General features: G+C 39.8%; 7 protein-coding genes across 10 annotated transcripts in view; 4 read left to right on the top strand and 3 right to left on the bottom strand.

The window, feature by feature from the left end:
- Positions 1–9,984: 9,984 nt before the first annotated feature.
- Positions 9,985–14,216, bottom strand: LOC147862027 (F-box protein At5g51370-like). Of its 3 annotated transcripts, none has more exons than XM_087322486.1 (4): positions 12,596–14,216; positions 11,734–12,083; positions 10,929–11,492; positions 9,985–10,429 (listed from the first exon to the last, which is right to left on the bottom strand). In XM_087322486.1, the coding sequence occupies exons 1-2, from the start codon at positions 14,095–14,097 to the stop codon at positions 11,807–11,809; spliced, it is 1,779 nt and encodes a 592-aa protein (XP_087178612.1). In that variant the 5' UTR covers positions 14,098–14,216; the 3' UTR covers positions 9,985–10,429; positions 10,929–11,492; positions 11,734–11,806. The 3 variants fall into 3 exon arrangements, with proteins under 3 accessions (XP_087178612.1, XP_087178613.1, XP_087178611.1); XM_087322487.1 differs by lacking the exon at positions 10,929–11,492 and having other exon boundaries at positions 12,596–14,017; positions 14,106–14,212; XM_087322485.1 differs by lacking the exon at positions 10,929–11,492.
- Positions 14,217–18,730: 4,514 nt separating this feature from the next.
- Positions 18,731–20,924, top strand: LOC147862028 (pentatricopeptide repeat-containing protein At1g06140, mitochondrial-like). Its single transcript, XM_087322990.1, has one exon. It carries the CDS (start codon positions 18,798–18,800, stop codon positions 20,907–20,909), a length of 2,112 nt encoding a protein of 703 aa, XP_087179116.1. The 5' UTR covers positions 18,731–18,797; the 3' UTR covers positions 20,910–20,924.
- A 4,806-nt stretch (positions 20,925–25,730) lies between these two features.
- On the top strand, positions 25,731–28,768 carry LOC147862029 (P-loop containing nucleoside triphosphate hydrolases superfamily protein). Its single transcript, XM_087323021.1, has 3 exons — positions 25,731–25,873; positions 25,987–26,066; positions 28,229–28,768. Exons 1-3 carry the CDS (start codon positions 25,809–25,811, stop codon positions 28,675–28,677), a joined length of 594 nt encoding a protein of 197 aa, XP_087179147.1. The 5' UTR covers positions 25,731–25,808; the 3' UTR covers positions 28,678–28,768.
- A 1,888-nt stretch (positions 28,769–30,656) lies between these two features.
- Positions 30,657–33,015, top strand: LOC147862030 (red chlorophyll catabolite reductase-like). Its single transcript, XM_087321978.1, has 2 exons — positions 30,657–31,378; positions 32,244–33,015. Exons 1-2 carry the CDS (start codon positions 30,968–30,970, stop codon positions 32,868–32,870), a joined length of 1,038 nt encoding a protein of 345 aa, XP_087178104.1. The 5' UTR covers positions 30,657–30,967; the 3' UTR covers positions 32,871–33,015.
- A 1,185-nt stretch (positions 33,016–34,200) lies between these two features.
- LOC147862031 (uncharacterized) lies at positions 34,201–40,435 on the bottom strand. Of its 2 annotated transcripts, XM_087322380.1 has the most exons (11): positions 40,089–40,435; positions 38,893–39,007; positions 38,115–38,225; positions 37,794–37,954; positions 36,333–36,659; positions 36,133–36,258; positions 35,403–36,054; positions 35,184–35,289; positions 34,972–35,035; positions 34,573–34,938; positions 34,201–34,498 (listed from the first exon to the last, which is right to left on the bottom strand). In XM_087322380.1, exons 1-10 carry the CDS (start codon positions 40,395–40,397, stop codon positions 34,579–34,581), a joined length of 2,331 nt encoding a protein of 776 aa, XP_087178506.1. In that variant the 5' UTR covers positions 40,398–40,435; the 3' UTR covers positions 34,201–34,498; positions 34,573–34,578. The 2 variants fall into 2 exon arrangements, with proteins under 2 accessions (XP_087178506.1, XP_087178504.1); XM_087322378.1 differs by having other exon boundaries at positions 34,201–34,938.
- A 6,338-nt stretch (positions 40,436–46,773) lies between these two features.
- PRA1.H (prenylated RAB acceptor 1.H) lies at positions 46,774–53,593 on the bottom strand. Its single transcript, XM_087322931.1, has 4 exons — positions 53,176–53,593; positions 52,557–52,693; positions 47,246–47,317; positions 46,774–47,077 (listed from the first exon to the last, which is right to left on the bottom strand). Exons 1-4 carry the CDS (start codon positions 53,541–53,543, stop codon positions 47,004–47,006), a joined length of 651 nt encoding a protein of 216 aa, XP_087179057.1. The 5' UTR covers positions 53,544–53,593; the 3' UTR covers positions 46,774–47,003.
- A 13,500-nt stretch (positions 53,594–67,093) lies between these two features.
- PWP2 (periodic tryptophan protein 2) overlaps positions 67,094–71,255 on the top strand; it is a 6,225-nt gene continuing 2,063 nt past the window's right edge. Inside the window, exons 1-4 of the mRNA XM_087322305.1 lie at positions 67,094–68,487; positions 69,334–69,585; positions 69,676–69,768; positions 70,351–70,722. Coding sequence (XP_087178431.1) covers positions 67,195–68,487; positions 69,334–69,585; positions 69,676–69,768; positions 70,351–70,722 — 2,010 coding nt within the window. The 5' untranslated portion in view covers positions 67,094–67,194. The remainder of the gene's footprint in view (positions 68,488–69,333; positions 69,586–69,675; positions 69,769–70,350; positions 70,723–71,255) is intronic.

The raw sequence follows: 71,255 nt of genomic DNA on the forward strand, positions 1-71,255 counted from the left end.
TCTACTATGTTAAACATCAACATGCATGTGTTGTAATCACCTTGCCCAAGGTTCCTTCTAAAGATTACTTCTAATTTGTATTTACTTGCAATCATGCCCAAACATATTTCATAAGTCATCACTCATATGCCCAAACACTACAAAGTCATTCTATATAACTTGCATGAATAGGACCTGAAGAATGGTTGGAACTTGGAATATAACAAGATGATCCTTCGAAATGTTTTTTGGCTTGTTTTCAATCCGAATATGATGACAACCAAGACAAATGCTCTCCACTCGATGATGAATGCAATTTTCTTCGAATATTATATTGTCGTACAGACTTGGTAATATAAACTATCAAAACCATACAAGATGTTGAAATGACTTGAATTAATTGGTGTGGTTTACGGAAAGCCATGTCTCTCATCTGCATGATCTACACAAAGCATGATAACTAATTGCAAAGTCATCACTCTTGGTGAATATATGAAGGCCACGTGCATCACTACTATAAAAAGTCGGTGAAGTGAAGGCTATAAAAAGGCAGCCTTAGTCGTTTGAAGGTGCATCAAAAAAATAGAAGACCACCAAGAGTTGTAGGCTTGTGAGATGTGAGAGAATTAGAAAGTTGTGAGCTTGTGAGTTTGGGAAACACTAGTAGGAGAAAATTCTGGTCAGAGAATTGTGAGGTTATTCTCTTGGGTGTTGGGTTTAATTAGAGAATATTTTCTCTAATTGTTGTAAACTCTTTGTTATATTTTCTTATAGTGGAATCTCTCTCTTGTCCGTGGACGTAGGCTAATTTGGCCGAACCACGTAAATACTTGTGTCATTTATTTCTTCGCTCCTATATTATCATATTATTGTCGTCTATTTAATCTGATGTACTATTTGATCCGAGAGCCAGCCTAACACAAGAAATATAAATTCATGGTTTTATCTAGAATGGAGTTAGTAAAGAATAAAGAAAAAATATAATTGCGACTACATTGAGGTTGACATATTCCAAGGATACCATGACCTTGCCATTCCACTTGGAAATGACCACAATTGGGATGAGTTAGCTTATTGATCTCCTCCTTGACTTGAGGCACATAGTCATCCCAAAATACTCTTTGAATTACCAATAGATTACATACATACATATGTTCATACACATACACACTCACATACATACAATCAATATAAATATACATATAAATGCATACCAACACGTGTAATAAACCCACCTAAGAATACTAGAGATTAAACCTATTCCCCAAAACCAACAAGTGTTGAAAGCGGTATCCCACGAGCTCTCCAATGTCGACGACTCAAAACAATTCCACCCTCCTTTGTTCAAGCCCCCATGGTCCTATTCACATTTCATATGCATGCCCGCATGTTCGCAATATCTTCTTCCTCTTGTAACACACACATGTAAAAGAGGGTAGCTATGATGTGAAGGTTTATTGTAGCATCTTTAGGTTTGTATGGTTCCTTCAATTTTGCCCAATGTTTTGCAACTGCATATGTGAGTTTTGAATTATAACATCTAATTGTTTTTCATCTATATTTAGTATTATCTCCAATCCAACTCTTTGGTCTACTTTCCGTCACTCCTTCTATTTATCTAACTATCAATTGCTAGGTTCACGACTCGCACTAATTGTGACTTGGAAGAGCTTGTCAACATCAAGTAGAAGTTTCATTTGAGTCTAGCAATGGGCACAGTTCAGTTTCAAGGCAAAGAAACTAAACTGAACCGTTTATATAAAACAAAAACCAAACCAAACCGTTTATGAACTCTCAAGTCTTTAAACCAAACCATTTAAGAAAAAGTAAACCAAACCATTTAGGGAAAAGTTGAAACCAAACCAAAACATTTAATAAAAAATTTAAATCTAACCATTTACATGAAACTAATTAGTTATGTAAATAAACAAACATACATTAAATTAAATAAGCATTTAAGTTAAATTTATTAAATCAATAAAAACCCATTACTTAAACCATTAAATTAATAAACTATTAAAGTAAAAAAAAGTTAACCCATAAACCTTTAAACCAGTTACCAAACCTATAAACCCGAGTTTAGAACCGAATCAAACCATTTATCGAAAATCCAAACCGTTAATTTTTTTGGAACCAATAAACTGTTAAACCATGGCTTAACGGTTCAGTTCGGTTTGAGCCAAAACCGTGCCCATTGTTATTTGAGTGTTCCATGTTTTGTAATTTTTCTTTTTATTTCCAAAAAAAACGTACTTCACATTAGTTAGCAATAAAAATACAACAAAGTTCAGCACTAATATTCATAGAAACAACCTTAGTGGAATCAGTATCTATAGCACGAAGGAAGAACTCCAAAACTCCTACAATAATCCCCAACCCTACCTATCCCACCAAACTCTTTTACAACAAAGTTATCTTGTTAATATGACTATGATAACTTACTTGTACCCCATCTAGACATGCATATTTACATCCCATGTACAATATTAGGGGTTGTTGGTGGAAACAACCACTTGGGCACTGTCACGGACACACCAAGCGCGGACTAAGACGGAGCACGGATGATGAGGCTATGACGGAGCGATGACACGAGGAACTTAAGACGGGGAATGACACAAGAGCATAAATATAGAGATGAAAATCAAGGAGAGAGGATGGGCGAAATGGGAATACTAGATTGATATGTCCATGACTGGCATTGTTCACCTTGAATTCCTTCAACGTGAACTCAACTATTTATACTAAGTGGCATGCATACCTGTTGCATGCATGTGATACAATAGAGCATGTAAGTAGTAGGTACGCATGCATGTGCCAAGTGTTAATAATACAAGGGAGAAATTATGCACATGATTCTAGCTAAAACCTACAATGAGGAAGTATATACATGATTATATACTAGATGTGTGGTTAACACATAACACTCGATTATAACATGGTTATGTCAAGAGTTCGAATCTTCACAGGCACCTGGTAGTTCCACTTAGGCCCTATCAAAGATTTGATCATCATGGGAGAACCACCCCATTTCAGCAAAAATTTTGACCTTGGCATTTCTACTTCGTCTGAATCCCCCTACATCAAGTCGTACCATCCACATAGTCAGGCCATCAACTTGAACCAGATGTTTAGCATCACCTCACCGCATGGAAGCTTTTGCCGTTGAAAAACAAACTTGCAACGCCTAGTCCAAATGTGTCAAACTGATAAGCATGCCACCATAAGCCAAATCTCCTAAAAAAATCAGAATTTGCGTTAGGTTTCACCCCAACACATTGGGACACATTGCCACCCTGCAGTATAAAACCATGTCCCTATGGGTTTAACTATTCTACCCAACCTTCTCCTTTTAATGTGAGACCCTATATGGAACCCCACACAACTTTTCCATTCACACCGCAAGCTACCACAATTTTGAGGCCTCGACACCAAATGCTAGTCGCCTTTGTACAATTCCAGAAACAGTGAGGGATTGATTCCAAAGCATGTCCACAGAACTGACAACCAACCTCACCACCATGAGAACTCAACCACTCCCCTTGTGGCTAAGAAGCAACAACCAAACCGTTATTTTTTCTTGCGTATCCAATGCCCATAGTCTCCTCCAAAACAACTTCAGGAAGCCATCTGATATGCCTTTATCCTTCCAGCTATTACGAGTCTGTATAGCACCCGCCGATTTGGAGCCAATGATTCGCTTTCCTAGCGTAGTGTTGTACTCAAAAAACCTTTTCAATTTGGTTGTCCCGGTTTTTGCCACCATACATCCAATGGATCCCACTCCAAATCACATAGGGGCTTGTTATCAAAGAGCCATATTTTACACGCCGATTTGGAGCCAATGATTCGCCTTCCTAGCGTAGTATTGTACTCAAAAAACCTTTTCAATTTGGTTGTTCCCGGTTTTTGCCACCATACATCCAATGGATCCCACTCCAAATCACATAGGGGCTTGTTATCAAAGAGCCATATTTTACAATCGTGATCAAGTTTCTTAGGGTCCAGGTTCAATTGTCACCTCTTACCCTCCAACACTACCACCCGCACTACCAACCATCTACCATCTACCATCATCTATCAATGCAGTTGGGTTGCCCCACAAATGATCCTCATTAGATGTGCCCTTGTTGCGGATAATCTGTGTGTCACCCTTACCTACAAACCAACCTAACCAAACTCCCTCTTCCGCGTTGTCATGAAGATTTTCGGCAATAGTGTGAAAATCCCATAAAACGTACGAAATAGAGTATGAATCACGTAATACAATAATTGTGAAGATAACATTTTTAATATCTAAGTACAAAATGATGGAGGTTTCGAATGCACTTTATTACACGAGAAAGGGACAACTAAATGTCAAGATATGAGGGTATAAAGTTTGTGAAAAGAAAAGAGAAAATTGTGAGATATCCCACATAGGCACGACAAATACGGCTCTCATCATATATAAGGTGGAGCAAAAGATATTATCTTTGTGTCTATGTGTGGAGCATAGAGAGTTCAAGGTAACTTGAACTAAGAGTGGAGGTGGCTAGCTACTCGTAAAGGGTTTTGGCCAACCAAAACCGGACCGGCGATGGAGCCGGTGATCCGACGGCAATCCGGCGACGGCATCCGGCACCGGTATCCGGCGAGGCACCGGTAACCGACAGCATCCGGCGGCGGCACCGGTATCCGGCGAGGCACCGGTAACCGACAGCATCCGGCGGCGGCACCGGTATCCGGCGACGGCACCGGTAACCGACGGCATCCGACGACGGTATCCGGTAACCGGCGGCATCCGGCGACGGTATCCGGCGAACCGGCGACTAGATAAATAAATATATAAATATATATACATATTTACATATACAAGGAGGGCAAGTATGGATTCAAACCTTGCACCTCCAAGTTAGGAGTCAATTGGCTTACCATTAAGCCACTATTTAGTTGAAATTATATTTCTATCATTGTACTTTTACATGTAAATTCTCATACATGAGATCTAAAATGAGTGACATGGTTATCATGCACCACATGTAATACTTAAGCACCAAATGGCAAACATGCAATTTATGCATGTCTTGTACCCTCACATGCATCATATGAATGAGAGCATCTATAAAAGAGGGAAGGGGGAGGAGAAAAAACACGGTTTTTTTTATGAAAATTAAGAGGAAGAAATTCGTTATCAAATTGATCGTGTAATCTCAACTTCTCTCTTTCCCAATCTATCTTAAGTACTTTCTCGCCAAAGCTTCTATCGACTCTAAATCCTTCTGGTCCAGAACCCCGGCGGTTCCGCCTCACGATCCGCGCGTAGTGACGGATCTTCACGACAGCGTTCAACTTATCTAATCCATCAATTGCCTTATCTATCAGTTGGGTCACCTTCGCTAGCCTTCCATTATACCTAATGTTACCAACCTGACGCTCCCCCCTCTACCTGTTGTAAACCTCCTAGTCTCTTACCGACCTTACATTGTACTCAAACATATGCCCCCAAGGCAAGTATTTTTTATGTCCAAGCATCATACTGTCTTCGCTTCTAATCCTGGGATTCCAAAACAACGGTTGTCATAGCCATTCATCCAACGATTTCGGTTGCATTAAGACCAGCCCTTCTCTTAAATTTGCCCATGACTTCATTATGGCGTAAACTACCCTATCCTCCATGCCAACCAGTTGTTTCAACTTTAAACCTAGACTAAACAACCTCCACGTATTTGCCTACCAAGGGCCACCATTCCTCTGGCCCCAAAGGTCAGCTCTATTCTTAAGGAGCACCTTCCATAATTTTGGTTCCCGAGTAGAGCCTTACTTTGGTGAACCGAGTCCGCCAGCCCGAGACCTCCTTGATTAACCAACCCCACGCCACTTTAGTTAACGTTGTATCATTGTCTCTACCCGACCACAGGAAACCTCTCCCCATTGCCTTAATGTTTTTTATGTGAGCTTTGTCTAACATCCAACATGCCACCAAGTGCCACATGGTGTCCAGCAAAATATGGTTCACCATGACCACCCTACTTGCAAGGGAAAGCTTTATTGTTGCCCATAGCTGGAGCTTTTTTCAAATTTTGTCTTTCACTTGTTCGAGTTGTTAATTTTTAGGTGTCTTTTGTAATTTTCCTTTGTTGGTTTGTTGAAGGTATGTGTTCAGCTTGAACTTGCCATAGTACTGTGCTTGTCTTAAGTGATATGTGCAAAGTTTTGTTGGTTGTAGAATAGTGAAATAGTTAGATTTAGATAATGAAACAATGCCCTAATACCATGTAACAAAGATTGGGACAAAATGAAATAAAAGGTGGAGCACAAAGGAGGGAAATTTGATGAGTGTAACAAGAGGAACTCGATATTCAGAAGACTATTACAATAAGAAGTCAATACAACAATTTAATGTTAACTACAGTGATATTCATGGCATTCGCCATCCGTAATATTCGAGCATACAAAATGGCCCCAAGAATATTATAGAACCATTTGTTTATTTATTTATTTATTATTTAAAAAATAATATTATTTATTATTTATTTAACTATTCGAGTAAAAGTGATGGATTATTGAACCTTTTATTTATTTATTTATTTATTTATTAAAAATAAAACAAATACTTTTAAGTTTTACATCTATTATACAAATATTATTAGTGTGAGGTCCCAATTTTAATGTCAAATAAAAATATCAAATTTTGTGGGAGAGTAAAAAGTGAGGAATCAATGAACCTTTTATTTATTTTATTTATTTATTGTTTTATGAAAAGATAAAACAAATACTTTTAAGTTTTATATCTATTATAAAATTAATATTAGTGTGAGATCCCCTTTTTAATGACAAATAAAAGTATCAAATTTTGTGGGAAAGTAAAAAGTGGGGAATTAATGAACCTTTTATTTATTATTTATTTTTTTATTAAAAATAATTTACATTTATTATAAAAATATTATTAGTCTAAGTCTCCTTTTTAATGTGAAGTAAAATATCCCTTTTTTTATTGTCAAATTCCTCTTTGTTTTTTTTTTCCAAAGAAAACACTACTTCACATTAGTTAGCAAACAAACTACATCATAGACCACCAAAATTTCAGCAACCCTCACTCTAGCCTTCTCCAATTCCTCACCAAAGTGTTCATAGTCCCGACTCCCCACCTCATTTTCAACAAAAGTATCCCAACAACTCCTATAACCTAGTAATTAACTTGTACCATATCTATACATATTTACAGCACCTGGTCACTAATGGAAGCCATTGGCGGAAACAGCCATCGGGGTGCTTGGTAGTTCCATTCAGGCCCTGATGATGATCTGCCCACCATAGGAGAATTACCCCATTTCAGCGAGAACTTTGACCAAGCTCTTTCAACTGCATCAGATTCCCCCTGAATCGAGTCGTATCGTCCCTGCAACCAAGATACCAACTCGAACCATATATTTAACAACACCTCACCGCTAGGGAGCTTTTGTTATGGAAAAACAAACTTACAACGCCTGGTCCAAATGTGCCAGATCGATAAACAAGCCACCATCATCCATATCTCTTTAACTTATAATTAGGGATCGGCAACGGTTCGGTTTAGGCTTAGCCGGTTTGGCTTGGATCAGGCCAAACCGGCTAAGCCTAAACCGTTTACGGGATCTCAAACCTGAGCCGAGCCGGTTCACAAACCGGTTTAGGCTAAACCAGTTTATGCTAAACCGGTTTGGTAAACGGCTTGGAAACCTCCCTCTCTCTCTCTCTCTCTCCCTACCTCCCTCTCTCTCTCAAATGATCCACTATATACTATAGTATTATATACTATATACTGTACATTGTACAAGCTCTCCCTCCCACTCTCTCTCACGTCTGTGGTCTCGACTCTCTCTCTCTCTCTCTCCTCGTCTGTGTAGTTCTCCCTCCCTCACTCTCTCTCTCTCTCTCTCTTTCCCCTTGTTTGTTGTCTCTCTCCCCCTCTCTCTAAAGTTTATAAACGGCTTAAACAGTTTAGCCGGCTTGAGCCGGTTTGGCGAGGCTCAAGCCGAGCCGAGCCGAGCTCAAACCGTTAAGGCAAGGTCAAGCCTAAACCGAGCCGAGCCAAGCCGCTAAGCCGCTAAGCCATTTTCAAGCCGACTAAGCCAAACAGTTTAGGCTTGAGCCGAGCTGTTGCCGATCCCTACTTATAATTATAACTTATATGATATACGATATATCTAAGGAAATAAAAAGTAGAGACTTTATGAACTCTGTTATTTTTTAACGAATATTTTCCAGGCATTCGTATGCGTATTTGTATGCATTCGTTCGGTAACCTCCACGAATGCGAATATGTCAATCTATGCTCGTAACATTCAACTTCCCACATAATTATAGATATACACGCCCACATCAAACAAATAATATATACACCCATTAGCCATTACACATAATTAAAAAGTACACACATGGATTGATACACATAAACACAAAATACATATGCATACATTCATATACAAATTACATAAAGGTGCATTCACACACAAACATATACATACATCCTTACTTACCCATAAGCCTTAAACCCTTCACACATCGTTACAAATTTACAAACATATAAATACATACCTTTACATTTAAACAAATATACATATATGCATGCTTTTACCCTTATGTGCGTACCTATACACTCACTAGCCCCTTTCATTAAAAGATACCTAAACACTGATACTTTACACATATACAAGTATACATATACATAAAACAAATTTTTGAAGGGTACTATTGCATTCAACAACTCCACCATCAAAACCATTTTCCAATTTTTTTAACGGTACTATTCATGCACAACGCCGGCCAATGACATTGGAATGCAATGAAGCATATTTTTAAATATTGGAATGGCGCACATGACTAAATAGCATCACATTCGGCCAGAAAAATTCTCAATTCAAAACAACCGCCTGAGTTGTTTATAAAGATTCAAACTATGCAAGATGCCTGGACAATAAAAAATCAACCTCCAGCTACTTCTGATTTGTAGGTAGAACAAGTAGAACAAACTCATGGAGATCTAACTTCAAGTGTACATAGCAACCTCAATTACTAAAGCAAAATTTGTAGTTGCACATGACACACCTAAGGAACCATTATGGCCCAATCAACTAGTTGGCACATTTCAACATATCAACCCGAACTAGTGATAGTTAGGATGCTATCCCTTTGGCGAAGAATCCACTACATCATTCAACATCAAAAAATTATAGAGATCATATATCACTTTGTCAAAGAATGTGTCATCAAGAAGAGACATGTCAGCAAGATTCCAATACTCAGCAATACATTTGATGCCATGACTAAAAGTTTTCCAATATCTCAATTCCAATTTTTGCACTCAAATGGGCTTGAAGTGAATTCCAACATTGACGAGCTAAGTCACCTACATTGTATATGCCCATTACAAGGGAATGTCGAATTGCAAGATGTGTGTTAATGGACACATACATATTGTATGGGCTATTTATGTAAATAGACATGATGGTTTAACCATAAAATGTATTTTCGATACGGTACTTTTAAAGTTTGATTTTAAATAGAGTGAAAATAATTTAATCTGGCTACAACAATGTTTCACTCACACTCTTCTCTCAATTGTTCATGCTTAGACTACCTAAATAATATGTTGTGGTACAGCATTGCTCTCCACTTTCAATACCTTGCAAGGTCAAAAAAACAACCTAATGATGGTTATGGCACACAAGCTAGATCATCATGTGAAGGACAATATCATTCATTTTCCCCACTTATAAAAATGTAAAATAGATTGTTGGATTAATGTCAAATGCAATATTACAGCAAAATCTTTTGCTTCAACAACTTGTTAGCACACGTTAAAATTAGTGGAGAGGGAGAACAATTCAGTAACAATCAGCTTGTTAGTTACATATTAGCAGAGAAGGAGAGCTAGTGAATAATAATCCAACTATAACTAGCAATTCCAGATGTCAACATTTACAAGCATACATGAAAGATGAACATTTGAATCCATACTTAGTGATTGAGGTACATAGTAGCATATCAAAAGTTCTTACGAAACATTTCATAGCATTCATATCAGCTTATTATTGGATTTGTTTATAACAATTGCAATCCCCGTTAATTTAGTGTGGTACATAAAATCTTGGTCAGTAGCTCATAGTATTATTCATGCTAGCTTATTGGATTCATTTACAATTGTTGGATTTCCTGATTTACCAAGGCAAATTTCAGCTATTTAAGTTCATCTTTTGCATAGAGATTTTCTTTTCAGTATCTTCAACTTCTGTATTAATTCAGAAAATTAATAGTTATCCTAAACCCAGAATTTTGAGAAATTTAAGAAATAGGCTTCTAAACAAGTAAATTTTGTTCCTCTGATGAGTTTGCACTTAATCTTTGCCATGTTAACAAGTCTCTTCAGGTCACTTCCAAGCTCCCATGCTCCTAAAATTATATTGACACCATTGTTCTGTCTTCCATAGAGCTGCAATGAACAGTAAAGATTTATACATTATGAGCATATGGCATTAAAAAATTGAATCATTAACCAATTGGTGAAAGCATTAAAATAATAATGCAGAATGTTGCAAATGAATATCAGATTCTCCGAGAGTCTCAAAATGCAGACAAAAGGTATTTTCGAATAGTTCCTTTCATGAAGAGAGATGGTTATTGAGATGATAGAAAATTTATCAATCATGCCCATGAGTCCACTTCTTTGAGTTCTCTCAGTAAACCATTCCAATACACAACTCTTTCCACATCTAAACTGACGACCATTTGTTTTGAAAACCCCACATGAATAATGATACATAGACCCTCTCCACAATAATGATACAATATAGAACTTCTTTCCACATCTAAAATGAGAACCATTTGTTTTCTCTACAATAGAACAAAGCTGAGACCCATTTGTTTTGTTCATTCTACATTCAGAACCCATTCAAAATTTGTTATTACTACATCACCAGAAAACCACTGACCTTTCAGGAAATTCCTGCAACATCTGAACGTAGCCATAAAGATCTCAAAAACAAGGTGAAATATAAAAGGTTTTCTATATCAATTGACAATGCTCTCTCAAACTTTCAACATGAGAGTAGCAATCATACCAAACTGATATTATTGCTAAGAAAAGCTATCAGCTTTATTCCAATGTAGATACAAGACTTCCATATAACAATGCCTTCCTTTCATTCAGGCAAATTTACAACTTCTTTCCCTTTTACTGAATTATTTTCAAAAAGAACTCGTTCCTTATCACTTCTTTCTGATTTCTTTCAATTTTGCTTACTTATTTCACTTTGAATTCTTTTCACTTTTTCAAATTTCTTTCACATTTCTTCCATCTCTTTCACTTTCAAAGACATGGTCTGAGACACAAGACCCTATCCCCCTCCAAAGGTCTCTGTGACACAAGCAAAAATATCTGGCATCCAACCGATACTTCTGATTTCCAATTTTCTCTCACATTTTTCATCATTTGTTTAACTTTCCAAGACATCCTTCGAAGACACAAAATTACCAATAAATCCCCTTCCACAAGTCTGTTAACATCAAGGTGAAACGAAGAGGATTAGGATACTAATGTTGATGACTAATTGCTATTAACAAAAGATGTGGGATAACTTGTAATATTTTTTTCGCCTTAAGTAGTAATGTTATTGCTCACTGGCTAAAACACTCAATGACAATGAATCTATTGCATACTTCATTGAAGAATGAAGGGAAGAGAAATCATTTCAAGCATCATCGATAAAAATTATGAATTTGACACAAATCACTTACATCATATACCAAGATAGTAAAGAGTATCCATGAATATCTGTACAGTATGTTTCTGGATAATGGAATCGAATTCTCAATTAGGGCCCCCTTTCTTAAAGAATTTGCCACCTTGCTGACCTATCCCTGTTCCTTCCAGGCTACTGTGTAGAAGAGATTTCGCATCTGGGCTCCATTTGAGCTCCTTCAGGTTACAAAATTGGAGAGAAAGCTCTGGACTTATATCGATGTCTTTGATATTGTTGCAGTATATCACTCGAAGAGCTTGAAGCTCTTTATATGCCATTACTACCATTTCTAGCCCCACTGTTGTCAGAGGTGAGCATCCTTCTAAAGAAAGAAGCTTCAGACGCCTGCACGATAATAGTAAAAAATGCCAAAGCCAAGAATCAAAACGAAAGGCTGAAGGCATTGCTTTCGATTGAACTCCAATTGAAAAACATGTTTTCAAAAAAACTAAAATACAATTCTGAAGAAATATGGTTTCAAAACACTCATATGAGAAAACATTTTCCAAAAAATCTGCTTACGACACTTAATAATATGTTTTTGAAGCAAATGAAGAATAGTTTTTGGAATAATCAAGACAGAAATCCCAAGTATGCGTTTCTGGAATATATTCCGAAACAAACAAATGAAATATGTTTTCAAAACAACTCCCACAAAAGAATACATTTCTGACACAATCAAATACAACCCGAACGTAATAAGTTTTTTAAAAACACTATCATGAAGAATAAACTTTCAGATATATTAAAATATACACAAGGCTCGTGTGGACTTGAACACTTCTGAAGCAATCCCAATGGAACCTTGAAAGCCTATATTTTCAAAACATGTGATCAAAAATTGCATTCCTTATTACCTGCATGTTGATGCGAAATAGAAGATGTTATCATCCAATCCCCAACAATCTTCAATCTCAAGCTCCCGGATATTCACACTTAACATCATAAGCGCACAAAATCCAGCACCATCTCTGAGATTACATCTAGCAAGCTGAAGGCAATCTAATGACATACAATAACCAAGATGCTCGAAAGGTCCAGGATGAAGATCAATCTGCTTACAATTCTGTAATCTGAGTGTCTTTAGGCAGCTACAGAATGAAAGACCGGCAATCCATCCATCATAAAACATGTGATTGGATACTGTGAGCTCTTCTAGCATCATACAACATTGGCCAATGGCAGCTATACCATCATAACTACCTTCACAGCCACTCAAATCAAGCTTAACGAGACGATTACAACTTCTGGCGAGAATCGTTAGACCTATGTCTGTGATTGAACTTCGATAATACTCGCTTACATAACCAATAAGACGCATTATCTGTAGATTTTTGCATGCTGAGATGGCATTTAATGATTCGTCTGTGCAGTGATGAATCTCTAGTTGCTGGAGAGTTAGGCATTTCTGAGCAATATAAGTGAGTCCATGATCATAGCTATCATGAACAAAAACGGATTCTTCAAGTTTTACAACTTTCATCAAGTCAATTTCAGTCAGTTTTTGTTCTAGTTTTCCTTCAGATATGGCTTTGACATCATTGGCAAGCTCTTGTGCTGCTTTTTCTCCATCAGGTAATATAGATTCCAGGCCATTCTCAAACTGATTTCCTTCTGTTTCATGTGCAGACATGGCTTTCAAATTGTTCTCAGCCTGTTTTTCTTCCTTTCTTCCATCGTCAGAAGCAAGACCCTCAGATAAGGAAGAATCATTGATCAATCCATAGCTAAATAAAGAAGGATCGATCTCAGGTTTTCTGACATCTACAACACACAGGCGTTGTAGATCTGGAAATGAATCAGCCAAGATCTTCATACCTTTGTCAAGAGTAGAAGGAAGTATTTGCTGGTTTTGAATAAATCTTTCCAATGATGGAATATCAAAAGCTTCATGAGCATCAAGATGAATGCTCAGGAAACTGTGCGTCAACCGAATGTTGGAGAAATTCTGGTTGCTTGACATTGCAGAAAGACAAGCAAAGGAAAGATCGATGTCAGTAAGGTTTGGAAACCTGTAGGAAATTCGTTCGTTTTCAAGAAATCGCCAATCTAAAACCTTAATAGAGCTTCGAAGGAGACCTTGTAGTTTCATCCATCTCTTGCAGACTTGCGAATATGGATATGGAGAAAGAGGAAGAAATCGTAAGATCCTTAACATAACTTCATCATCCAAACACTGTGTTAAATCCATGGAAGCTTCGACGGTACTAGTAGTAATAGCAGTAGTAAAACCTGTTGAGACCTTCCATGGATCGATCTTGTTTCCCAGTCCTTTAATTCTGTGCATGCCCTTACCTTGAGATTGTTTCTGATGATGATATTGTCTTTCGTTATGGTTATGAAAGAAATCATGAAGCATTTTCTTACCTCCTTCAGCAACAGCATTGCAGTACTATAATTGGCGATGGCAGCTTTAGGAAGAGTTCTCTCTCACACACACACACTCTCTCTCCCTCGCCCTTTCTTACCGTGCTACAAAAAAAAAGAAACGTAGAGAGAGAGAGTTGGGGGGGGGGGGGGGGGGGGTTGATTACAGAAAGAAAGGAGACGATTGAGACAGATGGAGAGGCTATGGCCACAAAGCAGAAGGAAAGAGAAAAACAGAGATCTCTCTCTCTCTCTCTCTCTCTCTCTCTCTCTCTCTCTCTATGTCTGTCTGTCTGTCTTGTCTAATCTGTGTGCGAGAGATGGAAAAGAAAGGAAAGGAAAGGTGAGAGAGAGAGAGAGAGAGAGAGAGAGAGAGAGAGAGATGGAGTGAGGATTCGAACCAGAGACCGATCGATCGTCCGTCTTCCTCCACATTTAAAAAGGGGTTTTTTCTTCTTTTTCTTCTTTCTTCTCTCTCTCTCTCTACTCTCTACTCTCTACTCTCCGCAGACCTCCTCTCCTCACATTTATTATGTTGGTAACCATATGTATATGTATGTAAAACGCCCCTTTAAGGGTTTCCCACTGGCCTACTCTCTTTTATTCGCATATATATGGTGGCTTCCGAATCCTTCCTAAACCCTAACCCTAAGGATCAACGCATGATCTCTACCGCATGATGATCATATCGAGATGTAGGAGTTGAATCGACCTCGAGAGACACTCCAGAAATGAGCATGTTGAACGCGAGAGGGCGAACTCTACAAGCGTGACACCCACTCCAGAAATGAGCATGTTGAACACGAGAGGGCAGACATCTATAAGAGTGAGCTGGCATGTAGAACTTTGTCGCATGATGATTGTGTCGAGATGCAAGAGTTGAACCCACCCCGAGAGCCACTCCGGATTGAGCATGTTGAACACAAAGGGCGGACTCTATAAGAGTTAGTTGGCTACACACCCTTTGCAAGTTTAACTTGCCTTCAAACCCCCCACCAATTCAATAGACCACCGATGTTTTGAAGAGTTTGTGAGAGTTGAAAGTGGATTCCATTAGGCAACTTAACATTTGTGTGGAAATATACATGTGGGATGCAAGAATTATCGTGTTGGATGTAAGGGTCGAATGTGTGACCTTTCTTGACCTCCTCGAGCAAACCTTAGCAACTAATGCTCAATTAGCATAAATACCAAGGTCGAGCACATCTACCCACATGGGACAATTTTAAGGTACACACATGTCAAAATTAAAGTCTCTATTTCCATGATAATGTGTGGGGCGTGGGGCCATCATTCTTGCACTATGTTTCCATAATCTATAACTGAATTGGATGTGTGCCATTTATTCGAAGACATGGACTAGAGAATGCAAATTTTCTAAATTGATTATCATAAAGTGGGATCAATTTTTTACAAACCAAGTGAAAGTTCTCCTTTTCCTCATTCTATTGTCGCTCTTAACTTTTCCATGATAGTTGTATGCATATTTAATAGCACGTGAAAAAACCCTTGTTGAGCCCATCACTATAGTGAGAATCCTTACAACATAGTGACCCCTCGTAAGATGTTAGTAAGACTAGTTGACATAAAGGTAACTCCAATTGGGACAACCTATTAACAAAACTCAATTGTGACAATTGTCACATCAAATTCCCTTTAACTTGTTAGCTTCTCTCTCTCTCTCTAAGATTGCATGGAAAGCAAGTAAAATGTTTCACAAAGGACATACAAAGGTGAATTTTAGGGTTTCGTATGGGTGAATGATATGTCCATAGATTCCTTTGTAAATGAAGCTTTCTTGCAATGCCAATGTATCACAACTTGGGAAATTTGTGGAGGCTTGTGGTTAAAACATTATATTGCACATAATGAACTACAAAACCATCTTTGTCTCTATATTGGGAAACCACACTCATCGACACGTGCTAGAGCACATCCCTTTGTCCACCATTTATACCGTTGCTTCAATACCACTACGCTCACATTCTCTTCCTTGTGAGACAAAGGTGTTGGGGCAACTCAACAATGATCATGTTCGTCCTTTCAACAACTCCAATTGTAGAGAATCGTATGAACAAATGTAATGCCCATTGTTCATAGGTTGTGATGTATGTTATGTCCAAATTGATGATTAACTCAAGCAAATCATAGTGCTAGTAAGAGAGGTTGGAAAAATGAATATGTTATGCCTTTGTTAAGATTAGACAATTAGGTGGAGAATGTTCTCTTTCTTCATAGATTTTATCAAGGAGGTTATACACAATAGGTGGGAGACCTTGGGAGATGTACATTAATTAATTGCTTGTCTCCTATAATTTAGGACTCATATTCTTTGTACATTCCAAACGACTCATAAACAAGTTCTTAAACTAGAATGATATATTTCGTAATAAGACCATTCAATACAAGAGTTATTCTATCTAATTATGTACATGTCCTTATCGAATGAGCAATATCGCTTTAGTTCATGTTGCCAACCAAATTCTTCAAACTCATTTGGCATGCATTCTCTACCTTCATATGATGCTAATCGTTTGATATAGTTCCCACATGCCTATTTCTACCATTAACTTCAGTTCTTCAAAGCCAATAAATGCATGAGACTTACTAAGTAAACCATACATTTCTTGACATGTCAGCTACACATGTCTTGAAATAATATAGCATGTTCCTTCAATTGATGTCGTTTGTCTAGGTCCCCATAGGAAACTATGAGCAATTTCTAGGTTCTCCGTTGCTTTGCATGTGCTTTTGTTGACACCCTATTTCATTGTTGTTTCCCAAAAATGTAAAGTGCACGTGCTATGTTCTTCATTGACCTTAACAATCGGCAATGGTTCGGTTCAATTTTAGAGGGTCAAAACCGAACCATTTAAAAATGTTGAAACTTGAACTGAACTGAACCATGAAACCATTAAAAAAAATTCAAACCGTTAAAACCGCGGTTTCGTGGTTTAGTTTTGGTTTTCAACTTAGGTCAAATTTCAAATTTTAATTTTTTTTTAATTTAAAATTTAAAATTTTTAAAGATGTTCCTTTAATGTGAGAATAAGGTCTAAAAATGAAAAGATTGTTTAAAAACAAATTTAAAAATAAAAATTGTTAAACCGTTTAAATTGCAGTTTCTGACTAAACTGTTAAAACCGAACCGAACTGTTTAAACCGTTAAGCCATTAAGCCGCGGTTTTGCGGTTTGGTTCGGCTCAAACCGAACTGTTGCCGATTGTTAATTGACCTACAACAAAGAAAAACATTCCACAATATATTACCTTCTAAAATGAATGTTGTTTTTGTAGTTCACATGACCCATTCACTTCTTACGTCAAATGTTTAACAAGTCACATGAAACTTGAGATGAGAAATGTGCTTGATAAATATTAAAGACAATTATGTTTGAGCTTAATAAAGTCTTTCAACACTAGATACTTTGCAGAATATATCTTTGTTCTTATCCTCAACTCAACGATAAATGTTCCTTCATAGACTTTTACAACTATCGAACTGACAAAAACTATATTTATGTTATGCTTGGAACTAGATTTACATTCATTCATTTGTCTTGCTTTTGTATAAAGTGGAAAGTAAATTTACTTTCTACTTTATGGTGAGAATGATCACGTGTTATGATTGATATTTCTCTATGAAAGAGTGGAATTGGTTCAACATGGCTGCTCTTGGGGTTGGGGCCTATTAAATTTAAATACCATTCATCTTCTATGCTCTCATGCGGGCCTTGATTCTTTTCGCGTGATTATCTTCAACACTTTCTTTGTCATGAGTATGGTGTGCATCTTGTACAACCACGCTCCATAATTTTTCACCTTGGATCCATAATGAATTATTGATGCGAGCTCTCAAAAAGATTTTGTAATCCAAGCAACTCTTATACCACAAAGAGAGGAACTGAATAATGAGATGAACGAACAACATACAAAATTACGAGCTGCGTGCACCTAAGCTTTCAAATACTTTTTGAAAAAGTTGTAAGGTACGAATGCCAAGCAAGTCATGCAAATGGTTATATATCCACACATGATGATGCTCAAGTACGTGGTGATAACAACATCTTATTCGAGCATATCAGTCTCGTTTCTACATGCGAACATATGGTATCAACAATTGTTAGTTCGTGTTAGTATGAACGGTGATTTTCATTCTCTTGACGGGTTGCAGAGGGCTTCCCTGTAGGACACGAGATGGGTTTGGACGGGAAGATTTAGGAGTGCCATCGTGTTTCTTACATAACGAAGTTGGATCGGCGAATTATGTTAGGTTCTAAAAGGGTTAAACATAGTGAAAACATCTTGGGTTGTATTAGCACCACCTCCTCCTCCACATGAACCCTAAACCCTAAATCTTAAACCCTAAACCCTTCACATGGGTGTATGTATACAAATTACAATATTCCCCCAAATCAGAAACAAAGCATTGCATAGCCCATGAACTAACCAACTCAATGCAATGATTGTTTAAGAATGAGAACACACCCCATCTCTTTAAATTTTAGGCTTTGAAGGGAACAGAGTAGGAGGAGGAGAACAGAGGCAGATGGAATGAGTCTTGACGGCAGTGATGGATATGGAAGAAGAGAAAGCACCCAATGATTCTCTATGAATTCAGAATGAGACAAACCTATCTATTTATTTAGCCTTTGAAAGAGAACAGAGGAGCAGGCAGGAAAAGGGGAGGCAGATGGACAGAGTCTTGAAGGCAGTGAAGCTTATGGAAGAAGAGAAAGCGCCCATTTCCGGTGATGTCCTCTGCACCCTCCTGCAAGAATGCACGAAGAAGAAAGACCTGCGGAACGGCAGAAGAGCCCATGCCCTCCTTGCTCGCTGTGGGTTGGACACCGTTTCCTTCTATGGTGATCACTTGGTCCGTTTCTTCGCCGCCTGCGGCCATGTCTCCGATGCACATAAAGCTTTCTATCAGATCCTCTCCCCCACTGTTTATTCATGGAACTCTATCTTTACAGCAAACGCTAAGAATGGGGATGGAGCTTCATCACTGGAGATGTACTTCAGAATGCAAGGGGAGAGCTCTATTTCTCCTGATAGAATCACATTTTCTTGCATTCTGAAATGTTGTAGCATGGTAGGGGATCTGGATGTAGGCATGATGATACATGGTCAAGTTCTTGATAGTGGAAACATGGCCGATTCAGCCATCGGAAATGCTCTTGTTGACATGTATGCAAAATGTGGTCACTTGAAAGATGCAGGACATGTGTTTGATAGATTACCACATAGAGATGTCATATCATGGGGGGCAATCATAGGTGGATATGGCTTACAAGGCCATGGACAGAAAGCTTTGAGCCTTTACCACAAAATGCTACAAGATGGCATCTTACCGAACGATGTCATCTTCTTGTGCCTAATGAAAGCATGCTGTAATGTTGCATTTATAAGACAAGGGAAGAACATACATGACCAAATACTCAGGTCTGGCTTTGGATTTGAGCTTACCATTGGCAGTGCTTTGGTTGATATGTATATTAAATGTGGTTTACTTGAAGAAGCAAGGAAAGTGTTTGAAAATTTGTTGATCAGGAATGTTGTGGCTTGGGGTGCTATCATTGGAGGATATGCTCAGCATGATAATGGGCAGATGGTCCTCAAGCTGTATGCGAAAATGCAAAAAGAAAAAACCACGCCAAATATAATCATTTTGGTATCGGTCCTTAAAGCATGCGGAAGTGTCGGGGCGCTGACTCTAGGAAGGTTGGTACATTGCCAAGTTATAGAAATGACACTGTCACTCGAGGTCATTGTTGGAAGTACAATTGTTGATATGTATTCGAGATGTGGAAGCATGGATGAAGCTCAAAATGTCTTTGATAAGATGTCAGAAAAGAATGTGGTCACTTGGGGTTCCTTGGTTTCAGGATATGCTCGGACAGCTAACTGTGAAATGATCAAAGAAAGCCTAGAAAACATGCATCTGAGAGGTATTGAACCTGACGATTTGATATTCACGGGTATTTTAACAGCTTGTTGTCATGCTGGTCTAATAGAGCAAGCATGCTTCTTTTTCATGACTATGGTACAAAGGTATGGTATTCAACCAAGTATAGAGCAATATTGCACCATGGCCCATCTTCTCGGAGGTGCTGGATTGCTGAGTGAAGCCCAGGATATACTCCACACAATGCCCAGAACACCGGACACAGGGATGTGGAGGTCACTTCTGACAAATTGTAGAGCTTATGGAAACACTGGGTTGGGAGGATCGTGCTTAGATCACGCAACACAAATACATCCGAGTGATGCGTCAAGTTATGTGCTCTTGTCAAATGCATATGTGGATGCACAAATGTATGATTGTGTTAGTGATAAGTTTGATGAATCAAAAAGGGGTTTAGCCATGTGGAAAACCCCTAAGATACAAATAGATTGCATGAATGCTAACCTACATGAAATGATGACCAATTCCAAGTCTATAGAAAGTGAGTATGTTTCTCCTTGTGGTTTAGAGTCTATGGGTAACCAAACCAGGGTATTTACCTCAAATTTGTGTCTTGGTAATAGAGAATTTCTTTCCAATTTTTGTCTTGTTCTCTCACTCTTTTATGCGCTTGATCAACAAAATGTAAATCAAAAACCTATTTTGTCGCAATCTATTTGCTCTTCCACTATTATTCTAGAAAAAATTCAATCTCTCTTACTACATAGGCTAGAATTGCAAAAGGGCTCACCATCCACGAGCCATATATATATTATGGATTTGAATTCCATGTCACCACAAAGAAATGTATCGCCATATATCTACAATAGTTGTAAATATGTAGCATGTGAAGCTTGAGGACCAACATGACATGGTATAGATGGAAGAAATGCATTTGGTGGGTAGTAAATGTTATGAAACATGGATAACTATAACTTGTCAATCTTCTTGAGGAGGTAAAATAACATAAAATACTCAAATGAAATATAATTGGCAATCAGCACTCGGTAATGGTATTGTTCGTTGATACAATAAAATACAATAAAGAACCTAACATCAAACTTCTAGACTGCTAAAGATTCGCAAACTTAAAAGGGTCGAAAGGACAAACCTTATTGTTAAATTGTGAATCAATACTCAATAATTTTTTAGATGGAATTGGTGGGGATTTTGGAAAAATGCTATGCTTATTATTAGATTGTGAATCACTAATCAATCATTTGTTAGATGGAACTAATGGGGATGTCAAAAATGCCGTGCAATGCTTAAAGGCTAGCTTAGTTCTCCAAAAAGTCTTAGATGGTTCTTCAATGCAGATTTCCAGCTACCTAAGTCCAATGATGGATCATTGCGTTTCTTCAATGGAATTTTTCGGGCATGGGAAACTCTTCGGCAAGCGCTTGTTTTCTTGCCACCGAAAAGCTATCATCAATTTATGCGTCAACCATTGATATGGAATCCTTCATTTATTGATGAAGCTGCATGTGTTTTGGGTTTATGCCCTAGGTTATCATGGGCTGCAATGGATAGTGGACCAACTCATACGGTTGCGGATTGGATAAGGTTTATGCAGTCCTCTACGCTGGAGCAAAGTAATAGGTTATCTAACTTAAGAGGGGCTAAGATCATGTTATCACAATTGTCCAGGGTGTATAAGGTCACAGTGCCTACATTGCAATTCGATCATTTTCAGAGTTGGTACGGTATGTTCTCGACACTCAATATACTTATAGGAGCTCGGTTATATGATCAAAATGGTAGCATTTATTTTTATGAAGTGTTGGACAATGGTAGGTTGATACTAGTGGATGAGGAGTCTCAAATCATGTTGGCTGCGAAGCAATTGCCAGTGCGAGTAATTGCTAGATTAGATAAAAATATATATATCGATCCTAGTCCACTAATAGTTAATTTTTCATCTCATATTTCGGTGTTAGACTCTAAACCTATTCATGACCTGCAGTGGGATCCAACGGATTATGGTTGAAAATTATCCATATCTGACTCTTCGACTAAGCTCCTTCCTTTTTTCAAATATTCAGTAGCGTTTGGCAAGAATTTTATGTTGAGGCAGACCGAGCCGATACCTGCTGGAAAAAAGTATTGGGAGGAAGGTAATGTTTCATCTACTCATATGGTTATGTTTTAGAAACAATTTTGGTCTATTAAATGCATGAATAAGATATTGCATTTTCGGTGGTTGATGATTCATTATGCATTGCCAATAGGTCATTTATTGAGGGGATCAGTGAGTAATCGGTCATGTATTATGTGTGGGTTTGCGGATGAGACATTGCATCATGCATTTTGGGAATGTGTTTCCGCAAAAAGTTTTTGGTGTCGAATTCTTAGGCTTCTAGGTCGTAAGTATAGGTCTCCTATTTTTACGTGGGGTGCAGTCTTTTGGGGAATGTTGGATCAACAAAGGGCTTTTTATCATTATAATCATTCTTCATTGTCTTTATATGTAAGAAGTTTTCAGGTATATTCTACTTCAAGATCCTTGCAGGGAGTCAAGTTCTTCTCACGGAGTTATGTTTGGCAGATTGTCTCCTCGTTGTCTCTATGGGTTCTTTGGAAAGCTAGGTGCTCCAAGTTATACAATGATGAAGACATTCACGTTGTGGATCAGGTAAAGTCTTTTTGGAATTTATTAGTACATTCGGTTAAAGGTGAGTATGACAGGTATAAAGGCTATGGAAACACAGCCATTCGAAAAAGAAAGAGATTACGACGAGTTTGGTCAGCTATTCTTATAATGTTAGATGCAGGCACGGAGGTTAGGTGGAATTATGTGCCACCTTGTTGGTTGTTCCCGCCACCAGTACCATTCTTATGGCGAACAACATGAGATAACAGGGAGGAGACGGTGGCTGCATGTAGGAAGCTTATTTTAATGTAGGTAAGATATACATATGCTAGAAGAAGATATGAGGAAATGGGATGATGTTCTGGATGCTGAATCAGACTAGTATAAGAAGATTTTAGTGGTATGAGGCAGATTTCGTGTGATAATCAGAGACATCGACATGGTGGATGTGGACAGGTTGAAATAGGTTTAAGTTGTTTTGTGATTAGGATGACTGATGTTGGTGGGGGTTGTCGAAGATTACTAGGAGAAGGTGAGGATTTCTGTTTGTTTTCTACTCATTTGTTGGTTGTTAGTGTAACAGGATTGTCGAATCGGAGATAGCGAGATGGTAGATGGGGACATGACGAAGCCGTTTTTCTGTTTTTTGTGGTTAGGATGAGTGATGTTGGAGTGGGGGTTGAAGCAGATTATTATGAGAAGGCGAGGAATGGTTTTCCCTCATTTTTTGTTGTGATTACAGGGCCGCGTTAATCGGTGAGATGGAATAGGGGAAGCAAGATACCCCAGATATGGGCTGATTTAAGACAGATATTATGGTTCTCATAGGTTGCGGGATGATGGCAGTGGGATTTGAAGCAACTTTGTCATGGTGTGAGGATGAGTGGTGTTGGTGCGAGGGTTGAAGCAGATCAGGAGGGGAGAGGAATCATTGTTCACTTATTTTGTTGTTAATTGCACAGGATATTGGCGGTACTCGGCGAGATGGTGGATGTGGATTGATTGAAGCAATTTGTTTGTTTTTAGGAGTGATGATGGTGGGGGGGACAGAAGCAAATCATGAGGGGATGAGGAACCATTATTCACTTGTTTTTGTTGTTATTTGTATAGGTCAGAGGTGGTATTCGGCGAGATAGTGGATGTGGTTTGATTGAAGCAATTTCTCTGTTTTTAGGAGTGACGATGGTGCGGGGGAACGAAGCAAATCATGAGGGGATGAGGAACAATTTCTCATTTTTGTTGATTCATTGCACAGGACATTGGTGGTATTCGGCGAGATGGTGGATGTGGACTAAAGGAAGCAATGTGTCTGTTTTAGGAGTGATGATGGTGGGGGGGGATCGAAGTAGTTCATGAGGGGATGAGGAATTTTTTTACTTATTTTGTTGTTAATTCCACAGGACATTGGTGGCATTCCGCGAGATGGTGGAGGTGGATTGAATGAAGCAATTTGGTTTTTAGGAGTGATGATGGTGAGGGGGCCGAAGCACATCATGAAGGGAGAGTGAATAAGTTGTGGGGATCGAAGCAAATGGGGTGAGAGGTGGAGATTAGTATAGTACATTTCATTTTCATGGTCTGGTTTTTTTTCTCCCCGACAGTTTTTACAAATGCTGTAATCAGTTCAGATCTGTTTGCAACTGTTTCTGTTGGGATGGTGAATCTTCTTATAGCTCCACACCTGACACATATGATTGGAAAGACGGAGGACATGGAATATCATGTGAAATATAAGTTTTCTATGAAGTTCTGTTCTAAGAGCCCGAAATTTTGTTTTCTGCAGCAGATCACTGGAATCAATGTTGTGTTTTATAGCTGTTTTTTTTCCCAACAGTTTTTACAAATGCTAGAATCAGTTCAGATATACTGGTGGAGATGAAACAATATTATGTACTATTTGTATACTGCCTTCGGGCTTTTTATTAATACCAATGGAGCATATGTTTTATGGAAAAAAAAAGTAAGCAAAGGCAAGTATGAGTTTGAAAGAAATGAGCCACTTAATCCCACCTTAATCTTACGAGTAAAAATATCACTCGAAGTAGCAAATAAAGCCACATACCTACACACCTCATTGTTGTGTTTGCATGATGGTGTTGATCAACATTATGCATTCATTGTTGAGGCATCGAACCTTGGCATAACTAACTACGCAAATCTTCAAAGTTCATATATGCAAGCATGCCAAGTTATTCTAAACAAGAACCCTACAATTGATGGGCAATATCTGAACCTCATTTATACTTGAGAGATTGAGCATTTTGGGATGATGAAATGTGGGGCAAAAGAATTGCGTCTCATTGTTTAGAATCCACTAGCATTTTCCCACAGTAGAATCAAATTACTTATTCATATCATACCAGAATCCTAAAAGATGTGCACATAAATATGATGGCACACAATTAAATAAGGTTGTGTTATGCAATTTAGACTAAATTTTGATCTAGTGGACTTAAGCAATTATGTTAAAATTGTTAATATTTTTTGTCATGTACTTAATGCATGTTCATGTTTGATTCATCTATAGAGAAACTTGGTGTGAATTCTCACAACCAATTTAGCGTTTTCGTCATTTTTAGAGATGTGCTAATTCTCATTTTAGAAGTCACTCAACTCAAATTGTCGGAGACTATGATCACTAATAGCTTCTTCCTCTTGGAACTAACAATCCTCAATCCAATGGTTTTGATGTAATACTATTATTGCTTTCTGAGCAATGCTATTAACAAAATGCCAACCTCTTCTTGATGACCCATATAATTTCAACACAAGACATCATATCTCCTTTCTTAATACATATTTTATTTCCCTATAATCCTTAGAAATTAGGGAGAAACGGAGTGTTTTGTTGTGTTATGAAATGGCCCTATGTTTTCGTTGCCCCCTCCTGAGTGCTTTTCATGGTTCTTGGGATGAGCCAAAAAAATTAACTGAGTTTTTCTCGTAAGGATATGAATGTTGTGTGAGTTGCTTATGTCCGGCCAGCCACAAGCTTTCTAATGTTGATTCTTGAGTGAGCTTCTTATGTCCTGTGGCTAAAACCTTCCTAATGTTGTTTGTCTTCTTATGTCCGGCCCGGCCATGAGCTTTCTAATGTTAATTCTTGAGTGAGCTTCTTATGTCCGGCCAAACTAGAGAGTTGGCAAGTTGGCAGGCACAAGACCCAAATGATGAAGAATAATTCCTCGGCTATGGCGATTGTGATCATGGGTGTTTCAGGCAGTGGGAAATCGTAAGCAAATCAGAGGTTTTTCTTTTCTTTTTGGCTTTCAGTCTTTCTTTTCCATGCACTTTTGCACAAATGAACCAAACAGCAGAAATTTTCTGCAAACAAAATTCTTGCAGAACTGTAGGACAGTTACTTGCTAAAGAGATGGATTGCCGCTTCATAGATGCTGATGACTTTCACTCTGAAGAAAACAAAGGTATCTCATGTCGATTTTATGAAACCTAATTTCCAAATGTGAGAAAGATGACACTAAGAACATACATACAGATCCATTCTTTCCTTCTTCGGAAAACTGTTTCATGTTTATGCCATGTAATCATGTTGGCCAATGGCTATGCAAAACCTAATTTCCACTTCACATAAGTGCATCTATAAACCTGATATCCAAATGTGAGAAACTTCATGTAAGTACATCTATACACATCCAGTTAGTCAGACAATATATTGCGATTTTTCTTCACATGATATATGGTTCATAGGTTCTCACAATATCGTATCGATTTGGCTTTTTCTTTTCTGGATGGATTTGTAACACCATGTTGTATAGGCTCTGTTCTAATAATGCAAAATGATGTGTCGCTTGTTTCTTGCATATCATCAAATCTCAATGTTTTTTTATCTTAATTCATCTGTAGTTGAATCCTATGTTTCCAATATGGTTTGCATTCCATTTCTGAACTCCACTTGTCATTTGTTCATCTCAGAGCATTTTGATTAGCAAGACTTGCTGAAGCTTTTCATTCTAAGTTGGATTTCATTTCATGTGGTATAGTCTAGGTTCTCATACCACATATTAATATACTCCTCGGCTCTTACTTACCATTGATGCACGCTAGCAATTTGCAATTTCAATGACCTTAATGTTTCAAACCACCAATTTTGATTAATTTCACCACTGGAGGTCTACTTGACACAGTGAGCAGTTTTGGTTTACTTTAGCATTAAAACTCATTTATAGAGCTGCAAATGGGTATTAGGAACCAATCCAACATATTCTGCATTCTATACCAAGTGGATAAGGAGTACAGTAGAAAACGTTAAGGAGCCTTTCTGCAAAAGTGCCACAAATGTGGTACATAGGGATACATGGTCAGGGATGCACAGTCAAAAACCAAGAGTCTGAAGCTTCTGGTTTAGGATCAAGAAAGCTTCTGCGAATTCATCAAAGGAAGAAAGAGGAATCAGGGAATTATGCTGGCTGATGGGTATCAGGAAGAATTCTTTTAAACTCCTCTTTGACCTTAACCAACTCTACCCAGGACATATGGTATCACAATTGCTTTATTCATGTGATAAACACCTCCACTGTCTCCTTCCACTGTTCACCCCACAACTACCTGATTCTCTAGGTTTTTCATCCTAGTCTCATTTTGCATCTCATATTAAGTTCGACAGAGTTTTTTAGCCATCCGCAATCATGAACATGTGTCTCTATCAATTCAGTAATGCCCGTCATGATTCATACATGGCATGGCATGGCATTTACTCAATTTGGAAACACAATTTCCACCAGCTCCAAATAAACTCTTGAGCACAGAGGCTTGTAGGAATCCAAGTGGCAGGGCTTGTTCCACAAATGTGTAGTTTTCCGGCTGGCTTCAGAAGCATTGCAAAACTTGACTTTCTGCGATTGCTGCTCTCTTGGAGCTGTGGTGGTGGTGACCTTGACCCGCCAGTGTGTATGCTTTCACATGTGTTGATGCCATCTATTTCACTTGACCGAGCACACAGCATTGACTTAATTCCCATCATCGACTGTCTCTTTCGGCCCTTGTCACCAGACATGGATGTAAAATCTATAGCTCTGATATCATGGCAAATTACATGTGGATAGAATCTGCATGATACAGACCAAATGACAGACACAAATGAAAGAAACAATGAATATATTGCAGAGCATGTAAGTGCAGCAAGTACAATATAAGGCTCATGTGCTCCCAAGTCGAAAATACAGACACGACAACAGCTTGAAGTGGGACAGCAACCTTAGTTCTTCTCTCGACTAAGGTTGCCTTCTATAGATTGGTTTGGTTAAGTACAATACCAAACCAATCTCCACGGCCACCTACCATATTGATCACTGTCAGGATGTTGGGTAAAGCTTGTCCATGCAAACAGTTTCAATATGAAATCATGGTGTGACCTTTTTTAGTGTCTCATAGGTGTCTTTTAGAGATTTTAATGTAATCTCTCTTTCTTTCTCCAAGGTAAAGTATCGCATCAAATGATTTGTAATTTATATGCACATTTAGGTTATGTTTCAGTGATCTAGTGTATTGTGATTAAATTCAATTTATTAATCGAAATAAACTCGATGCATATGACCAAACGATTGGTAATCGATATCTCTTCCAACAGAGAAGATGAGGAGAGGCATTCCCTTGACCAACGATGACAGAATACCATGGCTAGAGGCGCTGCGTGATGCTTTGATTGATCACATCATCCGTGGAAAATCAGTAGTTCTTGCATGCTCAGCATTGCAGCCTTCATATAGAGACATCCTCAGGGAGGCAGATTATGCTCGATTTCAGAACAAACAAAAGGACGAACTAAAAGGGGAAAACAAGGATTTGCCCCACTCTGAGCAAAGAGTGGAGTTTTTTCTCCTAAATGGGCCGATTGATCTATTTGCCTCTCGACTCGAAAAGAGATTCAAAGGAGGGGACCATTTTATGCCTCCAAGTTTGTTACAGTCACAGATGGATGCATTACAGATTGGTAAGGATGAAGCAGTCTTCTACTTGGATGCAAACAAAAGTCCTAAAGCAATTGTAGATGAAATAAAAGAGCTTGTATCATCTTAAGGTATCAATGGAAACTAAGTTTTCTTCCTAAATGTTTAACTTTTATTATTACTGCTATTGGAAGCCAGATGTGTTTCTCCCTCTGATACTTCTAGTCATGTCGTGCCAACACTACACAACTAGCATTCACATTTTCGTATGTCAGGTTAAATGCCAAACCTCTCTTGCATCGCCAGAAAATGAACATGGATGTTCACATTGTCATATGTATGAGGTAGAAAAGAAACACTAGGTTTTCTTGTAAGAATGACTTGAACATATCCAACCACAAATTTAAGGGGAGTTTCCATGTACAATTGTGAAAGATGTAGAGAAGAGTCACTAGACAGATGTTCACGATTGATGAAATATAAAATTGGTTAGTTTGTATTTGTGTATGATAATTGGCCTAAGTTGGAATATGCCTTAAACATTTTATTGAGATTTGGCTATTAGGAACCATTCAATTATCAAGTGAACACAATTACCATTTGGATACTACTCTATAATAGAAAGCATGGTATGGCAATTTGAACTACCTTGGGGAACCTTCCTCGTTTTGTTGCATCTTTCTAAATTAGGATGTCGGTCCCAATGAGCAAATTATCACATATTTAAACAATAGTTTTGAAGATTTTATGTCCGTCTTAGTCTAAGTACTAAACCTATTTGATTTTATGCTTTGTGATACAAGATTCACATTTAGGTTGGATTCACAAGTGTGCTAGTATAGTAAGTTTGCATACGAATCCAATATACTATTAGGTTGGAAGCCATCGAGGCTAAATGATATCAAAAGCATGAGTTGTCTAAAGTAGGTTTAACCAAAATGTTGGACTTGTATGAATCCTACTTGAATGGATAATCTCATATAAATATAAAGTCTACTCTTAGTTATAGTCACACAAGCATGTAATTTTGTTTACCACTTGAGAATGTTTTCAAGAACTACTCCATCAACACCCTTGCCCCATTATAAACATGGCATAGGGCATCAATTTTGATATAGGCCTTTATTATCACTGAACAAGAGAGACACGGTTGATGTTGATTAAAACATAGGCGTCTTGTTTTTTCTTAAAGCAAAATAAGCAATTTTGTTGAAGTTTAGGTAAGAGTATCAATAAAAATAGAGTGCTCATCTCATCAAATTGTTTTCTTGAAAAACACATACAACTAACAACAAAACAAGAGTCATAGATCGAAATAGTATTTCACTACTCGAAACAATAATGACACGTGCCCCATTCATCCAAGATAAAGTTTGCCATGTTGAATGGCAAGTGCAAACATTCATTCCAATTATACAAAACGTTCATGCATCGATATCTATTTATCTATCTATCTATACACACACACACAATGAGTGTGTGCCACACTTGGTGACACATGTTGCTTGATCATACAACGATGCATATGCTCTACTCGTCCTCTAACATCCATCGACATGTGTTGCTCATCCACCAATACATCATACTCTTAAACATTTGGTGGTGAGACATGTCAATTGTCGATGGCAAGGACGCATCAAAACGCTGCTAGCATACCGTGGCCATGAGACAATTATTTTCACTGGGCGAATGATCCAGTCATCGTCACTTAGCAAATGATAACTCTAGTGACGATCTAGACATGGTCACTCGACAAATGATAACTCTGGTGACAATCCAATCATATTATCACTCACTCGACGAATGATCCAATCATATTATCACTCGGCGAATGATAACTCTGGGGACAATCCAATCATTGTCACTCAGCGGCGACTAATAAGTCAGTCTAGGGACAAATGCAGTCATTGTTTCTCAGTGAATGATACCTCTGGCGACGGATGGATCATATCGTCGTGATGAAAGTAAGTTTTTTCTATAGGGCCATGAGTCACAAGAGCAATAAGGATGTATGTACATTGTACAGTATGTATACATATGCAAAGGCATATGCTTCCACAAGAAAGAAGAAAGAAGAAAGAAGGAGGAGGTAAAGGAGGTAGAAGCAGGCTTCAGCAGATCGGATCCTAAGAATGCGTTCGAAAAGAAAGCGAATAAACAAAGAGCAATCATGGTAGCGTGATGGGAGAACGAGTGAGGCACGTCCAGAGAAAGGCAGACAGACAGGGACGATGATTCAAATAAATAGGCCATGTTGGAAGGCAGTTTCTTTTGTGTGCTTTTTGCTATGGCATGTGGGCAAGAAGATGATGAATAGCTGTGCAGAGGAGGCAGATCATTTGGTCTTATTGCTCCGTCGCTGGTGATGTCTCTGCAAGAGGTGGACATCCAGATGCACACATGGCAGAAGATGGGGGTCTATGGTCACGGAAGATGAATATGCGGTGGCAGAAGATCATATGATGGACGAGTCCCTCGGTGGCTACGCAGCAGCCGAAGACAGGGTTGATCATTCGATGGGGAGGATGGGAGACCCTGAGCTACATGTGCATGTTGTAGCTGGTGATTTCATGGTTAAGGGAGATGAATATGGAGGAATTGGGAATGTGGCAGTGCAAATCAGTCCCAACCCCAAGCCACCATGGGTAGATTTTCCATTCCTGTCGGAGGCAGGGCAGACATTGGTGGGTGGGATTGCACGGACCATCGAAGAGGAGATGGGCCCATTGCTTTTGCCGAGCCAGACCCCGCCTGATGTTGTCGGCTTCCGGAACACCAAAGACACTGCCCATGGCTCTGTCGTCCTCCGCTCTGGCAAAGACAAAGGCCAGGTAAGAAAAGACACTTTCCTTTTGCTTCTGGGTTGATTCTTGAGTGGTAAGCCATGTATAATTTTATATTAAAAATTCATGCTCTCAGGGCTCAAAGCTCTATATACATATGCACTAATTCACCACATGATAAACTGTAGAATCGACCAATCATTGATCTTGTGGTCTTCATTGGATAACTGGGTTTGTAATTTGTACCCTATTAGTCAGTATTTCATAATTTAATTTTCGTTTTGAGGTTTTGGTGTAGCTCTAAAAGCTAGGGAATCACATATGCATCCATATAAAGCATGACCCCAAAAAACATCGCAGAAGAGTTTCTTCTTAAGAGATCAAAGGTTTGACAATATATATCATGAATGAGGAGGAAGGATGAAACATTGTATGCAGGAGAGAGGCGAATAAAGCATACCTAACAAGTGTATGCATTCTCTTCTGAGAGATTAAGAGGGTTTAACATGCAATTCATATATGTTTCTTAAGGGTTATTATGACAAGCATGGAGTGTGGATGGGTATTGTCTTGAACGGAGGGAAGGAGTAGTTTGACAAACTCGAGAGTCGTAGTAGATGAATGCATTGGGTAATCAATGTCTAGTAAGGCACTTTAATAATCTTAATCTATGTGAAATGTTTTGAAATATGAAAAGAGACAACATATGATACCACTTTTATGGGTTAATTGATTGAGAGAGGAATTGGAATCCCTCTATTAGGTAGATACACCCCTAACAATTATCTCACATTCTCTATACTTATTACTTAGTATAGATGCCAACATGGTGTGCAAGAGTAAATGCAATATATCAAGTCAAATTACACATTTTCATCTATTAATTCAACACATTTTCTTTTTATAAATGCAGGTGTCCTTTGTGTTGGGCTCGTGGCTTCATTGCAAATTGACTACGGGTACCCTTGACATAGCAACCATAATTGTTATGCTCGGACCTGAGATCGATGCACCACACTTCATGTTAGAATTTATTCAAAATGATAGTAATAGTTTAGTACTACTGTTAGACCTCCTACCAAGAAAGGACGTCGTGTTAGACCCTGATTATTTAAAACGCTACTATGAGGACTTGGACTTAGAGAAATTAAGGAAAGGCTTAGACAAGATACCTCAATCAAAGGTTTATGTTCCAAGCTCATTATATGTGCGAAGTTTGCTTTCCCCAACAGCCTTTCTTTATAAATTTAAAACCTTACAACATCCCAATTCTAAGCTTAACATAAGTAAAGTTGCAGATCTCCATATGCTTGTGAATGAGATTCTTTGTCCTACTAGCAATGAGGTGCTGTTCAAATGGTTGGATGCCTTCAAACATAAAGCTAGAAGAGTTCATGGTGATGAAAGTAGAAAACTACTTGACAGGGACACAAATATAAAAGAGAAGGGCATCGAAATTGACCTTAGCTCTAATATGCCAAGATTATTTGGCCATGAAATCACAAATAGAATAATACAAGCATATCGCAATGGGATTTGAATTTATGTGGCTTGAACAAAAGCAATGACTTGATGAGATGACAAAAATTAGGCATAAACACTATATATTTAAGAAACTGCATGGTTATAGTTTTGTTTCATCATAAATATGCTTCAAAGATGGTGTTCACAAGGCTCTCTTTCCATCTTACATTTGTATAGTTTGCTTGTTTGTCGCTGCCATTGGATCAATGGTCATCAAAAGATGGTGTTTACAAGGCCATGTTTCCATCTTACATTTATTTGTCACTAAAATGTGATTGATGCAAGTATGCCACTAGCCATAATTTGCTATGCTAAAACCAAGTAAAGACAAATTTCAGAATATCCTTCCAAAAGATGGTGTTTACAAGACTCTGTTTCCATCTTACATTTATATAATTTTGCTTATTTGTAATGAAATGATATCAATGCAAGAATGCCACATGCCATAACTTGCTATACTAAAAACTAGTACGAGATCAATTCCAGCATATCTTTTTTCTCTATGAAAGCAAAAGACAAGATGGTTTGGATTTTGGAATACATATATAAACAATGGAAGTTTCCTCCTTCCTAATCAACCAGTGGGGCTGTGGATTGCCTGTGACAAGGTTGCGATCGGTGCGAGATGAGGGATAATAATTTCCTCGTTCCCTCTCTCCGTCTCAACCTCGGGTTGCTCCATGCGAAAAATAATGTGGACTTGATGGTGTTGTCCTTTGACGACATATTCAGATTACTTAACCCTTTTTTAGGTTGCATTGTAACACAGGATAGCTACCTCGTTGATCTTGCCAGTAGTCAAATGAATGCCTCAAAGATTATGCCATGCATGTGTAAATATAACACTTTTGAACAGACTCCGACTGTGTAACACCTTATGGATAAATCAAGACCTTTTAAAAGTTCCAAGTTTTCTACTTATTTATGGTGATCAATGTCGCATTCGAGTAAAACACCCTCAAAATATTATTTATTATAAATTTAAACTTTTTTATAAGGTAAGAACGAGCGTAAAAAAAATACAGGAGCATGTTTTCATAACATTCGCATTCGCTTGCAAATATGAAAAAGAATTATTATTGCCCTGCACCTGCTGAACTTTAATAGTTGGTCTTGAGTTGATGCCTACATAGAACAAAATACCAAATTCTAGCATACCTCTAGAACAAAGAGCCACACTCTCACCCGTGAGTCATGGCATTTGCCCCATATTAGAAATATTGCGGTGAAATAGAACTCCTTGTTCACATGAAAGTCTGACAAACACTAGCACCAGGCAAATGTAAATAACGGTTCTCCCCTCAGTTCTCACATGAATCAATCACCAATTGAGTCAACATCAGCTATAAACAAATCACTCATAATATATATTATATTAGAAAACCAGATACATCTTAAAGTTCTAGTGGGACACGCATATTGTACAAATTCTCTCAATGGCTCAGGTTACAAATATTTACAGAAGCCAAAATACGTGCAAAAACAAAACCTCAAAAGAACTATAACGATTAAACCACACTCGCTTGTTGCATTAGAGCACTTGAAGCTAAGAAGAAAGTTACGCCACCAGCAACTTTTTTTGTTGGTTGATTTGGGGTGCCTCCAACAAGGAGAGGAATTGAATCTTCTGACCTGGAAAAAGGCCTTTGCTTACTTTATCGGTTTTCTTTGTTTGATTTGGAGTGCCTCCAACAAGGAGAGGATTTGAATCTTCTGACTTTTGCTTACTTTATTGGTTTTCTTTTGTTTAACCGATGCCTTCTCAAAAGCCATTTACGCCCAAATGTCCATTGTTTCTTTCTGTGCTTCTTTGGCCGAGTGATAGGAGTCCTTTCCTCTAAAGATTCAGCACTATTGATGGTTAGAAAGACATTCTTGTGATCAAATTTCTGTGGCATCTTCTCATTGGACTTATTACTATTCTTAGCTTGAAAAGAGGGATTGCTGACTTGCCCCAATGTCATCTTCTCATGAGACTTGGTATCATCCATAGCTCGAAATGGGTTGCTGCAAACTTGTGCTGATACATTCTTCTCTTGAGACTTGATATCAATTACAGCTTGAAATGGGTTCTTTCCAGGAACCTTCTTGCGTTGATGAAGGTCTCCTTCCAGAACATCAGCCTCTGATATTTGCTTGTTTCTTACTCGTTTTCTCTTCCCTCGATCATACTCTTCATCCCTGGGTTATATGCAATAACATTAGTTTACTTTTGCAAAAACCATGATGACATATTTAGTCATGGATTGGAATAGTTTGAAAGCCAAATTTAAAAGAGCCATGTGTTCTTATTTCATGCAACAAATCTCGATATTTTATAAAAGCTCACCATTCATCTAATAAATGACCGCAGTGAGCTGGTTTTTCTTCACTGGTATTTTGAACTAAAGAACCCTTATCATCCTTGGTTTTTTCTGCATCATCCCATGACGGAACTGCAACACACGAATAATATACATCCAGATTTTATAAACTAAATCAAAAGTCAGAACTTACAAACATAACATAACTAAAGAAAAAAGTCAAGAACAAAATAATGATAGATTACCAGTTGTTTCTAATAAGGCATTTAGTAAAGAATTGGTGCCACCATTGATCACTGAAATGCTTTTCACCAAAATGTTTTTCTCCTCAGGTTCATGTTCCAATTTCTTCAAATTTTGGGGCTTAAATTTCACTGAATTCATAGGTTCTGCATTATTTTCATAGCCATTTTTGAAGACTGTAGACTTAGTCATAGTCGAGTCTTTATCGATCCCATTTTGTGCTTTGAAAATAGAAGCTCCATTTACCTCCACTTTCATTATTGAAGCATGGCCAATTTGAGCTTCATTATTTTTGTCTCTATCTATCCCTCTCTCTTGAGATATCGCTAAAGAAACTCCATTTTCTTTCCCAACATCTACACTCTTTTTGTGATGTTTGCCTTCCATGATGACTTCAGTAAACTTTCCATTAACTTTTCTTGCTTCCATATTTACACCCTTTAGAGCAGTTACCACTTCTGTGCTATTTTTATCTTTCCCTGTTGCTATTTCTTGAGGTTTGGCAACAGAAATTTCATTTTTCATTGTTTTGATGGCATGAAAACCTATGTTTTTCTTGCAATCTATTACACCTGCTGAACTTTTTACATCTCTCATGTAAAAAAGCATGTACGCCTTCTGGTCAAGCACAGCTTTTTCGCTCACTTGAGATACCTGGAAATATATAAAATGTTACAATAGGGAAAAGACTACAACAAAAAATGCATTTGAAAGAACATAAACATTTAATACCCGGCTATCATCTAATACATGCCACATATCTGTGGCTGTGCGTACAAAACAATAATAATGACCCGAGTGAGTTGACCACCCAGAATGTACTAAGACTGCATACAAGGAGTACTTCAAGTTCCCATCCTGCATATGGAAATAAATAAATCAGGCTCAAAAGAGAACGAAACTATTTAAGACATAAATCCAACAAGAATTACCTCTCCACCATTCACAAATGGTTTTATATCAAGTGTTCTATCAAACTGAACTTTTTTGTCAATTTTTCCCCCACAACCTCCTGAACTGCTGAACCGCTTGAACTGAATTGTTAATACATGTGGAGCATGATCGATGGTAAACCTCTTAAATGCTCTAACCTTCTTCTTGCATTTAGTACATTGGTACTTGTTATTTCCATCCAATACTTCAACTGCTGTAAAACGAGACAAGGCTTTCACCAGAGACTCTGCTCTAACAATTTCAAGGCTTAGGTCTAGAAAGGGGTCATATGTATTAGAACAATGAGAGCATTGAGTGCATTTCACCTGAAAGAGGACAAAAGTTTAATATCGCATTGCTAAGCTACATAAAATCATTGTGATTATTACAATGAAATCTCTTGCCCTCCATGATAGTTTGAATGATTCATGATTTACTACATCCATCCAGAACTTCCACTAAGGTACATATATGATAGCTTAAATCAAGATGATGTTGATGCATTGGTTAATCTCTTTTGAAAATCTGGATATCAAATCTATGATGGTTTGAGATCCTGGTTTGCTGCACATGACAGGAATTTGCAGCAAAATCAATCAAGCTATCACTGATTGCTTCTAGTAATATTTCAGCTGAGATCATATAACAATCTCACTATCTCTATGATGGTTTCAATTATGATTTTCTACATACAACCAAAAACCTCAGCAAAAGTGAGCAGCTAATTGATGATTAAGTACAGTGACCATATTTTGATTGGGATCATCCAACTATCTCAATCATAGTATGTACCATACGTGCATTCGCATTTCGAGAATGTTTTCAATCATTTTGCATATGGTAAACACCATCAAAGTATGGTGAATACCATACTTTTGTATTCATTATTTATTATAAGGCAAAAAAAAATTTAAGGTAAAAAGTGTAAAAAAATATAAGAATGTTTTGATAACATACGCATTCGTTTGCAAAAGAATGTTTGCCCATGCATTCGAGTATATTACGTACTATGATCTCAGTATTTGTTATACAATCATTTGAATCGCAATTTACAGAAATCCATTGACTATTGATTTTTGATTGAGATCATCGAACAATCTAACTATCAGTTCTATGCCGGACAGCATGATTTGCTTCATACAGCAAACACTTCAGCAAATGCAAGCAATCTACTCATTATGGCTTTTGAGGGTGACATTGTTTGATTGTCTTTTAACTTATATACTGTAATTGTCTGATATCCAAATCCAATTACAATTTTTTAGGGTTTAGATGTTACAATATACAATACAAAAACATTGTTTTGTGAAATAAGACAATTCAAGCAATCTGCACATTCTATAAGAAATTATTCCTAAACAGCATGTATGCATGCATGGGTTATATTAAGATCATTTCTATTCATCTCTCACTTGTCCTTCTAAGGAAAACAGAACACATGGTTGAGCTTGGTGTAATACCTGGCTTCTAAGTCTTCCCCCAAAAACTCTCTGAATATAGTTGCTGGGAGACGCACCAGATGAAACTTCCTTAGGGCAGCATTTCTGCAATGCCTCAATCAGGTAGCGCATGTACTCATGTGCATCCTCTTGACGCCACATCTGGAAGGATCTGGATATGGCTGCCAAAGATTTCAATCTAGTTAAGAAAGAAAGCCTTGCAAATATCAATCACTACACCAATTAATCTGTCCAATAAATACTAAACTAGAATATAAATCATGATATACACATATTATGCTAACAAAATCAAAGACCAAAACGTAACAGGAAAGAACATACATCTCAGGTTTTTCACTAAATGATTCGGGGAGATGACCCTTCCAGGTGTTGATAACGCCTGCTTTACATGGCTTTCCATAGCACACATCGCACAGAAACCCACTACTCTACCTGCAAAAAAAACATAAAAAACAATGAACTGGCAGAGAAGCAACAAAACAGTTCACCACTTTCCTCCCCAAGCATAAAGGTAGACATGGATATCAACTCACATAAGACATTGCACAAAGATCAATTAACATAACATTTAAGATTCAATAAATACCTTAACTCAAAAGAGGATTGAATTTAGACAAAGATCAACACATATGACACCTTTACATCAGATAAAGATAGACTAACATGACCCTTTGACAAACTAAATGCACATGGGACTAGAAATTCAGAAAAATATCAATAAACATGAGAATCTAAATTTTAGAAGAGAATGAATTCACGTGAACCTAAAGAATGGACAGCGCTACAATTTACATTATCCTTATGGTTAGATTAAATATCATCAGATCACATGAGCCTTAACATCAAAGTAAGGTTTAACTCACCTCAAGGGTAGAGAAAGATCAATATACAAGAGACTTGAGGTGTAGACGAAGATGAACTCACATAAGACTGAAGAATTAGACAAATATCAGATTTAGATAAAGATGGAACTCACAAGAGTCATAGGATCAATTCACATGAGACTTCCACTTTAGACAAGGATGAACTCTCATTCACCTCAAGATTAGACAAGGATTAATTCACATGAGACTTAAGATTGGACAAAAGATTAACTTACATGAGCCTTTATGAAGATCTGCTTGGAGATATGATGCAAGTGGGGGTGTATATGTAAGGCATTGCAGGACAGAATTGAGAAAGCATGTATTACCAAGATTCGAAAGGCCTGATCCCTGATAAAAAAGAAAACATAGGATCAAAAGAAAAACTAAAAGCTGATCTTATAAGCAATCAAAAGACTTCAATGAACAGAAAAAATAAATAAAAACAGCAAAACATTAAGCTTATAAGAAGCCCACAAACCACAGTAAATACCACGGAAACAATTGAATGCCCACTTCTCAGATGGCACAATTTGACTCTTTTTGTTCTAATTTTGAGATTATTTATTGCCACAATTTGGAGCTTCGTAGGTGTAATTCTAAGATTATAGTAGTAAAATTTAGAGAATTTTCCCATCTACTCTCTTAGATTCCGCTACAATTTGGAGTTGTTTGAATCTATTTCTGAGCGCAATATACTTATGCACAGCTTTTGGGATTCTCAGATAACAGCAACAATATGGAGCGTTTCAATCTACATTAAGAATTATATTCATGATTCGTACCTCAATGCTCTGCTTGTGATCAATTATAGAAACAACAAATCTTTTCTGATCTATATCTCAAATTCTATTTTTGAAAATTAATTATCTATTTTTTGTCAAATTATACAACCATTTGGAAGTTTGTGTATCTAAGATTGTAGCACCCGTTTTCAATCTATTGTGCAGAAAATGTGGAGCTTGTTTATCTCCTTCTAAAAAGTACAGCAAATTTGGGGCTTTGATGATCTATTTATGATACTATAGCAGCAAACTTGGAACTTCTACGATCAATTTCTGAGATTCTATATCAAAAACAAATGTGAGCCTCCATCATGATATGTTTCTAAGATTTTTTCGAAACACAACTTAGAACTTTAACTCTTTTTTATTCATTTCTGCAACAATATTGCAATTCTTTTTATGTCCTTATGAAAGTTAAAGCAAAATTGGGACTTCTCTGACCAAGTTTTGAGATATTCTAGATCAATCATTTTGGAGCTTGCAACATATCTTCCTGATGATTGATTTTACAGCAACAAGTCTGGGAATGTCCTGATCTCTTTGTAATAATGTGATATCAATAACTCGGGTGCTTTCCTTTTATCCGTGCTTGTGACCAGATCAGATGAATAATAATAATAATAATAATAATGCATTACGGAACTTACTATTCTCTTCACAAAAATGGTTTCCAAAACCATGACCGGCCGATGATGTTGATGCAGAGGTTGGCGTTGATGAAGAGGAAGAAGCTTGGAAGGAACGTTAGAGACGCCATGGCCGTCAGGTTGAGGTAGAGAAGGAAGAGGATCAAGGTCATTCAGAGGTGTGAGGGAGAAAGAAGAAGAAGAAGAAGAAGAGGTAGAGGAAGTGTGGAGAGGAGGATGAAAGAGGATGCGTCGGGGAAGGATGGAAGAGATAGCAGAAGCGATGGTGTTGGTGGCGCCGACAGGCACATCTTCTCTGACTCCCACCATAGCTGCTGCTGCTTTCTTTCTTTCTTTCTTTCTTTCAGTTTCTACCTTTCCTTCTCCTTCTCTCTCTACTTTTCTTCTTCTGAGGGAGAGGAAACAAAAAAGGCTTTGATTAAAACCCTAGAGAAGATATACATATGCATGCCCCTATGTATCTTCTAGGTTAATCCACAAGCTTCATTATACATCATTTATTTATACTGTATGTATGTATATACATATGTATGTATGTAGATACATACATACATAATTAATTAGGGAAAAGTACCAGGATACCCCTGGAAGTTTGCCTATTTACCAGAATGCCCCTGAGAGTTCCAAATTTACCAAACTATCCCTATGTCCAAAAAAATACGCTTTGTAAAGTAATTATACACTCAAAGCTACAAGCCCTATTGACCAAAGATAGAAGAAATGGACCCAAACTAGCCCTATTTACCAAAGATTTGAGTGTATAATTAGTTTATAAAGTGTATGCTTTTGGACATAGGGGTAGTTTGGTAAATTTGGAACTCCCAGGGGCATTCTGGTAAATAGACGAAGGGAAAAGTACCAGGATACCCCTAGAAGTTCGTCTATTTACCAGAATGCCCCTGGGAGTTCCAAATTTACCAAACTACCCCTATGTCCAAAAACATACACTTTATAAACTAATTATACACTCAAAGCTACAAGCCCTATTTACCAAAATACCCTTCAAACACAAATTTCTTTACTTGAGCAATTCTTTACATCTAATTCCATTCAATTAATCACTAAGCATTCATCATTAATCACTAATCATTAATCATTAATCATGATAAATCTTAATCTCTTTGAATTACAAAGGGAATTTGGAATTGGTATTGAAAAGGAATTTGAGTGGGGTCTCTGTTTAATTAATCCCATTACCACATTTTTTGCTCTTTTTTCTTAATCCCATCCATGTCTTCTTCTTCTTCTTCTCTATATTTCTTTCCCTCTTTAAAACATGTCCTGTAATTACTTCAGTTCCTCCATAATTATTCTGTAGTCTCTTCTTCTCTGTTTGATTATCTGACTGTCTTTCTGCTGTTTCTTAATTCCTTGTTTCCTTTTTCTTTGTCAAACCTAAATCTCTAAAGATCCATCCATCCATCCATATCCATATCCATATCCATAGCCATATCTATATATATATATATATATATATATATATATATGTACGTATGTATAATGTCTCTCAGTCGTTGTCTCCATCACCATCGCCATATCTAAGTTCTCTCTCTCTTCTCCTCGCTTTCATCTCTTTAATTTGTCTTCCCATTTTCTGCTCCTTTTTGTTTTAAATCCTCCGGTCTTCTGTCTAAATTCCCTCACCCTAAACCCTAATTAGCTAGCTAGCTTCCTATTTCTTTCCTTTTCTCTTCTCTCTCTCTCTGCTTTTCAATTCTTCTGCTCCATCTCCATCTCTGGTCTCTCTGTGTCTATTTCTGCTTTTCAATCCTCTGATCCTTTTGTATTATCAATCTCTCTACTAAATCCAGTCTTTGTGCTTTTGCTACTTATCCTTATTTATGTCTGATGTTAGTAGTCGTCGTTCTTATGTGAGAAATATAGTAGTAACTATGTGGAAACTATATTTCTTTCGTGCAGAATGTTATTGTATGGGAAAAAGGAAGAAATTCGTCTAAAATTAGATATAAATGCATAATCGTTGTTGCTTGTGCTAACACTATGTGTTCATGTGACAAAAAACTGTGGAAGAAATTCATTTGATATTAGTAGTGTGTGCATATTATTCCTGTGCATTTTTTTATCTCTGTAGTACTGTGGTATACATTCAAATTTAAAGATTGTAAAGCCTACTATCGTTACTTAGGATTCTTTTGAATTATTAGATGATATAGAAGTTATGATCCAAGGAATGCTTGGCTAGTAAGTATACGGAATTATTCTGCAATCAAGGAATTGGAGAACGTTTTGTATTTTATCCCTGATTATCAAGTACATGAAACTCTTGTGCTAAGCATTCACATGAATAGGATTTGGAAAAACTAGAAACTCTATCCCACAATTCTTATGAATTGTCGAATAATTACTAGCCACTATAGTTCTCCACTACTCATATCCCCCTCATCCTTTGGATCTATAAAAGGCCAAGCCTCATCCTTTGGATTAATGGAGAGATCATGATGAACCATCCTTGGCGAATCTGATGCAAACCTGCTAAATTGTTGTTCATGATGCCGATCAGTAGGCCTTATATGCTCCACATCATGTTTACATTGGCAATTAGCAAGCCTACACTGAGGTAGTGTAAGATTGTGATGTGCTACTTTGGGAGATTCTGCAACCATATAAAATTGTGGATCGTGATGAGAAGAATTGGAAGAACTAACCAACAAATCAAATTGATTGCAATCTTGCTAAGTTGTTCCCTTAAGCCTTGAAGGCAAGAATCACTACCAACAAAACTAGATTTGTAGCGAAGAGCCAAGGATGGTGAAGATGGAGCCGAGATTGTTGGTGTAGAGGGGACCTTAGAATGAGTCATAACATTAGGCATATCCACATCATTAAAGTAAGCCTTTCTAAGATATGCTTCTTGTTGCTGCTGTTGATGAAATTCCCGGCTTACTACTACTAAATCTTCACCAGTGTCTACGCAAAGGTTACCATTGATTGCATTAACATAGAGTTGCTCTTGAGTGCTAAAACCACCATACTTTCCTTCTCCTCTTTCTGGTTTTGACTCTAATACTACCACATCTATATCACCCAAAGAAGCAAAGAAGAACAACCGGAGCCTACTACTATCACCCACCTTTTCACACTCTTCTATCATATTCTACATATCATCATCCGACGTCACAAAAATCAATGCATCGAGATCTTCATTAGAAAGTTGATATTTAAGCCTGAATGGCCCTGTCAAATTAGAACCCTTACTAAAGTAGCCGATCAATTTACTCATAACATCACGAAACGAGGCTTTTCTAGCGACATTCAAGATGTGAGTATCTCCTCCTACATATCTGAGCTTCCCATCCATTGGCCGAGGCATGATCTTTCCATCGAAACTACACATTAACTTGATTTGATCATTGGTCGAAGCCTTAACCCTAGCAAAATTAGGATCCACACCACCGATGGAGTTTATCCGAGTGGAAGACAAGTCTGAATCAGAATGGTAATCCAAAGTCGATACTTTGAATAGATCACCATGCTGCTTCCCCTTTATTGTGGCATGATTGTTTTGATTCATAGGGTCTAAGGGATACCCCATTGGATGGGCCGTATCTTCGTGCTCGTGGTGATGATCAAAGGAATTAGAGCTAGGGTTAAAGCTTACCTCAAAAAGACGGTGTGGTGGCCACGATGCTTTTTTGCTATCCTTACCACAATTTTCTTCTTCTCTGATGCAATAATATCCTACATCGCCATGGATAGGAAGCTTCGAGAAGGTGTCGTTGGAGCTGTCTTGGTCAGTAGAGAGGTGTTGTCGTGTGAAGAGATGGTAAATTGGGGGAGGAAATTCCTGATGATGGCGGTGGTGGTGACGAGGCAAATGTCGAAGAGGAAGATGAGTATGGTGAAGATGATGACCAGGACGATGGATATGGCGAACAGGTGGGGATGGGGAGGGTTCGAGGGGGATATGATTTATGATGTATTTTGTGAAATAAAAGTGGTATAAATTAGTCAAAATAGGTATATAGTGGCATTATGGTAAATAAGTTTAGGTTTAAGGGTATTTTGGTAAATAAGGCTTGTAGATTTGAGTAAATATTTACTTTATAGAGTGTATTTTTTTGGACATAGGGGTAGTTTGGTAAATTTGGAATTTCCAGGGGCATTCTGATAAATAGACAAACTTCTAGGGGTATCCTAGTACTTTTCCCTAATTAATATTAAGCATGCAAGAAGAAGGAAGCACCCTACCCCCCACACATTTCACACACCTCAATGTTTCTGTCACTCTCGGCCTCGTACGACACACAACACGACAGTCCCACGCACACACACACACACACACATAGAACAAGTTTGTCGATAGAGAGTCGGGTGATTCAGGGCAGACAAGAAGACATTGCCGCCATCACGAAATCTCGTTGCAGATTGAGACAAAATGGGCTTGGTATGTTTGCAAGTTGTGATGCCAGCCATCGCCTATCGATCGTCTCGTCCTCTGGATGATTCGGGGCGGATGAGAAGACATTGCCGCCATCACGAAATCTTGTTGGGAAATCTCGTTGCAAATTGAGACAAAATGGGCCTTGTATATTTACAAGTTGTGACACCAGCCATTACCGATCTATTGTCTCATCCTTCGAAAACTTTAACCCCTGAGAGGTGCTCGAAAAGTCGCCATCGCTCGTAGCAATCGAGTGTTCATAATGAAGTTGAGTCGATCGGTGTCTTATCCTTTTTTATGATGGCTATATCCTACCATTTGCTAGTAGAATTTGATGTCAAGTGGTGGTTTGTCTGTCCACCTACCTATAAGGAATGTGAGTTTGGGTTTATTAGACGTTCATGCAACAATTCAGCAACCAAGGTTCTTATATTCACGACTTCATCATTATTGAAGTTTCTTATTCCTAGACTAACACGTCATTAACGTTCATAACAATGATTTTTATATCAAGAATGCGCTTGAATAGTATCTAGGATTGTTATAATCAAGTCACACTTGGATGATATTGAGAATGATTATATCAAGGCATCTATCTATGTGCATGACAAGGCGAGTTAGAAATTGAGTTAAGATGGGTTCTACTCTCTTCTAAGATTGTATAAGGTATCCATAAGATTGTATAAGATGTGGCATTGATTTTCTTCCCAAAGTCCCATGCATGGGAATGGTTTATACATTGGAAGATAAGGTGTAAAATCAATGGCATACCTACAATATGTAATTATGTCACACATGACGTTAGTGGGGCTTGAACTTCGGGTTATGACCATATAAATGTCAAATGTGTTTACTGTAATGTACAGGCAAGAACTTAGACCATGATTCAAGCAACACTATTATATAATAAAGCAAAGAATATTTTTCATCGACTCAAATATGTCAAGTGGTTTGTAAGATCAATTCAAAACAAAGGTTCTAAAAAGAATAGGAAACTCTTTTACAATATTCCACTCAACATTCTTGAACTTGATAAGACCTTTAGGTTTGAGTTCTTGCTTCTTGGATCATGGAACATATGTATTTTCACACTTCCAAATTAACCATGAATTACAATCTATTCTGCACAAACTCAAATTATTGAAAGAAAACGTTTATGTAATAATAATAAGTTACCTCAATTCTTTACGTTGAAAATATCAACATCATTGAGGATTCACTTTTTGATCATATTAGCCTCATTGTTGCCACATACAAAAGAATTAAAAGACATTTGTGCTTAAGCAATCAATGCCCTAATCAATTTTGACAATAAGTTCACCTTTACTTAGGTGGAGCTTGCTAAATTGAAGTACCATGACCTAATAGAACAAGATGCTTAGAGGGACTCAAGTTCAAGTATATGAAAACAAGGTGTATATTAATTGATATACGTGAAGGAAACAAATTGAGTTTGTTGAGTACCTTTTATTTAATTCATTGTCAAGTGTTCTCATTCGATTATTTTCAATCTAACCCCTCCTTCACAAAAGTTCTTACATGGATGCATACAAATCTTAAGACATGGTGTAGTAAATGGAGCTTTTAGGACACACCTTACACTTGGCAAATTCAACCTCTTCAAAGAGGTTAGTTTACTTCAATCTCCTTCTTAATTGATTCTATAAAAACTTAATTACATTGAACCAATTGAGTTTATTGTTCTTTAGCAAATTGTAAAACTAGAAATTCTTCTCTCATATTTGCTACAAGCATCCACTATGTTAAACAAAGAAATGTGTGCCAAATTAAATTAAGTTTTGCCATGTGTACATGGTGTAGCAATATTGGTTTAAGCTAACACATAAAAACCCTCATTCATCATTACGCAATTATTTGATTCTTACTGTTTTAAGCTTTTACCTCCTCCTGATGAAGACTGATCAATGCAACTTTGTTCGTGTCCCTCCACTATCTATGGCTCATAACCCATGGCTTACTACATATACTTCCTCTAAGGAAGCAAATTTCTTACTATTAATATTTGGGAAATGCACATTCTGTATATATAACAAGATTCAATACCATTTGCCTAATAAACTCTTGCTAAACCAATCTCTAAAACATAATCCTCTTTTTAAATCATACACACCCAAGAAAAGCTAGTTGATCCCATCCCTACTACGAGGCATGTATTTAGAAAAAAGCAACAATTACAGATGTCATGGGAACCATGTTGATCAATTTTATATTCACCTAAAATTATTGAACATCTATCTCATTCTTGGAAACAAGAGGCATATGCATAAAAACTCAGCAGTAACGAGATGGAGAGCCCTATCATTGTTGACACACATGAACGCATAAAATTTGAGATTGCTCTATGAGTTATTCTCACATGTTCCAGTCTATTTCCGACCTTGAAAAAATATTGATGAGACTTTATAATATACAAGGTAGCTTTACATCAGACCAAGAGAGGGGTTGGGGGGAGGGACACACCTCCAATTCTTTTCTTTCTAACTGAGAGCTAATTATTGCCTTTTCCTCAATTTCACATCTCCAATTGGTGATGTGATTTTCCTCAGGGAGCTATGCACAATCATAACTGCAAAAAATGAATACAAACTAGCTACTTTACATTTGCACAAAACCATAGCTGCAAAAAGAAAATGTAAAGTCACCTAAGTAATGCTGCATATATACACATAGTCATTAACTGCTAAAGTATAGAACTGGGTAAGTTCATACACGAGAAAAAGGAGAGAAGAAATACCTGCAAAACTGAAAATTCCAGCCCAGCATACAGCCAAGGCAACTTTGAAGTAGATCATCATAATAGTGCTGACTGTAAAACCAATAAGATGTGTTTTTAAGCTCTTTCAAATTTTCCCGATTACAATGAAACTCACGACTCTTTATATTGATCTTACAACACATGGTTACAGTAGACCATAATCCAGATAAGCATTCAAATGCTAATTTTAAATGAACTGATACTTGGACTCCTTGCACAAAATGCCGTCGTTATGCATCGGAACCATAAAGATAAGGTTTCATTATATGCTCATTTTCCATCATCAGATAAGGATGCAAACATAGAACAAGCAAATACATGGCCTCTGTCCAAAAGATGTCACACACCATGTCAAACTCCATCAGGGTTCTGGGTACTCACGCAAGTTTTGACAGTGAGGGACACTTGCGCCATCCAGGACTGATGCAATTGGGAAGACCACTGCTCGTGGTGGAGCTCAATCAGCCGGTTGTTGCATGGCATGACTTGAGTGATGGCATCACTCATAAGGACTGGATGCAATCAGCCTGAAAACATTATCAAGCAACAGGATGGGATTGTCATATGAAGGTTGGGACATCAAAGATGAAGGGAATTTTCAAATTGAGTGATCAAATCCAATTGGTAAATATTGATACCACTGATTATCTGGCATATTGTTTAACGAAGTGTTTATCAAAGACACTTTACCAACACTGCCTTGAGCGGGTGCAAGTTACCTAGTAGAGTAACCAAGCTCGTTTAAGTGGGAGGTTGTTGGGATTAAAAACCCTTTTCTCTGTCACTGGCTTCGGATATTTCAGAAAACTGCCATTCTATCTTCTCTTCTTTACATGAGTAGTCTCAACCATTTTTTCTCCCATAATCTATTCCCGACTGATCTATCACCTCTCTAAAGAAGTGACAGAATATCAAATTGCCTAGTCCTAGCGTGGTAAACAGGGTTCTTTGCCAAACATATAGAACTTTCGTTATCACAATGTAGGACTGGAATTTGCTTTAGGAGTCCAAGTTCACTACACGAGTTAATTAACCAAATGTCCTCTTTAGAAGCCTTTGCAGCTCAGATATACTCAGCTTCTGTAGTAGAGAGTGCAATGATTCATCACATCCATGAACACCACGAAATAACTCCCCCTAGGAGAGTATAGATGTAACCATAAGTGGGTTTTCTTGAGTGTAGATTCAAGTCTCCTTTGCCATAACAAATGCATTTTTCCTTGGTGCCTTTGAGATCTAAGGATAGATTTGACTGCAGCCCAATGGTTTTGTCCAGGTTGACTCATAAATCTGCTTACTATTATTGCATATGCAATATCAGGTCCTGTGATACCATTGTATAAATTAATGACCCACAAGCCGAAGAATATGGGATAGCCTACATTTCTTCTGTTTCCTCTATGTCTTTGGAACAATGTGCTTTTGAAAGATTTACTTGTGGTTGGAAACACACCAAAGATGGCTTTGCATCAGTCATCTGAAATCTTTCCATTACCTTCGCAATATACTTCTCTTGGGATATAAATAGTAACGTTTTTGTCTATCCCGTCTGATTGTTATTCAAAGAATGTGCTCAGTGTTTCTGATATCTTTCATGGAAAGTGCAGATTTGAGTTTGCATTTTAATTTCTGAAAGTTGTTTCAGGCTTTCTTGCAATGAGCATGTTGTTGGAGGGTGGAAGCTCCAGACCTGCACTCTCTTTCATCTTTATTATCTCTCTTCCTAGAATCTACAACTCTTTAAATGTATTCTCTCTCTAGAATCTGCAACGCTTTAAATGCCTTCTCTCTCTTCCACTTTTCCAAGATATTCCCTCATATTCCTCGTGTATTGTACTTTTTTGGTATTACAAGAGTCACTTAAGTACCAAACAACCATTTCACCCACGTTCCCTAATTTTGTATAAATAGGCTATACCAGCATCTTTTGTAAGAACTTTTATTTTTGTTGCTACTTGCAAACAGGCTCTACTCTTTTGCTATGTCTCTACTCTTTGCAACTATTTTTGCTACTAATGTCCAACAGCCTTCTCACAACTTGGCTATGTGTCTATTTTTTCTAACAACTGTTCCTCTCACACATGTCTCTACCTTATTTCGAGTGACGCCATTTGAGAGCATGAAAGAGACAAATTTCCTATACCACGGGCATGGGGCTTGTTTCAGCCAATAGAGGCTACGTCGAAGTTTACAACCTAAATGCTCTTTTCCTGGAAATGTGAATCCTTCAACTTGCAACATATAAAGCTCCTCATCTAAACTTCCATGAAGAAAAGCCGACTCTACATCCATTTGATATAACTCCAAACCCAAAAAGGCTGAAATAGCGAAAAAGTGTCCTAAGTGTAATCATTTGGACTACTGGAGCAAAAACCTCCTGAAAACCGATTCCTTGTATTTGTATGTACCCTTTGGCTACTAAATGAGCACTATAAAGCTCCTCATCTAGGCTTCCATGAAGGAAAGCCATCTTTACACAAATTTAATATAACTCCAAATCCAAAAAGGCAGAAATAGTGAAAAGTTTCCTAAATGTAGTCATTTCGACTACTGGAGCAAAAACCTCCTGAAAAATGATTCCTTGTATTTGTTTGTACCATTTGGCTACTAAAAGAGTCTAATACTTGGGTTTACCTTCTAGAGTCTTTACATGTAGACCAACTTGTTGGGTATAGCCTTTTTACCTTTTGGTAGTGTCAGCTCTTGACCATTCTCCATCACTACTCTAACAACACCAACTCCTTTGATGTTGATAGCATGCTTATTGCCAAGGTAAACCTTCCCAATGTTACCTACAGAAAATGAAAGAAAGCACTCCCTAGAAGGAATGTCATGAAAGGAGGCACCAAAGTCAATTGTCCATGATTGAATAATAGAATCTTGTATTGTTCGTAATGCATTTACGAAAGTTGTATCAGTAATTTTGATATTTGTAGCACACAATATGTCCTCTATGTGACAAACCCCAACAATGATTCCAGAATCTATATTTGCCTTCTTCTTCTCTTTTCCTTTGTTGTTGTCCACATCATACTTCTTTTCTTTTGTATCTTTCTAATTCTTCTTCTTACTTTCAAGCTCTTGTTTGTTTGTAAAATCTACAATCAAGCTTTTTATGCCGTTTACGGCCACACTAAAAGCAAGTGATTTCTTTGCCCTTGCTTTTGCTGATGGTCCTTGGCATCGATGCATTCTTTGTTGCAACTCTGATACTGCCACATAAATTTGGGCAATTGCCTTACAATTGAGCATTTTCTAAGTTCAATCATCCATACCATCTCATTTGTTTTCCTCCAATGCTTTTGCACATCCTTGTAAGTAAAGTGTGTTTTCCATTCTAACCTTCCATAATTCGAATCTAGTGCCATCAAAATTCCTGAATTCTACCCCAACATTGGCTGATGTATTTGCCATGGTAAAAGAAGGAATACAGACACGAAAACAAAACTGCCACTTATTCAAGGTGGAAGACTAAGCAATGAAGATCTTGAAAGGATGAAACGCTCACTCTGATACCAGTTATAAAGAAGTAGAAGATAGAATAGCAATTTTCTAAAATATCTGAAGTCAAAGATGGAGAAACTAAAAACAAATAGATGGTTCAACACATAAGAGTGAGGTTAAAGAAAGCAAAAGTACTTCTACAAAACAAAAAAGTTCACAACTTTTAAAAAAAATGTACGAGGTAGGAGTGCACACACATATATGTGCTAGTCAAGATACATAGAATATGCCCTTAGTGTACAAAATATTCTTTAAGAAGTAAAAACGAGATTGTTAACAAAATTCAGAAAATATTAAATTGTATAAAAACGTTTTTCTAGTTTAGTAGGGGCAACCTAAGGGCCTTTAATACCAACAACTTGGGTCACCATGAGACCCTCTATTGCATGTGGTAATTGACCTCTCTTCAAATTTCTAAGACTCTCTATCCAAACCAGCTCTCACAAAGTTTTTGGTCATTATAGGAAAGAATCAAAGTTACACCTGATTGAAAACCATATTTCGTTTATGTATTACTATAAGTAAACAAAAACTAAGTTTATTCTCTTTTCCATTAAAATATGAATCCCAATCCTTATTCTCCAAATTAAGGCATGTGTCATGCGTCATGTAGTAGTGATGTTGGTCACTGGCAATAACCTTTAGAGACTCCTAAGAAGATAGGAAAACATCATATGATACCAACACAGTAATGGTTATAACAAGGATGAGGATATAGATGATTGCAATGATAATACTAACAATGCCTCTCATTGTGATAAGTCATCTTAGAAACTTGTTACCTTTAACTCTAGAATCAAATATATATGATATTTCTTTCCTTATCATGTCCACTTTACAGTCTTTTTGACTCTACATGTTACTTGAATACCCTTTAGACATTTTGAACTATGATTATTTATGGATGTCTAGCAGTGTATTGCTTAAAGTTATTTCAAACATTTATACGTATATATAGGATTAAGTTCTAGCATCTTTTAGAAAACTTTATGATTTGGAATGCTGATCCTAACCATATATGCTTCAGATAATGACTAGCTATTTATGGATATTTATATCTATATTTTCAAGATCAAATTTCTCCATTTTCAAGGAACCTACATCTAAAATTCAACAATTTCCATAATTGCATTTCTAAAAATGTTGGGTACTATGATGAGAAATGAAGGTTTTAGGGTTTATCTATCTATCTATATATAGAGTGAATTCTAGCATTATAACTGTAAAATGTCAAGTGCTGATACTATCTATATATGTTTCACATCATTACTAATTATTCATCAATATTTTCAAGATAAACTTCTCCATTTCTCAGGGGCCATATGTCCAAAATTCAACAATTTCCATAATGCCATTTCTAAAACGTATGGCTACTATGATAGAAAATGAATAAGGATAATATCAGAAAAACAAGAAAATTTTGGGGCTTCAAATTTCGAGGGAAAATCATGGGTTCAAATGATATTAATATGCAAACGATGCTTCTAGAAAAAGTAAACAACCTAATATTAGGATGTCAAACTGAATGGCATACAGTAAATGTACCAAAACAGATTGATATTAGAAATTTTGGTATTCAATGTGCATATCATATATACATGTACATTTTTTGCATCAAACGTGTACGTCATGCATACTTATGATGTGCGTACTTTGAGCATAAATACAAATATATGTGATTTTAATTGAAGTAATGAAGAAAATTCCCAACTATATGTGCTTTTTTTCCTAAATATAAATGATCCAAAATGACAAACATAAAATATTTCATGGTCGTTTAACATACCTATCTTTCCAAACAACAGAAATGCCTGATAGAATAAGCTCTCCTTCTCAAGCTTGAAGTAGTTAAGAAGCATCTTTATACCTTCCCACAATGCTAAAACAAGGAATATTCCACATAATGTAAGTGGCATCTTGTATCTGCAAATACATTGTGGAGAGTATTTAATGATATTAACAGTAAATATGTTCATTCTATGTGTGTTTGGTTGCCTTCCTAAAGTACGTCCAATTGTTCCATTTTGATTTGAATAGTACCAGAACTGCAAGAGCAAAGCCCGATTTCATACTCTCGCGGAAAATGTTTGGATTGTGAACCCAATTCCAGAAATAGTGTTTGAAGAAGTGGTAAAAGAGTACCTTATATATACATAGATATGGTCATACATACATACCCAAAAACATATGGATACAGATATTGGACATGCACATGCTTACACAGACATTAAAATTAAAATTACATATGCATACATGCAAACATATACACATACATATACATACATGTACACACATATATGCACTGGAAGTGGAAACGTGGAAGCAAGGAAGCTCAATCAATCCTGTTGTAATTTCTATCAAATTTTATACATAATGACAATGGGAGGAAGACTGACTGGACTTACATGAAACAAGCAAGGATCAAAACGGAGAGTCTGAGGTAATTTCCCATGTATCTCTTCAAGTTCTCTCCCATCCGAAGCTTCAACTGTGTGCCAGAGATAGGCAGGCCATAGCTTTCACTGATGCCATGGCCACAATCCCAGAATTCCCCAGTCCAAGCAGCAGGGCGTCGGTTCAAGTCCTCAACGGTCAGGCTTCCGAAAGGATTGACAGCAAAGGACAGAATGGAGGAGATGAATCCTGGGTGGGAGGGTCGATGCTGATCGACGGCACATTTGTCAAGGTGTTCGAGGTGCCCATTCTCTCGCAGCCATGCTTCGAAGGAAGCAGGGGGGATACTGAGCGAGAGAGGGTTGGCTACGAAGGCCATGAAAACATGACCCTCTCCTCCCTCCTGCCTGCCTGCCTGCCTGCCTGCCTGCCTCTCTCTTTCAAAACACAAAATACACACAGAGCACACAGAGTTAGGCCCTTTGGGTTTGCTTTGCATATACATACATACATACATTATTACATATATATGTATACATAACATAAATATATTCATTCATTCATTCCTATTCATTCCTTGGGTGCTAATAATGTTAACGAGTTGTTGTTTCATTGAAAATCCTCATGTTGCACCTGTTGCGAGTCCCTCGCTCTGCCTCTGCCTCCGCCGATTCTGGAACCCCAACTACATATGTCTCCTCTCCGGATATCTCATCGCATTTAATCTCATCAACTGCGAAACATGTCATTGTGCAATTCATACGCCATACGGGGGAGCACAACAACCACCCCTTGGCATAACGGCTTGGGTAGCCCAACAACCACCACTTCTTTTGGGTATATGACGGCTTGGGCAGCCCAACAGCCACCCCGTGACCTGTATGTATATGGAGGAGCTTCTCCTCATTTTGGGTCGTTCCTCGATTTCCTAATTTACTCACTCTCCTTAATCTTAGATAGCTCCAAGCAGCTTGTAATAAAACTTTCTTAGAATCACGATTAAGAGTTAATGATAATTAATCGTAGTTTTGGCTTGATATCTCTTAGATATATCACAATAGAGATCATACGTTTGAATCTCCATGATGATTGGTATATATGTATATACATGTTGTATATAATATTAAAATATTTAGTATTAACCTATTGGATAAAGCTTAGATATATCAAAATGGAGATAATGGGTTTGAATCTCCATGATGATTGGTATATATGTACATGCCATTTTGTATAGATATTCATGACACTTTGGTTATGAATTCTACGAGTCACAATGCATGATCTGGGACTTGGCTCAATGGAATACAATTTTTGTGGCATTAGTAAGTTTCTTAGCAAGTTCCCAATATCACTACTTAGGTGTATAACCTAACCAAATAATATAGTTTGTTGCGTACTATTTTGGAGTTCAAAATGGTTTTCACTTCATATTTGAGACCATTAACAACTCAATAGGAGGTGGAGGAAGGATTACGTTATCTATAATAGAGCTTGAAGCATAACATCTCAAAAGCGATATATGGAATACTAGATGAAGATACATATGAGGGAGACCGAGACGAATTGCAATTTCATTGATATGGTTAGTGATAACATATGGACTAACACACACACAATTCAACTTGTTGCAAGGTCGGTCAATTTGTATGTTACTTTGTAAGAGCCACACATTATCCCTAACTTGAAACTTAGGTTCTTCTAGTGATGAGTTGAGATGATTATGATTTGTAAATTTCTTATGTGTGGCTTATTTAAATCACGAGAAAGAGCGGTGCAAACCTTTGGGAGTTGAAGCACACAATTTTTCACTACAAGGTTTTTTGAGGTTTGTGAATGTTCCAACATCATCCGATGAGGATGACATCTTGTGTTGGCGAAGAGGGCAGTATACATGATGGAAGGATGAACATAATTATTGTAAAAAAACTCCTCCGCAAAAGAGCAAAAAGTCAACCCAATCATTTTGTTGGTGGTTGATGAGAGAACGAAGGTATTACTCCAATATTTGATTGTTACACTCGGTTTGACCATCCATCTCAAGATGGTAACTCGAATTGACAATGAATCTCGAGGAGCTTAAGCAAGTGTTTACAAATAAATCCTAGGCCTCGATCACTAATGATGTCATCATGAAGGCCATGATGCCTTAATACTTCCATTGTAACTAGTTTTGCTACCTCTTGACCGTTGATAATCTTTGTGCATGGAAGGAAACGTGTCACTTCGTGAACTAATTCGCTACGATGAGAATGTCATCAAAACCTTTGGAAGATGGGAGATTGGTAATGAAATTCAAATTAGTGTAAGATTTCCATGGATTATCCAAAATTGGTAAGGGTTGCAATAGCCTATATAGTTGATGTTGAGGAGTCTTTGACAACACGCATCACAAATATGGATGTAGTTACTAGTCCTTAGAAGCTACAATGATACAACCATTAATACATTTGAGAAACAAATTCTAAAGTCTTGCAAACACCAAAATATATAGCCATTGGCATGTCATGGCAATCTTGTAAGACTAAGAATCAAGAATGGCCATCAAGAACATATAGTTAATTATTTCGATAAAAACAAATTGTCATGCAAATTGAATTGATGATTGTCTTTGATATGATTCATGATATCACGTACAATGTCATATACAAGAAGATCACTACAAATGGAATCAATAATAGTTGAATCAGTTAGTATGTTTCCACTTACAATAACAATTAGCAATTAGGCACACATGTGTTGATGTATGATGCATGACAACCATGTTACTCATTTGAGTCAACATGTATGTAATATTGCATAAGACATAATGATTATGTGTAGCGGAAGAGATATGAGTGAGTGAGTGAGTGTGTGTGTGTGTGTGCGAGAGAGAGAGAGAGAGAGATAGATTATATTATCACCTTTGGAGGTCAAATATGACCTATGAGACCAAAAATATTACATTTCACGTGATACGTGTGAAAGTGAGTAGTGACTCTCGATGTTCAAGAGCTTTACCAATGAATGTTGCCATCGAGAGTGCACATTGTGGTTGTGAGAGAATTTTGTGCAAGGATTGGGGCCGGTCGAAGAGATGTGGAAAGCATGGTCAAAAGCAGAGCATTGTATCAAAGTGTGATACTTAGATTCGCAAACTTGTTTAGGGCAAAGTGTGCATAGCCGACCACTCTCATCACTTGTGCCCGAACACCCTATCTCACATTGCAATGCATGTGAGCTAAGTCGCATGGAAGCAATGGTTCGAATGGCAGATAACGGGATGGGCTCTAACATGTATCGATGTGTACGGTTTCCCCGTTCCCCAAAGAATATGGTTTTAAGGTTGGGTGCAACATGTGTAGTATAATGCGTGAAGCATGAGCCTCCACATTTGTCCCATGTCATGATACATTGGCATTGCAAAAAGGCCTCATTTATAGAAGAATCTAGTGATGCATCATGAAGAAAGTGTCTTGCATCCCATCTACCAAACCATTTTTCTATATCTTGCATCCAGTCGGAACACAACAATTTGGTTTTATACGGCTTTTGGATCTTTTTGCTTGCTTCCCGTGCAATTCTAGGAAGTTAATGTGAGGGACTTTTTTGAACCTTAAGCATGTATTCAACAACCCTTTCCATGGCCATGATCTCAATGGGAAATGATCCTATCTCAAGGAGGAGGAGGGTGTAGGGCGTTTGTTTCTTAACTTGTAGAAACTTTGTAAGAAAATGTTTTTTGACATTTTCAAACTCAAGGAGAGAGATAGTTAACACAAGGAATACAAGAAAAACAAGAAAACTTTATTTGACAAGAGAATAAAATAACCAACAATTACAAAGAGAATGAGAAGGGCTTTAACTTTTATGTGTCATAGGGCTTTAACTTTTATGACACACTAGTTATTATACAAGAAGGTGGAATGTTCACGCACTTGAGTATCCTAGAGCGTGTTCCCACACACAGGAAGTTGGGTTTAATTCTCAACATGCCCCTTCAAACGCAACTTCTGATCGCCGGATAGTTGGTTTTGGTCTTCGGATAGGCTTCAAGTCGGCTCTGGCTTTGGCTCTCTCCTGTGTTTGTTTTGCTCCGTTCGACATCGTGTCAGACAACTCCTCATCCATACTCCCCCTCAAGCTCGACTGGTTGGCGGTCGCAAGACCGAGATTCGTCGTGAACTATCGTAGCTTGTCGGCTCCTAAGGCTTTCGTGAAGATGTCTGTCGTTTGCAGTTTCGTACTGATGTGTTGTAGGTCGACATCTTCAGCCAAAATTCGCTCTCAGATGAAGTGTTAGTGCTTGGTCTGAGTTTGAAAGATTGGGTTCATAACAAGGTGAATATTGCTCATATTGTCGCAATAGAGTAGAATCAGATCCGTAATGTGAACGCCTTGATCCTTCAAGATTCTCTTTAGCCAAACGGATTCGCATGCGACAACGGATGCACCCCTATATTCAGCTTCTGTGCTAGACAATGCAACTGTTGGCTGCTTCTTACTGCTCCATAATATGGCGCCACTGCCGAGGGAGAAGATGAATCCTGAGGTTGATTGTATGTCAGCTTTGTAGCCGGCTCAAATATGTATCGGTGTACCCTTCGAGTCGAATTGGTGTAGTCGATTTGTAGAAGATGTTGTAATCCATGGTTCCACTCACATACCTTAGTACTCGCTTAACACTGTCCAGATGATTGTCACACAGAGTCTGCACGAACTGGCTAAGGAGGTCAACCGGTGTCGAGGTATTCCTCGCGGATGCGTGGAATGAGGCGGGACCTCGGGGGTCTTGTACCGAAGAGCAAGAGACAAGGGAGAAGGGAAAGGACCCACTACGTGCGAGAGTAGATTCACAGGGACACGGCCCTTCGACACGAAGACGCGAGTGGGACACCGACACAGAGAGACGCGAATGTATGTATATATATATATTAACAAAGACAAACAACAAGAAGCACGAAGTCAGTTACAACCGAACAGGCCGGCGAACAGATGCCGATGCCTGTTCGTAAACGCTCAGAAAGAAAGGAGTAGGTTGGAGGGGCTGCCGGAAGCACTCAGGCATTCCTTAGAGCAACGCGAGCCTCCCGAAAAACCTGCACAGAAAGAAGCTACGGAGTTTGGAAGAGAGAGAAGCCTTCGGCCGACAACCCGACAACACTTCGTCCTCCCTCCCCTCGATACTTCCCCCCTCCTCGTCTCCCTCCTTTTATAGGCAAGGAAGGAGCCGTTTCCCATTATCTTCCTACCTACCGAATCTACCTACCTAGGACCTTCTATGTACCTAATTCTCTCTTATGTACAACATAAGGAGTACGTGCATGAAGAGCCGGTTCCTACGCTCCGGTGCACCGATTCCGCTTGTGGACGGTTTTCTTCACGACATCCGCCCCCACCTAACCGCGCATCCATCGGCATGCGCCAATTGAGTTGGGACGGAGAAAACCGGTCCAGTCTTCATTCCCCGCCCGTCGGTTCTTCCTCGGTTTCGGATCGTTCGTCGTCGCGGTTTAGGTTAACCGGGTCCGGTTCGTCGTCGTGACGCTTTTTGAACGCTTTGATCCGCTTCCCAGCTACCGGTATCGCCATTCTCATGCCGTCGAGTTCCGCCAGATGGTACGTCCCGTTGTCGTTGGCGCTTTGTACCACGTAAGGCCCGAACCACCTTCTTGCGAACTTCCGTGTTGCTCGGTGCTGGTTGTCGAGGCTGTTGTCGTAGACTAGCACCCAGTCGCCTTCCTCAATCTTCTTTGGTCGGAGCCGGTGCGTTCGGTCGAACCGGGCTTTGTTCCTCGTCCTTGCCACCCGAAGCTTTCCCGCAGCCTGCTCCACGTCCTCTGGTCTTCGCTCGAGCTGTCGTATGCGCATCGCCAACAGTTCCTCCCGGCTCATCTCGTCTTTCCAGTCCACGGTTGCCCATGAGGAGATCGTACGTTCCATCGGCATGATCGGCTTCTGCCCAAACATGAGCTCTGCCGGCATGAATCCGGTTACCGAATTGTGCGTAGTTCGGTCCGCCCACAACGCGTAAGGCAACAGCTGCGGCCAGTTCCCGACTTGACCTCCGCATGCCCGAACTAACGCCTTGACGATCGGTCCGTGTCTGCGCTCCACCTTCCCATTCACCTCCGGATTGTACGCAGTGGTAAGCGAGAGCTTGACTCCTAGCCGGTCGAACAACTCCTCGGCCTCTTCGGCGTCCAACTCCCCGCGATCAGCCACGATCTTCCCGACGCACCCGTACCGGCATATCACGTCCTCGATCAGGAACAGACATACGGTCGCGGTCGTTTTGTTCTGAAGGGCTCGGCCTTCCACCTGGTTCGTCAGATCTTCCCGAGCCAGGACCAGATACCGCATCTGTCCTACTCCCATCGGCATCGTCACCAGATCTACCATCCATTTGAAGTGGATGGTCGGAGGGTACGTAGGGTGAAGCTCGTCCCGATGTCGGACTATGGAGTGCACCTGACAGCTCTCGCAAGTTGTCACGAACCGATGCACGTCCCGGTACAGTCCCGGCCACCAGTACTTCCCCTTTATCTTCTCGAACGTGGCCCACATTCCACGGTGTCCAGCCCAAGGGCTGTCGTGGTAGGCCGTCAACAGCTCCTCCTATTCTTCCTTCATCGCCACCACCCGGAGCGGGACGTTGTTCCTCTTCTCCGGGTGCTTCCATAAGTATCCGTCCCGGAGAAAGAATCGATATGCTTTCTTCCGGATCCGGTTGGTCTTGTCCCTCGTCCATGACGCATCCGACGTCATTGTCCTTTAGAAACCACCGATCTGTAACCACTCGCCGTCGTACTTGTTCTCGTCGAAGTCGTTAAGTGCCGGAGTGCTCGTCCCATCGGTCGTCACGTACGCCGCCTCGAAGAAGTCCATGCCGACTTCTTCGTCCTCCGAAACCATGCCGCCCTCGTCATCAAACGTCGCCCTCGAAAGCATGTTGGCCATGGCGTTGTCCTTTCCGGAAATGTGTCGTATTTCCGGGTCCAGGGACTTGATGTACGCTATCCACCTGAGCATCGCCAGGTCCGGTGTCGCACATCCGGAAACCATGCCGAGAATTGGCAGGCAATCTGTCTCGATAATCACTTCTGTCTCGATCAGGTAGTCTTTGTCGGCCTTTACTGCCGAAACGATACCCCAGAGTTCGCGTTTAACCTGGGCGTACCCTCGCTGTCGCTCACTAAGGACCTTCGCGCCGAATCGGATCGGGAACCGAATGTCGTCCTCGTCTTCTTGGTTGACGACCCATCCGATCCCGGTCGGACTCGTATCCACCGTTATGTATACCGGGGTACCTTTCTCGTAGACAGCCTTCTGGAGCGCTGGTGCTGCCACAAGAGCTTCCTTCAGCTTCCGGACCGACTCCGTGTGCTCGTCTCGCCACTCGAATTTTCGCCCCTTCTTCAGCAACCCGTATAGCGGCTCCGCAACGTGGGCGTAATGCGGGATCCATATGTGGTAGAATGCGCATGCCCCCAGGAACCTCCGAACTTCCGTAACCGAGCTATAGTCGGTCTTCATCGCGGAGATGGCTTCTACCTTTGCTGGAGACGGCTTCCTGCCATATGGTCCACATAGGTGTCCGACCACCAGGATTTCTTATTGCCCGAAGGCCGATTTCTCCCCGGAGAAGGTGAGCCTCGCACCCTCTAGCCTTTGTAGCACCCTCTCGCAGTCGTCGATGTGTGTTGCCACGAATCGCCGGCATCCGTCCGGCCCGAGTGTCTCGTCCTTCTCTTCCACCGGGCACCCCTTGATCGGGATATCGTCTAGAAACGGCATGGTGATGTCCGGGATGCAATCCCTCAGTACTTTGTTCATTGCATTCACCATGTGGGCCACCGAGTTGGTCCCTCCTTGTGGCAGGGTACACATTCGCACTAGGCCGAGGGGAGTTCGCATCGTCGTAATGTCTCTGCTCTCCACGGCTAGCTGGAACTGGTCGTACCCCGAGTACAGATCACCGACCGAGTAAATCGACCTTCCGGCGAAGGCCTCCGCGAACTCATCTATGGTCGGTCTGATTCCTGCGTTCCGAATGGTCACTCTGTTGACCGACTGCAGGTCTTGAATGAAGCGCAATGTTTCGTTTTTCTTTGGTACGGTAAACCATCGATTCGAGTATGGGGCACTTGACGGTTCGAGAATGCCCATATCGACTTTCTGCCTCAATAGCTCCATCAACTTCGGGATGTGAGCTCTCGGTACTGGAATCGACTTGAGATTCCACAGTACATGCAGTACCGTGAATATCACCATCGGCTCCACGATTGTCGGGTCTACGCACCCGATCTCTTCCGGTGAGAATGCGAAGGCTTTCCCGTGCCTTCCGAGCATTCTACGAAACCGGTCTTCCTCCGCCGGCAGTAGGAACCCTCCCCCACCGATTTTGAGCTCCCGGAGCGTCCCGTCGGTGAAGGTGTGACCTATGCAGACCGGATCTCGTAAACTGGGGTTCGATGCAACCCCTCTAATTTGGGATTCGCTGCCCTCCGGTAAGGGTGCCACGACTGGCCTTACCTTCCGGTCCACAGTCTTGTACTTCGTGCTAACTCGGGCCGTCCGATCCGGCTCGAGCCCCTGACTGAAGTTCGCGATGACTTTGTACATCTCTTCGGAACATACCGGTATCGTCCGATCTTCGTTAAGGTCTTCTCCGGCTACCTTCCTCAGCATCCCCAAGGTGTCGTCGAAGGAGACCGCCTCCACGGCTCCGCTGATTTCCTCGTCCGGGCCGAGAACTCTGCACGCTCGAAGTCGCACTTCCGCCCTTGCCTTTTCTCGGCCAACGATGCCGACTATCATACACCCTCCGTTGTTGGAGAAGCAAAATTTTCTACCTATCGTACAGGGTTTCTTCGGTTTCGGTTCTATCGTACAGCTGTGGGGTCTTTCCCGAGTGTCCGGACTATCTCGGCCCCACGCCTTGGCAGCCCTCTCTAAAAATCCTCCCGGTTCTCGCCACCGAGGGATTCGCGGTTTCGCTCGTGGTTCGGTCGCACCGTCAGAAATTGGACGGAATGGCGCCCGTCCTGGCTTTTGACCCTCGCGTAGGCCAAACCGTGTCCAGCACCTTGGTCTCCATTCGCGCCACCGTGATGTATGGTTCCCCTAATATGACCGGGTGCGAGGACGTCTCCTGTACGAAGAAGTGCTGGTCAATCTCGACGTCGCCGATCTTGACTCGCACGTTCGGGCAGGCCCCGTGCAGTTCCTCGGTGGCGCGCGTCGCCGCCCGTATCTTCTACCCGTGCTTGGTGTTGATCGGCCACTTTCCCTTCTTATAGAAGTCCATGGACATCAGGTTTATTTCCGAACCGTGGTCCACCAGTGCCACCACCAGTTCCTGAACATCTCCGATCTTTACCGGGGTCTCCTGTTGAGAACTCGACGTTCCTTATGTCCGACGCTCGGCCACAACCGAGATTCTTTTCATACACAGAAAAACAGGTAATGAAACGCGACACAAAGGGGAGAAATGGTACACAGGAGGTTTACGTGGAAAACCCCAAAATAAGGGAAAAACCACGGCAGCCCACAGGCTGCAAACTGTCACTATGTAGGAATATACAACAGTGAGTTCACTGAGGCAACGACCTCGTGCTCTCATATCTTCGCCACAGGCGGCAGTTACAACAGAGGCCACGACCTCGTCTCTCTCTCTCTCTCTCTCTCTTTACAGTTACGCGCTCTCGCTTCTTCTTGCACCAACAAGGAAGAATAACAACAACAAAACGACCACAACAAAAAGTTTGCCCTAAGTCATATTTATACTAATATGACTTTTCGGCTATTTACAAATGTAGCCTCGATGGGCTCTCATAAACATATTTACGAATATGTCTCTTCCTCCGGTTCATACCGGGCTTGCACCATCCGGCTCTCCGCAGTCGGGTACTCCCCACCCGGTTCATACCGGGCCTACACCATCCGGCTCTCCGCAGTCGGGTATTCCCCATCCGGTTCATACCGTTTCGCCTCGGCCGAGTTTGTTCGTCGGCACTGTTCTTCTCCCTTCCCATCCGGAGGGACCTGTCTCCCAACATCTCCGTGGTCGCTCGGGCCTAGTGTGGCCTCGAATAGTGGCTCTCCGCCCACTCATCTTCCAGCGCCAAGTCGTCGATGTGCGTCGTCCGCACCTCCACCGGTCTTTCCGGTTCCGTCTCCGTCAACAGCCTCTTCCGCTTCACCAAGTCCACAATGGAGTCGTGGAACTCCTTCTTGGCGATCCCTAGCACCTCCCGCAATGACAGCTCCACTTTGTTGTCGAGGATCCGTTCTTCTAGGACCTTTCCTAGGTCCGTGGTCCTTTCTATTTCCGTCCCCAGTCGGTATCCGCCCTTCCTGGGGTTATCTTGCGCGCTGGACCCACCGGTTTCGTTCCGTCGTTGCCCGAATCGGGTCTCGTATCGTTGTGAGGGCCCGACCGCTCCGGCTTTCCCCACTCGTTTGTCCTCTACCAGAGCCTTGTAGTTCCGGTAGGCGGCTTCTACGAAGCCCGTCTTCTCCTCGACCGGGTCGCTCCACCCGGTTATTTCCCGGACCCGTCTCTCAGCGCGGTCCGCTTCATCTTTCCTCAGTCGTGCGCCGGCGAGGCCTTCCAGCATTGCTGACCAAAATCCGTCTTTGCTCTCCTTTCGGGCCTCGCTGCCCCCGACCCGAATACCGGTCGATGCCGAGTAGTGGATGGCCTCCACGTGTCGGGCCGCTGCCTCTTCCATTAGTCTCTTCATACCTCCTCGCCCGTCATTTCGGTTCAAGGCCCTTCTGGTATCGCCGGCATGCACCCGACCTTCCCACAGGTACACCACCCGGTTCCTCAACGCCTCTGCGAAATCGCCGCAGTCCTTCCGAATGTGGCTGACCTCGTCGCACCACATGCACCTGTTCCCTGCTGCCGGCCGTCGGTCACGAGCCGGTTCGCTGCCTTCCCTTCGAGTCTGAGCGATCTGGAGATCCTTTATCGCCCGCGTCAACTCCTCCAGCGCTGCTCCTCCGGACGAGTCATTGACCATGCCGGTCGAAGCAGAACCGGTTTCGAGCCACTCCCGGGTCTCTGCCCTTCGCCCTTGCGGTGCTGGTTCAAGCCTCCTTGCTGTGACAGAGGCCGCACCGGCCGCCCCGTTGTCAGCCCATTCTCGCTGTTTGTCGAAACGGCCACAAACTCTCTTAACCGCAGCCCAGTCGATCGTCAGCCCGTCTTCGGTTTCTAGCAAGGAGCCGACTTGATCCCGGTCCCGCTCGTCCACCGACTTGATGAACAGTAGGACCCGGCTCGTATCCAGAATGGTTCGGTCAAGCGCCGAAAGGCGCGCAAAGCGTTCCTCAAACTCCCGGAGGAGTGCCGACGTGTTTCTTCCCTTGCCGGGGGACTCCACCCATTCCATGAAGTCCCGTTTCGAAAGCCGGAGCGCGTCGTCCAACCCGTATTTTTCTAGGATTCGGCCTTCGAACTCCTCCCAGGTACGGCTCTCCGCTCGTACCTCGAGCACCTCCGCATGGATGCTCGGCATCGCCACTCGAGGGAACCCGGCAAGACGCCTCTCTTCCGGAATGTCCCGCATCAGCATTTCTGCCCCGTAGGACGCCAAATACTTCGTAGCATCCTTTCCGCTGAACCGGCCGATCGTACCGACGACCACCTCAATGGCTCTGTCTATGGCGCCGGTGCCCTCGCGTGCGCTCAATATCCGATCCACGGCCGAAGCCATGGCCTCCGCAAGATTCGACCCCTTCATCTTCTGCTCTTCTACCGCCTCCTTCACGTCAGGTTCACCAAGATGTCGAGGTATTCCTCGCAGATGCGTGGAATGAGGCGGGGCCTCGGGGGTCTTGTACCGAAGAGCAAGAGACAAGGGAGAAGGGAAAGGACCCACTACGTGCGAGCGTAGATTCACAGGGACACGACCCTTCGACATGAAGACGCGAGTGGGACACCGACACAGAGAGACACGAATGTATGTATATATATATATTAACAAAGACAAACAACAAGAAGCATGAAATCAGTTACAACCGAACAGGCCGGCGAACAGATGCCGATGCCTGTTCGTAAACGCTCAGAAAGAAAGGAGTAGGTTGGAGGGGCTGCCGGAAGCACTCGGGCATTCCTTAGAGCAGCGCGAGCCTCCCGAAAAACCTGCACAGAAAGAAGCTACGGAGTTTGGAAGAGAGAGAAGCCTTCGGCCGACAACCCGACAGCACTTCGTCCTCCCTCCCCTCGATACTTCCCCCCTCCTCGTCTCCCTCCTTTTATAGGCAAGGAAGGAGCCGTTTCCCATTATCTTCCTACCTACCGAATCTACCTACCTAGGACCTTCTATGTACCTAATTCTCTCTTATGTACAACATAAGGAGTACGTGCATGAAGAGCCGGTTCCTACGCTCCGGTGCACCGATTCCGCTTGTGGACGGTTTTCTTCACGACACCGGGTAACTGAGATTAGGTTGGGTAATAGTGAGGTAGATTAGACTTCCGACTAGCTGACGATAGAAAGTCGGCTCACACTCTTCTGTGCCACACTCGGCATCTAGCTTTAGATTTTGTTCGAGAGGGTAGTGACATGCTTACACTTTGTCATCCCAAACTTGTAGAGAAGATCGAGGATATAGTGTCGTTGAGAAAGCATGATGCCGTTAGGAGTCCGAATTACTTCTATTCCTAGAAAGTAATGAAGCTCCTTCATGTCTATAAATAAACGAGAGTGATTATGTGCAACGAAAGTGATATGTGTGTGTGTGTGTGTGTGTGTGAAGGAGAGACATAGAGAGAGCTCGATGTATATAGAAAACACAAGTATATACTGTTTTAACAAGGAGCAAAATACAAGAATAACCAACGATAGTTACAAGGGAGGTGAGAGAGCACTTATATAGTCACCTTCCCACTATTCTCTTTCTACAACCACCACTTAACTAAAGAGAGGTGGAGGCTTAATTACACTGAATATGTGTCATAGAACTATAAGATTCTATGACACACTAGTTACTATAGTATATTGCGGGTATGTTCACACACTAGGGAAGTTGAGTTTGATTCCGGAAGTTGGTTCGGTTCGGTCTTCGAAAGACTTCGATTCAGTTGTTCGGCTGAATCGGCTTTGACTGGCCGGTTGATCGTTCTACTCCGTCGTACTCCCCCTCAAGCGCAACTGGTTGGTAACTGAGAGATTGAGGGAGTGGGCATTTGTAGACCATAAAGCTCTATTTTAAACAATAAACCAATAAGGTTATAGGTGGGGGGGATCGAAGCAGCTCATGAGGGGATGAGGAATTTTTATTTATTTTGTTGTTAATTCCACAGGACATTGGTGGCATTCGGCGAGATGGTGGAGGTGGACTGAATGAAGCAATTTGGTTGATTTTAGGAGTGATGATGGTGAGGGGGCCGAAGCACATCATGAAGGGAGAGTGAATAAGTTGTGGGGATCGAAGCAAATGGGATCTGTTTGCAACTGCTTCTGTTGGGATGGTGAATCTTCTTACAGAGACGGAAATCTTCTTACACCTGACACATATGATTGGAAAGACGGAGGACATGGAATCTGCAGCAGATCACTGGAATCAATGCTGTGTTTTATGGCTGGTTTTTTTTTTTCCCAACAGTTTTTACAAATACTAGAATCATTTCAGATATACTGTGGAGATGAAACAATATTATGTACTATTTGTATACTGCCTCCGGGCTTTTTATTAATACCAATGGAGCATATGTTTTATGGTAAAAGGTTATATGTGGACTTCTTTCTCTTCGGCTTCCACAATGGACCTAACATAACAAGTAAAGCACATTAAAACCTTCAATTAAAAACTAGGAGCCCCTTTGGAGTATCATCATCAACACAAAACCTAACCTAACCTAACATAACATAACATAACATAACATAACATAAACCTGTGCTTGTCTCTTTGTGTCTACTATATGTACATATAGAAATGGCTAGCAAATAGCAACCTCAGGGTTTTTTACAGAAACACACCCTCCCTGTGGAAACCCTAATAATAGAATTCAGACCATCGAAGAGCTCGATTGAAGCTCCATGAATTTCAAGTTTCAGAATCTGTTGGGAGCTCCCTACAGAGGAGGAAACCTAGTCATATCAGGTAACTCACACCTTCTCTCCCCTGTTGGCAACAGAGTATCTACTACAGACCTAATCAAATCGGAGACCACAACTCTTCCTTGCGAGAACATAAAGAATGTGTCGAGAATCGCTGTATCTCCCAACGGTGCCCTTCTTCTCTCAGTCGATGAAGAAGGAAAATCTCTTCTTATTAATCTTAGAAGGCAAGTTGTTCTTCACCACTTCTCTTTTAAGGGCCCTGTTTCTGCTGTTAAATTTAGTCCTGATGGTGCCTTTATAGCGGCAGCAGTTGGAAAAATCCTCCAAATTTGGCGGACCCCTGGATTTAGGCTTGAATTCGCTCCTTTTCAGCTCGTTAAGACTTTTGCTGGATGCCATGATGCCATAACTAGCTTAGATTGGTGCCCGGATTGCCAATGGATCATCGTGGGCTCTAAAGATTTGACAGTTCGGTTGTTTTGCATACATAAAGTTGATCATTACAACCCAATTGTGTTGATGGGTCATAGAGACCTTGTATGTGGAGCCTATTTTAAGGTAAAATCCAGTAGTACTGAAGAGGATAAGGTGATTGGTGCTTATAGTATTTCACGTGATGGTGCTCTCTTCTCTTGGATTCACAATGCCCCTGAAAATGGTGAAAATTACTCTTTAGTGAAACCTAAGAATGGTTTTGAAGTGCATTGTTCTTCAATAGATCAACATGTTGATGAGAAGGAAGATGAGCATGAACAAGCAGGTGATTTAGTACTTCCTGATTCTCCCAATAACGATTCAAACAAAGTGGATAGAGAAAAGAAAAGAAAGCTTGACAGTACTATCGTGAACCCACATGAAAACACAAAATCTGGAATTAATGTGCATCGATTAGATAGAGGAAAGTGGGAGCTTTCAAACAAACACTTCTTCATGCAAAAATCAAAGTTAACAACTTGTGACTACCATCGAGGGCTCAACTTGGTAGTAGTTGGCTTTGCATCGGGTATATTTGGCATTTACCAAATGCCTGATTTTACATGCATTCATCTTCTATCGATATCTCGAGAAAAGCTGACTACTTCTGTATTCAACAGCAGTGGAAATTGGCTTGCATTTGGATGTGCCAAGCTAGGACAATTGCTTGTATGGGAATGGCGTTCTGAAAGTTACATCTTAAAGCAACAAGGCCATTACTTCGATGTAAATTCTGTTGCTTATTCACCCGACTCACAACTGATTGCGACAGGTGCCAATGATAACAAACTCAAGGCAAGTTCTTTCCGATAAACAGTAAATGCCACCCACATTCTGAAAGTAATGATAATAATAGATCATAGTATATTGAGCCTTGTACTCTATATACTGTTTGGAAACATTATGGCAGATAAAATTGGATTTGGTATATTGATACAGAACTGGCCATAAGAGCTAATATCATGGCTAAGATTTGTTATGACCAATGGAAAGAGGGAGGGATATATAGGTGTAGGGCATAGACCATGATAATATCAAACAGTAAAATGTGAGGATGAGGCATCAAGAGAATGTTCTCAACGTCATCACATCTCCTCATCACATGATGAATGACATATTTTAGGAATTCTTTGATCAGTTCACCAAGGTATAACAGTTAAACCTAAACGAGAAATGGTTCCTTTTTAATAATACCTTAATACATATTAATTAAACATTAAGATATAACCCGAATTCATGATAATGTATTTATGCTAGAGGCATCACAGTCATAACCAGGTTATTGAGGCAATGTTAAGTATCTTTAGAAGCCCTCATATTTATGTAAGCTTTCATTGAGGATGTGAAAGAAACTTGATTGGTTTGCTCGTTTATGGCCCCACACCTATTTTTGGGATCTGATGACATGAGTGGGTATGGCATAGCGTTTATCTAGATTATGGAAGATTAATTTAACGATCTCGAACCTCTGACGAAAGGCAGCAGATAGTTTGCCCATGCAATGTTATATCTAAACATTGTAAAGGTCGTTGAAGTAGGGAATGAATTGTAAATCATGATACAGCCACGTTTCATTATATTTGTTTATAATCGGTAAAAGAAAACTGGGATGTAAATACATTATTGTGTAATGTGTGACAGGTATGGAATGCGTCTTCAGGCTTTTGCTTTGTCACTTTTTCTGAACATACAAATTCAATAACAGCTGTACATTTCCTCCCTGGAAATAATGCAGTTCTGAGTGCATCATTAGATGGTACCGTCCGTGCGTGGGACTTGGTTAGATATAGGAACTTCCGCACTTTCACAACCCCTGAACCAACGCAGTTTGCATCACTAACTACCGACAAAAGTGGTGAGGTGATTTGTGCAGGTTCTCTCGATTCCTTTCAGGTAAGTTGGGCGTGAAACATGTCGAATTCCAGCTTGCAATGATTTAGATACATGATTAATTTAGTCTGTAATTGTTTGTTTAAATGGCAGATATATGTTTGGGCAATGAAGACTGGTCGTCTTTTGGATATTCTTAGTGGTCATGAGGGCCCTGTCCATGGTTTGGCTTTTTCACCCATACATGTAAGAATTCCTTCTCTAATACATGGATTATGTTTTCAAAAAATAGTCGGGTTCTATGGCATTCAATGCTAGACTGACCCATCAAATGAAATATGTACAGTAGAATTACCAATACAAGGGCACATCTTGGGTTAATCCTTATAAACCACCTGTATAGAAGAATCTATTTCCATTCCTCATAAACATTCTTTACAGAAGTATCTGTGCAGCTAAATGTGTGTGTGAGTGAGTGAGAGAGAGAGAGAAAGAGAGTACTGGATGCCCAGACGGTTGCAGCTAAGTTGGTAAGGGTGTCCAATCAAGAGCAGGTCATATGTTCAACCCCTACTGTCTGTAGTGTTGTCTTGTAAAGTAGTGTATATGGTGAGATGTGGTTAGTAAAAGCTTGATTTACCACTCTGGTACAGCCCTAATACGAGAAAAAACGAGAGCCTAAACGGATGTACTTGGTTAGGGGCCATATGTTCAAGCTCCACTTTCCGCAATGGCACCTAGTACTGAACTCAGTGAGCTTGTAAAATGGTGTATGGGTTAATGAGTTTTATCACTAATGGCAGAGAGTGTGACTTGCTCCTAATGCAGGAGGTGCTTGCGTCTTCTTCATGGGATAAGTCTGTACGCATATGGGATGTATTTGATGGCAAAGGCAGTTTGGAAACATTTACGCATACACACGATGTTCTTACTGTTGCATATAGGCCTGATGGGAAACAACTTGCGTCGACAACACTTAATGGGCAAATCCATCTGTGGGACCCACTCGAAGGAGAGCTTATGGCCACAATTGATGGAAGAAGAGACATAGCTGGAGGGAGGTTGCTTACAGATAGGAGAACTGCAGCAAATACAAGTTCAGGAAAATGCTTCACCACTATTTGTTATTCAGCTGATGGAAGCTACTTACTAGCAGGTGGAAGCAGCAAATTCATCTGCATGTATGACGTTGGGGAACAGGTGATTGACATTTCCTTAGCATATTTAGTCCCAATATTTAAGAGAGGTACCTCCTACTTATAACTTCACGTTTTGGATGACTATGACCATTATTTATAAATTTATATCCTCAATTGCTATTTTTGACGCGATATTAATCAAGAATGCATAGTGGCTGTTATCAAACTCTACTAATAGTTTTGTCTGTTATCTGGTGATAAAATTCTGAAAGCACTGCACTGTAGGAATTTCAGTGCTAAATGGTTTGTGGTAAGGAGGATTTATGGCAAACTAAAAGTAGCACTATTATTGCTTAATCAAAGAGACCACATTAACTACAGAGATCTTGGCAGCATTTGGTGCATTTGCCACCATGGATAAATGCAACTCTTAAGAAGTGATGTACTCGCAAGTCCTTTTCAATTAGTGAGAAATTTTACCAATGTTTTGTTTGTGGGAATTATGCCACCATTGTAGATGATGAGAGGAACCAATGTAATTCCCTCATTAACCATCAAATAAACTCATTAATGCTTGTTCAACCATTGAATGTC

This window comes from Azolla caroliniana, unplaced genomic scaffold, assembly GCF_043228905.1.
Source record: "Azolla caroliniana isolate FFs.n. ecotype wild unplaced genomic scaffold, voAzoCaro1.0.p SCAF_7, whole genome shotgun sequence".
Classification (NCBI taxonomy): Eukaryota; Viridiplantae; Streptophyta; class Polypodiopsida; order Salviniales; family Salviniaceae; genus Azolla; species Azolla caroliniana.

Bases quoted from the DNA above. Each gene is read 5' to 3' on its own strand.
- LOC147862027 (XM_087322485.1), bottom strand. From the start codon at position 14,097: ATGCTTCATGATTTCTTTCATAACCATAACGAAAGACAATATCATCAT. The intron at 12,084-12,595 runs GTAATAAGGAAT...ATTATCGTGCAG, and splicing joins TATTTCGCATCAACATGCAG to GCGTCTGAAGCTTCTTTCTT.
- LOC147862028 (XM_087322990.1), top strand. From the start codon at position 18,798: ATGGACAGAGTCTTGAAGGCAGTGAAGCTTATGGAAGAAGAGAAAGCG.
- LOC147862029 (XM_087323021.1), top strand. From the start codon at position 25,809: ATGATGAAGAATAATTCCTCGGCTATGGCGATTGTGATCATGGGTGTT. The intron at 25,874-25,986 runs GTAAGCAAATCA...AAATTCTTGCAG, and splicing joins GTTTCAGGCAGTGGGAAATC to AACTGTAGGACAGTTACTTG. The intron at 26,067-28,228 runs GTATCTCATGTC...CTCTTCCAACAG, and splicing joins TCACTCTGAAGAAAACAAAG to AGAAGATGAGGAGAGGCATT.
- LOC147862030 (XM_087321978.1), top strand. From the start codon at position 30,968: ATGGTCACGGAAGATGAATATGCGGTGGCAGAAGATCATATGATGGAC. The intron at 31,379-32,243 runs GTAAGAAAAGAC...TTATAAATGCAG, and splicing joins CTGGCAAAGACAAAGGCCAG to GTGTCCTTTGTGTTGGGCTC.
- LOC147862031 (XM_087322380.1), bottom strand. From the start codon at position 40,397: ATGGTGGGAGTCAGAGAAGATGTGCCTGTCGGCGCCACCAACACCATC. The intron at 38,226-38,892 runs GTAAGTTAATCT...TTTTTTTTGCAG, and splicing joins AGATCTTCATAAAGGCTCAT to GTAGAGTAGTGGGTTTCTGT. The intron at 36,259-36,332 runs GTAATTCTTGTT...TTCCATATGCAG, and splicing joins CATTTGTGAATGGTGGAGAG to GATGGGAACTTGAAGTACTC.
- PRA1.H (XM_087322931.1), bottom strand. From the start codon at position 53,543: ATGGCCTTCGTAGCCAACCCTCTCTCGCTCAGTATCCCCCCTGCTTCC. The intron at 47,318-52,556 runs GTATGTTAAACG...TTGGTTTTACAG, and splicing joins TCTGTTGTTTGGAAAGATAG to TCAGCACTATTATGATGATC. The intron at 47,078-47,245 runs GTATTTCTTCTC...CATTTTTTGCAG, and splicing joins TGGAATTTTCAGTTTTGCAG to TTATGATTGTGCATAGCTCC.